The sequence below is a fragment of the Humulus lupulus genome, chromosome 7 (genome assembly GCF_963169125.1).
Source record: "Humulus lupulus chromosome 7, drHumLupu1.1, whole genome shotgun sequence".
Lineage (NCBI taxonomy): Eukaryota > Viridiplantae > Streptophyta > Magnoliopsida > Rosales > Cannabaceae > Humulus > Humulus lupulus.
In genome coordinates, this window is record NC_084799.1 from 147,002,185 (window position 1) to 147,074,273 (window position 72,089).

At 38.1% G+C, this 72,089-nt stretch overlaps 1 protein-coding gene across 1 annotated transcript; it reads left to right on the plus strand.

Moving 5' to 3' along the window:
• Positions 1–34,218: 34,218 nt before the first annotated feature.
• Positions 34,219–37,162, plus strand: LOC133788697 (ABC transporter G family member 23). The gene has a single exon (XM_062226266.1). The coding sequence runs from the start codon at positions 34,627–34,629 to the stop codon at positions 36,649–36,651; it is 2,025 nt and encodes a 674-aa protein (XP_062082250.1). The 5' UTR covers positions 34,219–34,626; the 3' UTR covers positions 36,652–37,162.
• The last annotated feature ends 34,927 nt before the right edge of the window (positions 37,163–72,089 follow it).

The window sequence follows — 72,089 nt, forward strand, 5'->3', positions numbered from 1 at the left end:
GGTTCAATAATCTGAAGCTCGTTCATGAGTTGCGTCAGACCATAGTTGAGTTGAGCACGCACTATAAGAAAAAACAGTATTCATAACACTTAAAAACTGCTAACCGGAACTATTGATAACACTTCTGAAAATGCTAACATAGCCCCTGTTATTAAAAGTCCAGTGTTTTCTATAACAGTATTTGAATGTTATGTTCGGTGTTATCTTAAACTATTCAATAACACATTTTAGGTGCTATAATATTCAAATAATAACATTTAGATAGAGTTTTTTGTTATAAATTTGAAGTTTAATCTTATAATTTTTTCATAACACTTTTCAACAGTTACATTTGATTATTTTGATAACATTTTTAGTTTGTTATATTATATAAACAATAACGATTTTTTACGCTTATAATATGTTTTTAAATCATAACATATAGTAATAAAATTTTAAATTTTATTTTGATAAGTATACTTATATGGTTTTTTTTTAATTAAAAGATTTTCATTATTGTATTTTGATAAAAAAAATTCAAAATTAATCATAAAATGTAATTCTCAATAGATTGATAAACCATAAGTATTACATTAAACAATAACTAATTCAAACCATGAATGTGTCTACTTCGTGAGATCTTAGTTCTAACTTAAGTTTGAAAGCATAACATAATAAAGTTTTATAATCTTGAACAATTTTTACTTCAAAAATGAAAAATAGAAACATTACAAGATACACAAAAGTAAACCAAACTTGTTCCATCCTTCAATTCATCATCCTTTGTGCACTTGTCTTTGTTGTGAGTCCATTTCTTAGCTACAACAAAATTTAAATAATTAATGCTTCAACTAAACTAAAAGAGTACATAAAAAAAGTTAATTACCTAATTATAACTTTATCAGCTGACCATGCAATTATATATTATAACTTTATTTTGCATCTATCTTGTGTTTAATATAAGAAAATAAAACCTAATAAGTACCAAGAATTTGAATAAATGTTTATGACAAACAAAAGTCAGTTGTCATCGAGACAGTACCTGAGGCCTGAAGCATCAGACTGTAAAGAGGCCTCAATAGCAACATCATTGTATTCAGTAATAGGAGAAATTATGGCTGGGTCTGGGGTGGAGTAAAGAATGGTACACTGCTCTCTTCTCGAGGTGGGAATTCAACTCCAGCAGCTTGTGATATATATTTATACATAGATTACTTAGAATACTTTATTATAAAAGTGAGTTAAGAAATCAAAATAGGTTCCTTTCCAAATACTGTAGTAGCACATTAGCTATAAAAACTCTAAACAGAAAAAGGAACACATAGAATTAATACAACCCATCCAAACACAGACGCAAAACATTCATCATAACTTAAGCATCAAGGACAACACTAAGGGATTCAACTTCAGCATATATATACCTTGTAGGCTAGTATAACCATGTATAACTAACATTCACATTCATCTGCAACCCATGCTATTGAAGCAACTGCTTATGAGCAAATAAAAAGAAAAGGCCAGTTAAGCAGTGGCTGGACAAATTTAAATATATGTAGGCAGTGAATGAAAATAATATGAAGTAACTCAATTTCTTAATTGAATGAAGGTGAAATAAAAAGCTCAACACCTTGAATTTGATCCAGACTAAGTGTTTCTAAGTTATAATATAGTGGCCAAAGTTATAAATAAAAAGTACAAGAATCTATACACACATGTTAATGAAATTAACACATGCCTACAACCAAACAAGGTCAAAAGGCCACTAGAAGTACAGGAAGCATTGTGCCAGATCCATATATATGTAGCATTAAAAAAGAAAGATTCACTAATAATATTACTGAATGTGTTTTTATTAATTGTTGTACATAGTATTACTCACTATTATAAATATGCCTTAGTTTCTTGATCTTGTACTAGTTACCTGTTGGTGTCTATAGCCCTTGTTCTAACCCCAACTTTAAAGCCAACTTTAAAGCTAGATATAAGCCACAGAGAGGCCTTTAGTGCTGCTGCAAAGAATGTGAGACACCATTCAGGATTCCTTAATTATAATATACTTAATAAGCTAGCTATAACAAATAAAAACACTTAGTGACACTATAATAAATAAAAGAGATCATGTTGGACTTCACATTAATCAATATCTGAAACCAAAGTTAAAAATAATCACCTCAATTAAAGTAAGTCCAAATGGCTCAATGAAGGCTGGATTTATGAAAACACCCTACCAAAACAGAGATACTCAAATCAGGTTGAAAAACATACCTCCTAGATAAAAGAAGTGATAGATTTCAGGGACACACGCACACATATGATATGTACCTTTGTTTTTGCTGCTAGACGATAGATTTCAGGGACATCAGATTGCTTATGACGTTTAGGATATGCAACTTGACCATATAGATCATATTTTTCAATCAACTTAAGAATTGAAAGAAGCACAGAGCTATTTGTGCTAGGCATTTCGTCAATATTGTCACGGTTTCCCATTATTAGCGTCTGTATCAAGAGGAAAAAAAAAAGTGAGATTGCTAGGAAGTCATGTAAAACTATTGTATTTAAAGAAGAAGTTATGTAAGAGGAAACAAAAATTCTAAGAATATCACCTAAAATGGTAATGGCTAAAGAGCTACAAGTGAAAATCTTCATCAAACATGTTTAATAAAAATAACTAATTGAATTAGGAAGGTAACCAGTACACCCAAAAAATCATCAATGTTATGTATCCAGCATTCCTAGAAAAGGACTCAGCAAGAGACTTCCATGACCCATCAAAAGTTAGCATCCTTGCTATAGATATGCCAACCTAAATCATTTACTATAAATAAGAATTCAGGCATACAATGGAACCATGAAACACAAATTTTACTAAAAGGAGCAAGAAAATTTCTTGAGCTTGTGAAACAGAAGTACCAGGACAGAAGACAAACCCAGATATTTAAAGCTTCTTCACTGATGAAAAGACCCCAAGCAACATCCATAAGCAGCCAAAAGTAAATCCACCTACAATGAGATTAAAGTGAGATTAACCCCATATTTCAAAAGTGCAAGACTTAGTGAGGTGCCAAGTTTCTATTGCTTCTGTGTTGTGCCTAGTCTGTGAGCAGGTGGAGGAATCGCATCAGCACCTTTTCTTTGATTGCTGGTTTTCCCAGCAAGTTTGGGCTCTGCTCAAAGGGTGGCTGGGTTCTGCTATTTGGCCTCTTCAGTATGTCGGCTGGAAAGAGTGGTTAGATAGGAAGCCTAAGAGTTTTCTGCACAGCTTTTCTATTGTTGTTTTGGCTGCTGCGGTTTATGGTGTGTGGTTTAATAGGAACTCTTGCATTTTTTCTGTCTGTTCCTATACTCCTTTGTATATAGTGAGGTTGATTAAGCAGGCTGTGAAGTATAGATTGAATGGTAGGCTGAGTCAAAAAGTCCCAAGGCATAATTGTTCTCTAGCTGCTCTTATTAAGTGTCTATAATCTGTTAGCCTTTTGAGTTGGTTTTGAACTGGTTGTATTTGTTTGTTTTGGTGCAATATATTCCTTTTTTCATCAAAAAATAAAATAAAAAAACTTGACACATGATTTTTAACAACTTCAATTAGTGCCTGAACAAATCAATATATGGGAATGAGCATACATAAGATGCAAAAATAATTATATAAATATGACTCATTGAGATTCATCCATACTTATTAAGATATATAGTAGGGATTTTGATTCCAAACAAGAACAAACAGTGAGTATTTAAGAAAAATGCTCAACCTGAAGCTAAGAACACACATGTATGTATATATAAGTCATCCAACTAATCCCCAACAACCCATAAATCATTTACTTGTATTAAAGCTGTTTGTTGAAGTAAGAACTAAATAAATTGATAAGATAAGTATATTTGTTCAAGTAAAACTGAAATAACCCCAAAAAAATCAAACACCAACTCTAATGAATGAAAGCCAAGGAAGAAAGAGCTTACCCCCACAGCTCAACAACATTTTCCAATTTCTAAAAACAAAATCTGAAATAGAATTGAATAGAGAGAAGTTAGGGCAAGAGATTGAAATAAAATAGAAAGATTCAGATTTTACCCAAAATTGCAGAAAAAAAAAGATGAGAGACTTGGATTTCTAAGAGAAAAATCTAAAATGACAGAGAGTAATCTATATTCATAATTCTACTTTGGTTAGGAGTGCCCAACAAGAGTAATAGTTGCACACTTAATTGCTACATTGTACCTAAAGAGATGAAATGATAAAAGAAAAATTATGCCAGGCATAAAGAGTATAAGCAAGGGAAAATGATTTCACAGCACAATAAGATTAAAACAAGAGGAATTATGTATATGTATAAGACAATGTACAGACATGGGTTTCACAAGTCTATTAAAAGTAAGGATAAGTATATTGTTGGTTCAATAACAAACATAGAAAGCTAGATCAAGGTTTTATGTACAGAGAAGATTCACTTCATCATGGTGAGCTCTATTAATAAATCAAGTTCAAACAAACACTCAATTGAAATTTGTAATGTGTCTTGACAAAAATTGATTGGCTCGGACAATATTCAATATTCAAATTTATTACTTACATAAACTATATTCAATTGTATAAAATTCTCGGTCATGACGACATATATATTTATTTTATTCATCATTTATAATTTGTATGTTCATCCCAAATCATAAATCTACCATGTTCATTACCAATTCTACAGTGGACTATGGTATTTTTAGCCCTTTTCTTTGTTTTTTCTGTTCTTCATCACAAAGAAATCTATGGCTCATGGCATAGAAGTTTACCTGCTCAGTAATCTAAAAGAAAGAAATGCTACTATATATATGTATATGTGTTGTATGCACACAGGTTTTGTTATTTCTCTAGCTTTGAATATAATATAAAAAAAAATGAAATCAGATTATAAATCACCCTAGAAGTTCACCCTATATTTATATATTGATTATATGAAATTTGTATAAAAAAAAAACTCACCTCACAAAGATGTTCTTGCTTCCAGCAGGGGAGAATCATTATGTAAGGCAGAGATAGACGAGACAACCAGAAAAATGACCTACGTTGTGTCCTCTGGAAGCTCTCACCGACGTCGTGTGCTCCAGAGACTCACGTGAGGCAGAGAATGACAAGACGAAACCAGAAATTAGTGAGTGAGTGGTTGTGTAGACGAGAGTGAGTGGAGGAGGATAACGTGGTTGTGTAGATGAAAAAAAAAAGAGAAAGAAAGAGAAGCTGAGAAGCAAAGAGAAGCAAGAAAGAGAAGCTGGTGACACATTGAAAATGGCATCTAGTTCAGTTCAGTGCCCTGATCATTTCTGAGACAACTAGAGGATGGAACAGACACATTATGTCATAAGATAGACCATGTGTAAGCACCTAAATATGCTGTGACATGTTTAGGTCTATTATACTGATTTGACAGTTTGCCATATAATCTTTCACAACTTTTTGCAAACAATAATATCATATCACAACAAACCCAGATCCCCATTTCTTATGCACCTCCACTAATTGTTGACAATGCTAATAGATATGAATAATCCCAATTGAGGAACCCACTTCAAAGTTGCATCTAACATTTTGTTTCTTGTTAAAGAAAATGCCAATATTTGGATATGCGTAGACAAAGGAAGCTTCAAAACATATATAACCCCAAAAGGAAAAAACTTTGTTTAATCAGAAACTAAATCTCGCTACCTTGACCCTTACTTACTTCTATAAACGTTAAGAAAAAATGGGAATTCACTCAATTTTCATTTCCAACTTTAGCTGGAAAACAAACAGATTGTTTCATCATATAACATCACATTAAGAATGGTAAATGCATACTCAAAATCAAAAAACTCAGGGGAAACAAAAATATAAACCTAAGATTTTAATGCAAGGCAACTCATTTAACTGGCCATGAATTAAATAAGGCAACTATGAAACAAACCTTTGGCATTCGCAACACCAACCAAACACTTAATTCAAACAATCAATGTCCAATTCTTATGCAATTATCCTCTAACAGTGCTGTGAAAAGAATATCAAATCTGTATATAATGCAATACATACATAAATTGAGCTCGTTCAACCAAATGAGTCACTTGGGCTAATATATCACACTCAATACAAACCCATTACAACTTGAGCAATAAAAAACCAAACTTTCACACTTATTTTGCATTTTTTTCAGTAATTTTCTGGGAAACCAAACAAGAGGGTTACTTGGGAAAGTTAAAATAAATACATAAAAAGTGAAGAAATGAAAGTGTCAAAAGAATACATTACATACCCCACTCGTCTTTTTCTTCTTCTTCTTCCTCTAATGAAGGAGAGTTTTGCACTAGAGATGGGTCCATGGAACGCTAATGATCATGGATATGAACGGCCAGGGGTGCTAAAGCCCTGAAACTTTTCAATCAAACAGCGAAAACCCAATCAATCAACCCACCACACAAATCCCAATTCCCCAAAAATTTAGTGGAAAGAAAGTGTATGAAGCACTTTACTTGAGATGAAACACAAAATCGAGATGAAACACAAAATCGCAGTAGAAGCTCACCCTATATTTTTATATTGATTATATGAAATTTGTATAAAAAACTCACCTCACAAAGATGTTCTTGCTTCCAGCAGGGGAGAATCATTATGTGAGGCAGAGATAGACGAGACAACCAGAAAAATGACCTCCGTTGTGTCCTCCGGAAGCTCTCACCGACATCGTGTGCTCCAGAGACTCGCGTGAGGCAGAGAATGACGAGACGAAACCAGAAATTAGTGAGTGAGTGGTTGTGTAGACGAGAGTGAGTGGAGGAGAATAACGTGATTGTGTAGACGAAAAAAGAAAGAGAAGCTGAGAAGCAAAGAAAGAGTAGATGAGAAGCAAAGAAAGAGACTAGGAAACCAGAAAGAAAGAGAAGCAAAGAGAAGCAAAGAGAGGCAAAGAGACGAAAGAAAGAGAGGCAAAGAGACGAAAGCAGAAATTAGGGATTCAATGAAGCTTAGGGGTTCGGAAGCTGAGACTAGTTTACTGTGTGCTTCCGTGTCTCTTATTTTCATTTGGCGCCTAGTTATATATTTCATATGGCGCCAAATGAAATTTCACATATGGGGTCGTGTGTTTTTTTAATTGCTTACTAATAGCATTTTCAAATAAGTGTTATTTTTTAATGTAATATATACTAAAAATTGTTGTAGTGACGAACGTGCAAACACGGTGTCATCCGAGAATTTACGGTGCCATCACGAACGTGCAGAGACGGTGCTATCCAAGCATTTACGGTACCATCACGAGCATTGACGGTGCCATCACTAACGTGCGGACACGGTGCTCATTCTGGGGATTCCTCAATTATGACGAATTCAGAGTTGTCACTAATCAACTCTATGTTGATATTCTGCTTCCAATTAAGGAAGTTTTCTCCAGTGAGTTTCTCCGTCGAAAGTTGAGAAAGGATGGGAGTAGACACAGACACTACTTAGCTTAAAACTACAATTTACCAATAAAATATAAATCAATCGCATTTGCTCAATAAAACTTCTATTCACACAAATTTCAAGAAATAGCACAACATATACCAAAAATATGTAAGATATGAGAAAAAATACCAAAAACAATCATATCACTATTTCTTTAGGTTTTAAACTAATCTATGATATCCTTGTCCCGGTTGGCGAGAGTCAAAAATACCACTAATTAAATAGAGTTGTAAACTCATTTAATAATGGACACCACTATTAACAACCTACTATTCGATCAAAATAAGAAAACAAAAACTCTTATTTTATGAGCTAGACCCACGATTTCAATAATCATAGATTTAGTCCTAGTAGTCACCGTAGGGGTGAGTCTAGTAGAATTTGACCTATAATTATCTATCTTTCGAAATCTAACCTTGTCAAAATAACTAATGAACACCTTCCGTAGGGGGACGAATCAAAGCGCCTCGAGGCCCCATTAAGCTATTGACTATGTTAAACCAATGGTGGAGATCGAATAAAATCCTTAAAATAAGCTCATTATAAAATTAAAATTAGTATTTTTATTATTTTATTTTTTTAGAAAATTAATGACTATGGTTTTCCAAAAAAAATTAAACAGATTAAAAATTTTAAAACCAAAGTCCTATAATTTCTTATTAATTCTAAAGTGTCACATTGAAACAAGTTCAATTAATTTAGAATTAATTTGTTGCTAATCAATATTTAGGTTTAACTAATATAATGAACATATACAATTAAGTCCAACTCAGGTAAACGGGCCTTAACAATTGGGCTTGTATGGAGGAGGGCTGGGTCCAGTATGTCGTTCCCACTACAAAGGCCCCCTATCTTCCATACAAGGTCCAAAAGACAGGAATTTAAACCTTCGTTTTATTAATTGATTAGGCCCACTATAGTCATGCAAAGCAAATGAGCCTTCACAAGTGGAATCACCCACAAGAGAGGAATTTAAACTTTACATTTTCTAATGGACCCAAATAAAACCTATCATTTTATGAATATTTTATTTGGCAAAATACCATATATCTAACAAACATATGGGCCACGAAGACCAATTTCAAAAATACCACATATAGTGCAAACAGACATGTTATAATTGGATGGGCCTAATCATGTTACTATATGAGCAATTCTATGAATTTATGCAAAAATACAACAATTTATTTCATTTGTAAAAATACCACAATTAATTATCTAGAATATATCAAAAAATTCAAATTAATTAAATTTGTACAAAAAATAAGTCAATTTAAATGAAATTTATCAACAATTAACAATAGTTAATTTAAATTTCATTTATCAACAATTAACTTGGTTTTAGGTTAATTTGAAAAAAAATATTAATTTAATTTAAATAGGATTTATCAACAATTAACCAAAGTTAATTTAAATCCATTTATTAAAAAAATATTTTATTAATTGGCTGAAAAAAAAAATATTTATTCAAAATTTAACCAATTTTAAATTTTAAAATCAATATTTAACTATTTTCCAAAAATATCTTGTGTTGTTACAACTATTAGCTAATATTTTAACCATTTAAAAAAAAAAATCTAAATAGTTATAACAACCCAAAAATATCTCAAAATAGATAAACAAATTCAAATATCCATAGAAATATATAACTAACAATATTCAAATTTCAAATAATTTAAATATTAAAAACTATAGAATAAAAAAGATATTTATATTTTCAAATAAAGATTTAATAAAAAAATCAAGAATTTAAATGAAAATATCTTAAATATCTGATATCATAATTCTAATATTTTAATATACTAAAATATTTAAAATTAAGTTGTTAGTCTATTTTTAAATTTGAATTTGAATGTTTGTAGAAAATATCTAATTATTTAAATCTCAATTAACAAAAATATCTTATTTAAAAAAAAAATTAAATAATAAAACAAAAAACATATTTTGGTTTTGATTATAAATAATAAATTTCAACAAATTTTATTTTTTCTTTAAATTTTTTTAAAAAGATAATTGAATGAACAGTACCGTGGGGTACTTTTCATCGCGTGCGAGCGCGGGCTGGGCATGCGGGCGTGCGCACGGAGCGCGCGGGTGCGCACGGTGTGCGCGCACACATGGTAGCCAGTGCAAATTTTTCCAAAAAAAAATTTTGAGCAATTTTTCAAACCAAAATCATTTTCTAATTAATTTTTAATATGTTTTACACAAAATAAAGTATATATAAAAATTAATAGCATAGAAAACACAACAAAATAACCTAAAAATTACTAAAATTCACATAAAATCAATATGCTTCATAAAAACATGAAAACCATCCAATTATTCAAACATATCAAATAATCCAATTTTAAACATGTTCATGCATGAAAATAAAGATTATGAAAGGCTCTGAGGCCAGTTATTGTAAGTATTATATTATTTGTTTCGCTTTGATACCAGTTGTTGGATTAGCTTATACAAGATCTTTATTTATTTTCATGTATATCTAATATTAAACAAATTAATACAAGAAAGCCTAAAACATGTATCTAAAACTGAATTCAAAGATAAACAAATAATATAATACTTACAGTATACGCAGCGGAATTAAGAGTCCTTCCTTCAGTTTCTCTAACTCTTGTATCCTCTCTGTCGCAGAGTATTATCAAGAAACTGAACCGATCTTCTATTTTCTTCACAATCTTCCAATATATCCTTAGAACCACCTAGCCTAGTGTGGGGAATTCTCAACACATGAGATAGATATAGAGAGAAGAAGAGAAAATAACAAAGTGGCTTAGAAAATGACTTGTGTTTAGAGAGAATATAAAACTATCAAAAAATCTGACTTGTGACTTATCAAACTTTTGTTTTGACTTCTCTCTAAGCACTCCTTTTATAGACTCAATTAGGCCATTTAATTTAATTAAAAAAATCAATAAAATAACAGCCATTTTGAAGCCCTAGGTCGAAATTATCAGGGGCTACAGGCCCGTGAAATTTCTCATTTGATTATAAGCCCATTGGACTTAAAATCAAGGCCTGTGTTATTTTCTATTGATTTAATTAATTAATTAATTATTTAAATCATTTATCAAATTAATTATTTATAATTTGAACATTGATTTAAACTTATTTATTAATTTAGATACCAATTTATCTTAATTAATAAATCTGCCATAATTTCTCTTTTCTTCTCAAAATTACACAACTCTGTGAAACTATCCAAAATTAACCTGGTCAACTTTGATAATTCTAATTGATGATTAAATCAATTAATTGAGACTATCTAGATGATTTTATCCAAGGTACAATGGGGACCATGGGCCTATGAAATCAAGCTCCAATAAGTTATCATAAATCTAACAACTAAATTTACTAACTTATTAATTCCTCGTGACTCCACTATAGACTTGGAATTGCACTCTTGAATTCATAGAACGCTCTATAACAAATATAGATACACTATTAATTATCCATTGTTACAACCATAATTGTCACTCAATTCTCTATAGACGGTCTACAATGAGATAAGACTAAAATACCGTTTTACCCCTCATTGTATTTTATCCTTAAAACACTTAGTTCCTTGTAAATGATATTTCAGTAAACTAATTTAATTACTGAAATGAGATCTCTATCATTTAACACATTGAACCAAACTAAAAGGAAACCATCGTTTCACTTCTTCATCAGAAGCTATAGATGTTCATATCTATGATTAACACTCCCACTCAATTATACTACCGAGTTCCCAAGATGTAAGTATGGGCTAGTCCGTAGGGTAAGCTGGTAACGAACAAGTCAAAGAACTCAAATAATACAATCAATTAGAATACTAACCACTCAGAATTGAGAATGAATTGACCTATGGTCAACTATATGATATGACTAGAATAGATAATAACGGTATGTTTACTTATCTTATCAACTGTCAATATCGGTCCTGTCCGATGTAACATATACATCCGATCTTATCTACTTTGCTAATGTTCTGGAAAGAGCATAACATTGTAATGTGTAAGTAGATCATATCGTAGATTGGCAAGTCAGTGTAAATCCAGTGCACAGACTAATCTTAGGACTAACTTATTTTGAACATATAATCATACTTATATTCCACTGTGATTACGTCACTATAAATAAGATTAGCTATATGCTCAGGATTTAATAGAAGTTTATATTAAACAAATAATCATGAAAATAAAACATGTGAGCAAAGTGATTGACCAAGTCAAAAAATGATTTATATTCTTTTATTGATAATAAAATGAGATGACAAAGAATTTGAGTTTTATTTAGGGCATAAAACCCCAACAGTAGCTGTGTCGTTTCTGTACACGAGACAAATAGCATGTCCCAATGCGTCGCCTGACACGGGAACATGTGCAGCCATTCTCTGACGCCGTCAACAGCGTGTCCCCCCAAAAAGTGGTGGGATGATACCTCGTAAATGGGTCCCGTGCGTTCTATACAGGCCTTCCAGTTGAGTATCACGAGAATTGTAATAAGTGGGACTAAATTCCTATAATTATGAGGGATATTAATTATTAAAGCCCCATTTAATTATCTCCAACCACTATAAATAGGGCGGGTATACCCCATTGTAAGGGGTTCAACTATTGTGTGATTTGAGCATCATATACATTGCCTAAAACCTCGAATGGGGCTTGATCTCTCAACCTCCAGACATTTTAATACATTAAACTCATGGAATAGGGTTATCATATAACCTGAGCCACGTAAATCTCTGTGTCATTTTCCTTTTATTGTAAGTTTGCATTTAAGTTGATAGCGAAAAAAGCAATCAACCGTTATAATCACAATTTTTTTTATTATAACTGTGTACATTGTAGTCATTTAAGACATCCTACAAATTTTCAAGAAATTCGGAATAATCTGCAGTGGCGAAAACAAGGTTCAAACAACATGTTGCATGCGTGCTTTATATATATATAAATATATATGCGTGTGAAATTCGACTGTTTGAATCTTTTTTTTGGTACTATAAATTATTCTGAATTTCTTGAAAATTTACAAGAAACCTTAAATGACTACAATGTACATAGTTATATAAAATAAAATTGGAATTATAAGTATTTGGGTATAGAAAACAAAAAGTGGGCATAATAGTACAACCAAAAAAATGCTTGTACGAAAGTTTTCACTAAATATATATATACTATATACAAGCAACATACAATGCATATTTGCTTAGTTTTATTTAGAAAATTTATTAATTTTTTTTTAAGTTTTCATGATTGTCATACAAATTTCAAATATATATGTTATCCAATAAATTCGCATTTGTGACGTGGCAAGTGATCCCTGGACACGTGGCTGACACCTGGAAATGTTCGGCTAGAGTATCGACCAGAAGATGTGATGAAGGTAGTAAACGACCCAGTCCTACCTGCGACTAGGCTGGTCGGTAGTTCCGCATACACGGCAACATTAATGGGAAGATCTTTGTAATCCCGAATTTATCTCACTCAATCTCCTGAGTATCCGATTATTCAGGGGAGAATATCTGTAACAATATTTTGTAATCCCCCTTGAGCCTATAAATAGCAAGAGATAGCTCAAGGGAGGGACTTTTGGCTTTTGAATCATTTGAGATTATAATTATTTTACTAGGAATATTGTACTGTTCTTCAGAGGTTAGTGAAACTCATCGAACCCTAGTTCTTTGATCACTCTTCTGATTCTTATATCAATATCAGTCTAAGTGAACGTAGGTCATTACCAGATCCTGGGGCCGAACCACTATAAAAATTCTTGTGTGATTTACTGTTTTTGCCACACGTTCTCCTCTATACATTCATTCATATCAATCACATTTTGAATCCGCGTCAGTTGGCCAAATCTTGGGTCAACATTCTGGTGTTTTCAATGAGAGATTGATTTATTGCTGTTAAGAAAACTAATGGCGAAAGCAGGAAAGAAAACTGGGCAGGCGACCGCCGCTGCACCGTCGAACCCTCCTCCTCCTCCTGCAAGCATAGCGGAGGATGAGCCGCAACTGGATTTTGAAGAGGAGGAAATGGATGATGCAACATTGAAGATCACCCTGAGCGCACTGCAGGAAGAGCTGGCTAGCCTGAAGGCCAGTCAGGAGACTGTCGCTGAAGTTATGGCACGGCAGCAGCAGGAGATTGAAAGGCAGCGCGCGGAATTGAGCGAAAGGCAGGCGGAGGTGGATCGCCGCCAGAATGAAGCCATGGCATCCCTAGAGGCAACCTTGCTGTTGGCTAGAAATCAGGCCGCACCTGCCTCGTAGCCTGACCAACCAACGAATGGGCCACCCTAGAAGGGTCCCAATCCTAGCCCACCAATCCATCCTTCAAGTCCGCAAAGGCCCGAACAGCCTCAGATGCCCCATGACGATGTCCCGCTGGACCCTGAGGCGCATCCACCATCCCAAGCTGCTCAGGGTAATCCCCCGCAACAAAGGCAGAATAGGGCCGAGCATCAGCCTCGTAGTCCTAGACGCCATGGGGATGATGGGCCAAACCTACCGAACAGAGGTCAGTACCCTCCTGGTAATAGGAGGGACTCAGAGTTAGGCTCTGCGGTCCGAGGTCCCCCACGGCATGATAATGCACGGGGACACCACGACCAGCGCAGGCCACCCTCTCACGCTCGGGACGTTTCTGCCAGAGACGGGAATAGAGGGAACAGCCGATCCCACCATAGCTAGTCGAGATTCAGAGATGACCACGGATATAATGAGGCCGATTCAGGCAAAGGAGATGCTGGTAGGAGGAACGAAGAAAGGGGTAAGGGCAGGAGCCAGGCACCCCAAGATGACCAGCCCAACAAACGAGACGTTGGGGGGCAACCTAAACAGAATAACGTCTTCAACCGGCTCGGGGGTAGCGAGCAGCGGAGAAGAGAGGAGGACTTGAGAGATATACTCAACGATCGCCGCGAGTGGCACGGTGAGAACATCCCCCCAACAACAGAGGCCACAGCGATTCCTTCCGCTGTACAGGCCCAGATAGACGCCTTCAACCAAGCAGTGCAACAGCTGGTCAGGGGAAGGACATCCTACATCGACCACGACAGGAGGAAAGGCACTCCTTTCGTCCAAAGGATAGCTAACGTCGAAACTCCTAGCAAATTCAAGATGCCTACGCTCCAAAACTTTGATGGATATGGGGACCCAGTCTCGCATGTGAATAAGTTTGAGATTCAGATGGACATTCAGAAGGTGTCCGAAGACGCTCGGTGCAGGATCTTTCCTGCAACACTTTCTGAAGCAGCGCAGGAGTGGTTCTTTAAGTTCCCGCCTGCAAGCATAGTTTCCTGGGAAATATTCATAAGGGAGTTCTACGGACAGTTCTATGCGGGTTGTGTGCACCCAACCGAGGCAAACCAGCTAGTCGAAATTCGCCAGCAGGACGGGGAGTCAGTGAAGGATTACATCCAGTGCTTTATGCGAGCGGCAGCTGGAGCAAAAACAGTAGGAGACGAAGGCAAGATGATGGACATTACCGTAGGGGTTAAACATTGCTCTCCCCTCTGGAAAAGTCTCCAAAAGGAAGGAGTTAGAACCACCCAGGAGTTCTTGGACCGAGCTGATCGTTACATCAAGCTCGAAGAGGCCATTGCCGATGATGGAAAGCCTTCAAGCAAGGACAAGAAAGCTGCCGAACCCGCCAAAGCCGCCAATGGGTGCAAACCCAATGGCAACGGCAAAGGCAACGGGAACGATAACGGCAATGGTAAAAATGGTGGAAAACGGCCGCACAATGAGCCTTCCACCTCCGACAATAAACGAGCCAAGGGTAATCGTTATGAACCTAGGTTCACTAACTACACTGCCCTCGTTGAGTCTCGGGGAGAGGTTTACCAGGCCACAAGCTCTAGTGTGCCTTACAAGAAACCTAGACCCATTCGAAAGGACATTTCGAAAAGAGACACTACCAAGTTCTATCGTTATCATAACGACTATGGACATGACACTAATGAATGCAACCAGTTAAAAGACGAAATCGAGTTCCTTATTAGACAAGGACACTTGAGAAGGTACGTACGGGCCTCGGGAAATTCCCAACGAGAAGCTCCAGGTGGCAACGAGCAGGCGTCCACACGCCAATGCTCGCCACCATTACAGCTTGCCCCCGTGGCTGGAACACTCTTAACCATCTGTGGAGGCCCGCACCTCGCGGGAAATAGCGGAAAGGCCAGAGAAAAATATGCTCGGACTCTACGCCACGACCAGGACATCGAGATGATGACTGTGGAGGACCGTGCACCAAAAAAGGCTCGGTCAGAGGAAGGTGAGATAACCTTCTCTGATGGCGATGCCCAGCACGTTCGGTTCCCACATTCCGATCCGCTGGTCGTGGACATCCAGATGGCCAATATGATGGTGAAGAGGGTACTAGTCGATACAGGAAGTTCAATGAACATCCTGTATAAGTCAACACTGGAACGCATGAAATTGTCCGTAAAGGATTTGGAGCCCTGCAATCAAACGATATACGGCTTCTCTGGAGAAGGACTTGCCCCAGCCGGAATGATCAAACTTCCAGTAACGACGGGTATAGCGCCTGCAACAAGGACATTACTCGCCACTTTTGTAGTGGTCGATTGTCCTTCGGCGTACAACGCCGTCATCAGAAGGCCCATACTGGTTGATCTACGGGCCGTCATCTCTATGTGGCACCTAGCCATGAAGTTCCCAACAGACGCGGGGGTAGGACGCGTTTTAGGAAACCAAAGGGAAGACAGGGAGTGCTACAACGCCTCGATCACAAAGGCGAAAAGTGGAACGTCGAGGAGCACTACCCCAGACCGATTGCAGATGGCAGTAGATACGCAAGCCCAATCAGGTAGTGAAGTCACCAAATAGGGTGTTGCCCAAAGTGAGGATGGAGATTTGGATCCTCGCTTTGGGGATTTTGAAGAGAATGTTGGACCCGTCGAGGACCTGGAGGAGGTCCAACTCGACAAAAAAGACCCGACCAGAGTCGTGAAGGTTGGGAAAAACTTAGAGCCTACCACGAAGCATGCACTAGTGGAATTCTTACGAAAGAACCAGGAAGTTTTCGCCTGGTCGCACAAAGACATGATTGGGATAGATCCTGCGGTAATCAGCCACGTCTTGAACATAGATAAAACTTTTCCACCCGTGCAACAAAAGAGAAGGCTGCTCGATAAAGATAGATCAAGAGTCTTGAAAGAAGAAGTCGAAAGACTTAAGGAGAATGGGTTTATCAGGGTGGCATTTTATCCATCGTGGGTCTCAAATCCGGTGCTGGTCCCCAAGCCTAACGGCAAGTGGCGGACCTGTGTGGATTTTACAGACCTTAATAAAGCCTGCCCAAAAGACTGCTTCCCACTCCCAAGGATCGACCAGCTGGTCGATGCGACTGCAGGACATGAGATCCTCTCGTTCATGGATGCATATTCAGGCTACAACCAGATTAGCATGCATCCCTCTGACGAGGATCACACCAGCTTTCGGACCGATACGGGCTTATACTATTACAAAGTCATGCCCTTCGGACTGAAAAACGCAGGTGCGACTTACCAACGGCTAGTCAACCACATGTTTAAGGAGCTGATCGGTGCAAACATGGAGGTATATGTGGATGACATGCTGGTAAAGTCTAAGAAGGCAGAAGGACATGTGAGGGATCTACAAGAATGCTATGATGTGTTAAACAAGTACCAGATGAAGTTGAATCCCCTCAAATGTTCCTTTGGAGTCGGATCAGGGAAGTTTTTGGGGTTTATAGTAAATTCAAGAGGAATCGAGGCCAACCCTGACAAGATAAAAGCCCTGATCGACATGAAGTCGCCGGAGAGGATCAAAGATGTACAAAGTTTGACCGGATGGATCGCTGCCCTAAGTAGATTCATCTTGAAATCAACTGACAAATGTGTCCCTTTCTTCAATCTACTCAGGGGCAATAAGAAGTTTGAATAGACGGGAGACTGCGAGCAAGCATTCCAGGCCTTGAAAGCTCATATGGCGCAACCTCCCATCTTGTCAAAACCGATCGAAGGAGAAACTTTGTTTATTTATCTGGCGATTACTGAAGTTGCTGCTAGTGCGGTACTTGTACGGGAGGAAGAAGGCGTACAGAAAGCAGTCTACTATGTCAGCAAGAGGCTGATCGGTGCAGAATTAAGATATCCGCCAATCGAAAGGTTAGCATATTGCTTAATACTAGCCTCCAGGAAGTTGCGTCCTTACTTCCAAGCCCATCCAATCACAGTTCTAACCGACCAGCTCCTTCGGCAAGTCCTCCAAAAACCTGAGGCGGCTGGGCGATTGTTAAAATGGGCGGTCGAACTAGGGCAGTTCGATATAACTTATTCACCGCGAGCAGCAATAAAGGGACAAGTCTTGGCCGATCTTGTTGCGGAGTTCACCGAACTCCCAGACAGTGAGCAGTGCGAATGGCTTGAAGCGCCCATGCCTCAAGAAAAAACTCCTTCCTGGAAGCTATTCACGGATGGTTCATCCAACGAATCCCACGCTGGAGCGGAAGTGATATTGATAACGCCAGAAGGGCATCGATTTCACTGCGCAATCAGGTTCGACTTCACCGCGTCAAACAATGAAGCAGAATACGAAGCACTCCTCGCTGGATTAAGAATGGCCAAAGATATGAGCATAAAGACGCTTGATATTTACAGTGACTCTCAGCTAGTCGTTAATCAAGTCCTGAGAGAATGTCAAGCGTGAGGCTTAAAGATGATGGCCTACTTGAATAAAATGAAGGATTTGCTAGCCCAGTTTACAAAGTACACCCTCCAGCAAATTCCGCGAGACCAGAATTCGAATGCAGACGCCTTGGCTAAACTCGCGAGCGCAAAGGATGCAGACACCTTGAACATAGTTCCAGTAGAAAGACTGAATAAGCCGAGCATAGAAGCGGCCGAAGCCAATATGGAGATTCGTCTAGAAGATACATGGATGGCGCCTTACTTGGAGTATCTGACGAATGGTACACTGCCAGCAGATAGAAACAAAGCCAGAACTCTGCAAAGGCGAGCCGCTAGGTATATACTGGTTGATGGTGTTATGTACCGAAGAGGATATTCAATGCCACTACTCAGGTGCGTTACACCAGAAAAAGCTAAGGAACTCATGAAGGAGGTGCATGAAGGCTTCTGCGGGGATCACGCTGGGGGGAAAAGTTTGGCAAAAAAGATTCTAAGGCAAGGCTACTTCTAGCCAACAATGAACGAGGATTCGATGGAGTATGTACGAAGGTGCGACAAATGTCAAAGGTTCTCCAAGATTCCACGAGCAGCTCCAAATGAACTAAAGCAGATGCAGAGCCCGTGGCCTTTCGCAATATGGGGGATATATTTGATTGGATCCCTACCTATAGGGAAGGGCGGAGTAAAGTACGCAGTTGTGGCAGTTGATTACTTCACCAAATGGGCTGAAGCTGAACCACTCACAACCATCACGACAAAGAAAGTTCTTGACTTCGTCATCAAGAACATTGTATGCCGGTATGGTCTGCCCAGGAAGATAGTTTCAGACAACGGGACCCAATTTGACAGCGACTTATTCACTGATTTCTGCGAAAGGCATGGAGTTATTAAAAGCTTTTCTTCAGTCGCACACCCCCAGGCGAATGGGCAAGTCGAAGCCGTGAACAAAACTCTTAAAGACACCTTGAAGAAAAGACTTGAAGAAGCTAAAGGAGCGTGGCCAGAGCAGCTGCCTGAAGTCCTATGGTCGTATAGAACGTCCCACCGAACAGCAACAGGCCATACCCCATTTTCCTTAGCCTATGGATATGAGGCCATGTTGCCTGTCGAGTTAAATCCCCCCTCACATCGGCACTTAACTTACAACCAGGATCAGAACAGCCAGCTAATGATGGACTCCCTAGACTCAATCGACGAGATGCGAGAGAAATCTCAACTCCGAGTTGCTGCTTACCAGCAAAAAGTCGCCCGGTACTTTAACTCCAAAGTTAAAGAAAGAAAATTCAATGTCGATGACTTAGTGCTACGACGAGTTTTCTTAAATACCCGCGACCCCACTGCTGGAGTGCTCGAACCTAATTGGGAGGGACCTTACCAGATTGAAGAAGTCCTTCACCCAGGCACCTACATACATGCCTGCTTAAACGGAGATCTCGTTCCACGCTATTGGAATGGAGAACACCTGCGCAAGTATTATCAATGAATAGTCCTTTTTAAAGGATTGGCTTGTGTAAAGATTTTCAATTTTTTACAAGTTTTGCAAAGAGGATTAGCCGCGTTATATGGCTAATTGCTCGTATATGTAAGGTTCTATTATAGAATCACTCGTAAATGTTAACCCAAGATATGTTTCCAAGAGAGGGGGTGAATTGGAAATTTAAACTAATTTCGGAAATTTAAAACTTAATATGCCAAATTATGCAATAAATCAAATTTATCAAGTAAAAGAAAATAATATGGCAATCAAATAGATATAGCAAATAATTAAACTTGTAATGTAAAGAGTTGAAGGTTAAGAAATCGCAAACTCTCGAATTTTACAAGGTTCGGTAGAACTAAGCCACCTACGTCCTTGGTCTTCAAAGCTAAGGACCTAGCTTTGAGTTCAACTATCGAGCCAAGTTAGCGGGCTTGACTAACCCTTACAACCGGGAATTTTTCACCAAGGTATTTCCAAACCTCTTACAATAGTTTTCCACCACCAAGGACTATCAACCTCTTTTTCGGATTGTTGAAGTGCCAATCTCACTCTAACCGGGTTGTTTACAAAACCGGTGCCAACCTCACCTCAATCTCAATATGGGAATGTGTTTGATATTACAAGCAAAAATCACTCTAGAAGTATGATAATACAATGAGAAACCTAGAGTGATTAGCAAGCACACTTAGAAGAAATAAATACAAATTTTGGCTCAAGTGTGTGAATATGTGTTTGGATGAGTTAAACTTTGAAAGCTCTTTGAAATCAATGGATTTGGTTTGGTATATGTAATAAATGCTCAGCCAACAACCAATTTGAAGTAAAAAACGAGTTTATATAGAGTTTGGGAAAAAACTAGCCGTTTATAGCCGTTAGGGATCAATTTGCGAAGCTTTCTGCCGCGAACCGGAAGTCCGGATGAGGGAACCGGAATTCCGGTTGCCCATCCGGAATTCCGGATGGCAAACAGAGAGCAAAATCAGTTTTAAGCCTATTTTCCCATTTTTCAATTCTTTATAACTTTTAGCTCGTTTATCCGATTTCAAAAATTCCAATTGCGTTACGACCGTATCGGGATGTATTTTCTTAAAAGTGAATTTAGGATAATTATTTCTCATTTTAAAAAATCACCATTTTTTAGTGCGTGAGTGAGCCAAATTCTATACTTATGACTTAAAGTATACTTGCAATCACTTTACAAGACTAAGAAATGAAGTTAAACCTTTATCTTGAGTTTCTTGAGTCTTGAAGTCCATTTCGGGTCGTTTCCGGAAAACTTGGTAAAATGACCATTTTTCCCTTGGTCATAATTTTGACTTTGAAGTGCTAATTCACTTTAGTTTTTGCTACAAAATCAACAAATCATTAGTAACAAATAATAATCAAATATTTGTTAATCATCAAAACAAGGAGACTTAAGAGTTTGGGTCAACAATCTCCCCCTTTTTGATGATATCAAATATTTGATTATTTTATAAGGGAAAGAAGATATTTTTAAATATGAATATTAGATTAGCTCCCCCTTAATGTGTGCAAGGATAAAAGAAATTTACCTTATAGTTTTACTTTGCATGATTTTGTAAACTCCCCCTCAATATATCACTTAAGTTCAAATAACATTGTTAGTCTTAGATATTGAGGTTTTGCCAAATATTAAAAAATAATCCTATCACTTCTCCCCCTTTTGATTCATCAAAAAGGATGGCAAAGGAATTCACAAAATAAATGGCAAAAATCAAAGAAAACATAACTAGCCATTGATTGAAATAACCATCAAAGTCAACCAAAAATATACAAGAATATGATGCACATGCTATGATGGTGGATGACCAAATCTATTTTACCAAATGATGAAAATAGAGAGAATAAGGGTGAGTTTTGAGAGATTTGGGTAGATAATGAGTGTAAAATCATGTGTGGGGTTTTTTATTGCGAAAAAAATGCATTTTAAAAAAGGCAAAAAAAAATTTATGGCTGCTGTCAGGCGCCAACCGGAATTCCAGTTGGTCTGTGCACAGCCAACCGGAATTCCGGTTGGTGCACCAGCCCAGCCCTCTTTTCAAAAACGTGCCCAAAAACTTCTTTTTTAACCCAATTGACCCCAAACTTTTTCTAACACCTAAAATATGAGAAAATGAACATGCTCAAACAAGAAAATCTGAAAAATGTTGAAAAATGACGATTTACGGTAAGTTTTAAAAAAGAATTCAAGAAAGCCAAAAACCTACCAAAAACGAAATCTGTTCAACCAAATTGAAAAATTATTTTTCCAGCAGTTTAAGAATATCAAATATGAGGTGTGTGAAGTGACGGAATCAAAAAATATTAAAAATTGAGAATTTTGGGTAGATTTTTCGAAAAATGCCTTAAAAGGCCTTGAAAAGTAGAAATCTACCAAAAATGAGTTTTATGCATCCAAATCGAAAAATTCTTTTTGCAACACCTCAAGAATGTTAAATGTGAGATGTGGGAAGTTACGGTTTTGAAAAATGATGAAAATTGAGCATTTTGGGTAGATTTTTCGAAAAATGCCTTAAAAAGGCCTTGAAAAGTAGAAATCTACCAAAAATGAGTTTTATGCTACCAAATCGAAAAATTCTTTTTGCAATAGTTCAAATGTTTTAAATGTGAGGTGCTCAAACTGACGAATTTGAAAAATGTTGAAAATTGAGTAAGTTTGGCGAAAAACACTCATTTAGGCAAAAACTAACAAATTTTCAATACTTAGCATACCTAAAAATTGTTCAAAGAGTAATTCAAGCATAGAAACCCTATAGGCATACTAGATAGACTTATTTAGACATGTTTAAACACATAAACACATATACTAGGCACATATGCAAAAATTCACATATTTACTCAATCAAAAATGAGTTCAAAGTTCACCAAAAATTCATACCATGACCTATAATTTGATTTTTCAAGGAGTACAAAGTCATATATCATTTAGTTAATTTATTTATGCATTTGAAACATCTAAATATCATATTGAGAGTACATATGCATAAATTTATAAGTAAAGAGAGATATGATACCAATGATTTAAAGTCGCTAGTGAACCTTATATTTCATTGAGGTTGGTCAGTCCTAGCTCTCTTCTAATGAAACTAAATCTCTCATCACTAAGAGGCTTGGTGAATATGTCCGCTAATTGAAATTCGGTGCTTACAAAGTCTAGTATAATTTCACCTCTTTGGATATGGTCTCTAAGGAAATGGTGCCTTATATCAATATGCTTGGCTCTAGAATGCAAGATTGGATTCTTAGAGAGGTTAATGGCACTAGTATTGTCACACTTTATGGGTGTACATTCAAAATCAACATCAAAATCCTTAAGAGTTTGTTTCATCCAAAGTATTTGAGCACAACAACTACCGGCGGCTATGTATTCGGCTTCGGTTGTGGATAGGGCTACCGAGTTTTGTTTCTTGCTAAACCATGACACTAAAGAGTTTCCTAGAAAGTGACATGTTCCACTAGTACTTTTCCTATCCGACTTACAACCGGCAAAGTCCGCATCCGAGTAACTAATGATTTCAAAGTTTGAGTTCTTGGGATACCAAAGCCCTAGATTCATTGTGCCTATCAAGTATCTAAAGATTCTCTTAACGGCACTTAAGTGGGATTCCTTGGTACATGATTGGTACCTAGCACATAGACCAACACTAAACAAAATATCGGGTCTACTAGCGGTTAAATATAATAATGAACCAATCATACCTCGATACTTGGTGATGTCAACATCCTTACCACTTTCATCCTTGTCCATCTTTATGGAGGTGCTCATAGGGGTTTTCATGGACTTTGCATTGGCCAAGTCAAACTTTTGAAGTAGATCCTTGATGTACTTGGATTGACTTATGAATATTCCATTCTTTTGTTGCTTTATTTGAAGTCCAAGGAAAAAGTTGAGCTCTCCCATCATGCTCATCTCGAATTCACTATGCATACACTTTGAAAATTCTTCACAAAGAACATCATTAGTAGCACCAAAAATAATATCATCAACATAGATTTGTACTATAATAATGTCTTTTGATTTTCTTTTAATAAAAAGTGTATTATCCGCTTTTCCCATTGAAAAACCATTTGAGATAAGAAAAGTGCTTAAACGATCATACCAAGCTCTAGGAGCTTGCTTTAAACCATATAATGCTTTCTTTAATTTATAAACATGGTTAGGGTGTTTGTGATCTTGAAAACCGGGGGGGTGAGAGACATAAACCTCTTCCATAATGTATCCATTTAAGAAAGAGCTTTTAACATCCATTTGATACAAGACAAAATTCTTGTGGCATGCAAAAGCTAATAACATTCTTATGGACTCAAGTCTTGCTACCGGGGCAAAGGTCTCCTCATAATCAATTCCTTCTTCTTGATTGTAACCTTGGGCCACTAATCTATCCTTGTTACGCACAATGACCCCATGCTCATCTACCTTATTTCTATAGACCCATTTTGTTCCAATCACCGATTGGTGTGACGGTCTTGGAACTAACTCCCAAACATCATTTCTAATAAATTGATTTATTTCTTCTTGCGTAGCTAGAAGCCAAGATTCATCGAACTCGGCTTCTTTAAAATTCTTTGGTTCAATTTGAGAAATAAAAGCAATGAAATTACACAAGTTTCTAAGGGAGCTTCTAGTTGTGACTCCTTGTGAAGGATCACCTAGAATTTGGTCTATAGGATGAGCACTTTTGAACTTCCACTCATGAGGGAGGTTAGAATCCATACCTTTGCTTTCATTTACCTTTTCCTCGGGTAGTTCCTCTTTGAGAGTTTGTGATGGAGCGTTAGATGATTCTCCAATGTCAAGCTTTTGAACCTCTTCTCCCAAATCTACAACATCATCATCTACACTTTTGCTTGTAGGAGGGTTAGACTCATCAAATGCAACATGAATAGATTCTTCAACAACATTAGTTCTTTTGTTATAAATTCTATAAGCTTTCCTATGTGTTGAATAACCTATAAAAATTCCAACATCGGATTTTGCATCAAATTTTCCAAGGTTGTCCTTGGTGTTCAAACTATAGCATTTACATCCAAAAACTCTAAAATATCCAATGTTGGGTTTTCTCCCTTTCCAAAGCTCATAAGGGGTTTTATTCATGTTAGGCCTAATGAAAACACGGTTCAAAATATAACAAGAAGTATTAACGGCCTCAGCCCAAAAATATTTAGGTAATGAGATTTCATTGAGCATTGACCTAGCCATTTCTTGAATTGTTCTATTCTTCCTTTCGAAAACTCCATTTTGTTGTGGAGTTCTTGGAGCCGAAAAGTTATGGTTAAAACCATGTTCATCACAAAACAATTCTAAAGCATCATTGTCAAACTCTCCACCATGATCACTCCTAATGGAGGTGATTGAATACCCTTTTTCATTTTGCACACTCTTACAAAATTTAACTAGATTTTCTAAAACATCATTTTTGAGTTTCAAAAATATAACCCATGTAAATCTAGAAAAATCATCAACAATCACAAATGCATAGTATTTACCACCTAGACTAGCAATTCTTGAAGGACCAAATAAATCAATATGAAGCAATTGCAAAGGTCTAGAGGTTGAAATCTCTTTCTTGGAATGAAAAGATGTTTTAATTTGTTTTCCAAATTGGCATGCATCACAAAGTTTATCTTTAACAAAAGTAATAGATGGCAAACCAACAACAAGATCTTTTCTAACCAACTTTGAAATAGAATCCATACTAGCATGTCCTAATCTTCTATGCCACAACCAAGAATTATCATTCATAACGGTTAAACATTTATTTTTGCTATCAAAGGAATCAACATCAATAACATAAACATTATCCTTCCTTTCTCCAACAAAAATAACTTCATTGGTTGAAGCATTTTCAATGGAGCACTTTGAGGATTCAAAAACAACACGAAAATCTTTATCACATAGTTGACTAATACTAAGTAAATTATGTTTAAGGTTATCAACAAGAAGCACATTTTTAATACATGGAGAGTATATGTTACCGATATCACCAATGCCCAAGATTTTTCCTTTTGAATTGTCTCCAAAAGTGACAAAGCCACTTTCCTTGCTCTTAAAACTCGAAAATCTTGATGGGTCACCGGTCATATGCTTGGAACAACCACTATCCAAGAACCACAAGCTTTTGCTCTTCCTTGTTGATTCCTACAAAAATAAAATCATTTGTTGGCCTTTGGTACCCAAACAACTTTGGGTCCTTTCTTGTTAGTTTTGGAACCCTTTGGTACCCATTTGGTCTTGCCTAGATATGCATATCTCTTTACATGACAATATGAAATAGTATGATCATCTTGGTTACAATATGTGCATGTAAAGTGTGGTAGGCTAGTTGGTTTTACAAAGAAGTTTCTCAAAAAATTTTGTTTCCTACTAGGATCATATCCAATACCACTTTTTCCAAAACCACAAGATTGACTCCCTAGCATAAGTTCATAGCCTTCTTTACCTTTTGTAAAAGTATATATGTCATTCTTAAGGCTTTTTATGTTATCATGCAATTTTCCAATTTCTTTCTTATAAGAGGAGCAAGTAGTACATTGAGATTTAGTTAAGAGTTCTTTTTCATTTAATTTCAAAATCTCAATTTCTTTTAATAGCATGTTGGTCTTTTCTCTAAGAGTTTGGTTTTTAGCAAGCAATTTTCCAAAATCATTAAATAGATCCTTAAATGAACTAGACAACTCATCATATGGTATTTCTAAGTTATCATCATCATTTTCACTATCATAATCACTTTGGCTAGAAATGCTTACCCCATCATCAAGAGCCATCATGCACATGTTAGCTACTTCATTCTTCTCCTCATTGTCGGAGTCCTCCTCATCACTATTGAGCCAATCCGCCAACATTGCCCTTCCTTTGTATTTATTTTTCTTTCTCATTGGGCAATCCATCTTCATGTGACCGGGCTTCTTGCATTCGAAGCAAATTGGTGGATCATCTTTGCTCCTTCTTTCTTTTTCTTTTGAATCACTTCCTCTTTGTGGCTTCTTCCCAAAGTTCTTCTTGAATTTCATGAACTTTTTGTACTTCTTTGTGAAGAGTGCCAAGTCCTCCATGTCACTACACATGCTATCCTCATCATCCTCACTAATGGCACGGGAGGAGGAAGACTTGAATGCAATAGTCTTCTTTTTCTTCTCAACTTCCTCTTTATCTTGTGCACTCATGAAAATTTCATGGTTCATGAGTGAGCCAATTAGTTCTTCCAAGGGAAGTGTTGAGAGATCCTTGGCTTCTTGAATGGCAATCACTTTGCCTTGATAGGCTTTGGTGAGACTTCTCAAAATCTTGGTCACCATCTCCTTTTGTGAAAGTACCTTGCCAAGAGAATTCAAACCATTAGTGATAGTAGTGAAACGAGTATACATGTTAGCAATAGTTTCATCCGCTTTCATCTTAAAGTTCTCATATTGAGTAGAATAAATTTGAATTTTAGTTTCCTTCATAGCATTTGTTCCTTGATGAGTGACTTCAAGCATTTTCCACATATCATGAGCGGTAGAGGCTTGTTCAATATTTTTGAACACATCTCTATCCAATCCACATATAAGTGCATATTTAGCTTTAGCATTCTTAGAAAGCATTTTCTTATCTTCTTCGTCATATGCCTCATATGTCTTAATAACTTCTTTATCATTAATGACATGTTTAGGAATGTAAGGACCATTAGACACTATATGCCACAAATCATAATCAATAGATTGAAGATATGTTTCCATCCTAATTTTCCAATAGGGAAAGTCTACTCCATTAAAGAATGGTGCTCTAGTTGTGCTTAGACCTTCTAACATGTTATTTTGTGAATTACTTGGAAACGCCATGCTCTAGATTGTAAAATCTAATCAAATAAATGAGCCCTAGCTCTGATACCAATTGTTAACCCAAGATATGTTTCCAAGAGGGGGGGTGAATTGGAAATTTAAACTAATTTCGGAAATTTAAAACTTAATATGCCAAATTATGCAATAAATCAAATTTATCAAGTAAAAGCAAATAATATGGCAATCAAATAGATATAGCAAATAATTAAACTTGTAATGTAAAGAGTTGAAGGTTAAGAAATCGCAAACTCTCGAATTTTACAAGGTTCGGTAGAACTAAGCCACCTACGTCCTTGGTCTTCAAAGCTAAGGACCTAGCTTTGAGTTCAACTATCGAGCCAAGTTAGCGGGCTTGACTAACCCTTACAACCGGGAATTTTTCACCAAGGTATTTCCAAACCTCTTACAATAGTTTTCCACCACCAAGGACTATCAACCTCTTTTTCGGATTGTTGAAGTGCCAATCTCACTCTAACCGGGTTGTTTACAAAACCGGTGCCAACCTCACCTCAATCTCAATATGGGAATGTGTTTGATATTACAAGCAAAAATCACTCTAGAAGTATGATAATACAATGAGAAACCTAGAGTGATTAGCAAGCACACTTAGAAGAAATAAATACAAATTTTGGCTCAAGTGTGTGAATATGTGTTTGGATGAGTTAAACTTTGAAAGCTCTTTGAAATCAATGGATTTGGTTTGGTATATGTAATAAATGCTCAGCCAACAACCAATTTGAAGTAAAAAACGAGTTTATATAGAGTTTGGGAAAAAACTAGCCGTTTATAGCCGTTAGGGATCAATTTGCGAAGCTGTCTGCCGCGAACCGGAAGTCCGGATGAGGGAACCGGAATTCCGGTTGGAAGCAACCGGAATTCCGGTTGCCCATCCGGAATTCCGGATGGCAAACAGAGAGCAAAATCAGTTTTAAGCCTATTTTCCCATTTTTCAATTCTTTATAACTTTTAGCTCGTTTATCCGATTTCAAAAATTCCAATTGCGTTACGACCGTATCGGGATGTATTTTCTTAAAAGTGAATTTAGGATAATTATTTCTCATTTTAAAAAATCACCATTTTTTAGTGCGTGAGTGAGCCAAATTCTATACTTATGACTTAAAGTATACTTGCAATCACTTTACAAGACTAAGAAATGAAGTTAAACCTTTATCTTGAGTTTCTTGAGTCTTGAAGTCCATTTCGGGTCGTTTCCGGAAAACTTGGTAAAATGACCACTTTGCCCTTGGTCATAATTTTGACTTTGAAGTGCTAATTCACTTTAGTTTTTGCTACAAAATCAACAAATCATTAGTAACAAATAATAATCAAATATTTTTTAATCATCAAAACAAGGAGACTTAAGAGTTTGGGTCAACAGTAAAGACATGTTTAGTCCATTTTTAATACGAGATTATAAGGGACTGTGCGCAGCCAGTCATTCTTGCCAACCATTGTGAATTTACATTTGCAAGTATTTGTTCATTACGTGTGTTGTTTTGCTGTATTACAAGTATCATTTTTTGCACGAAAAGGAATATTCGGACAGGCCATGGTCAAGGAAAGTGACCAAGGACCTAAAGCTCTTCGATCACTTGGGGGGCATATAAGGCACATCGATAGCAAAGCATACTCTCAAGGTATGTAAACACATGAACAAAATGAGTGAAAGCATGCTACAGTACTTAGAGTATTTTTCAAAATTTATGTTTTGTTAAATCATGCCAAAGTACTATGCTAAGTTCGGTCATTCGGACAAATGTTATAATAAGTAAAAATATTATAGCATCAAGATTTAAGCTTTTACACCGCAAGCATCGCTGCTTGGATGTAACTGTTCAAGTAAAAGAAAAAAGATTTACTGCCCGTGCAGCAAAGTTTAAAAAAGAAATTATTGTCTTTACATCACGACCCGTGGGTCGTATATCCAAAAAGAAAGAAAAAATATAAGGGAAAATTTTAAGAGGCATTTAGGGTCGGAGGGTCCTGAGCAGCATCTTGGTTGGTCGCGTCCTCGTCAGCTTCTTCTTCTTCACCAGTGACGCTTGGAGAGGCAGGGATTGTAGCTCTTGCCTCCTCTTCGGCCAGTTGGGCAGCGCATCGAGCCAACTCTGCAGTTCTGACTTCCTCTGGAAGGTAGCTAAAGTCAGCACCCTGATTATGTTTCCAGAAATTGTAGAAACATCGGAGTGTCGTCCTCTTGTACTTTTCTAGATTCTTGGAGTTGTCAAGCTCCAACTGCTTCACCTTGCCCCCGAGAGTGACAATAGCCTCATCCTTAGACTTGAGTGTCTCTCCCAAATGCTTGATCTCCCGAAGGTGGGCTTGATTGGAGTCTCGGTACTGCTGCCTCAACTTGACTACTGCATCCTTCACAACTTCAGCCTTTGACAGCTTAGTCACCACCGCATCCCTCTCTCGGACCATGGCCTCCAACTCCTTGGCATGCCTAGCCTCAGCAGTCGAAAGCTCCTCGGCCACCTTCACCTGGTGCCTCTCGATGGTCTTTGCCTTAGCCTGCTCGAGCTAAGCCTGGGCGTGGGTACGAGCAGTAGTGGCAGACAGCAAGGCTTGTAAATAAAGAAAAAAAGGAGTTAGAACTTATCATGAGGACTAAAAGACTAAAGCTTGAAATACAAAGAAATACTCACGCTGGAGATTTCGTTCAGAGTCCTGTTCAGGATCTGGTCGGCTGGCATGTCTTCAGCTTCGACCATTGCAGCTCTAACACGGTCGCTTTTGCCGATGCGATCGAGACGATCCCTGGCAGATCGAATGGCACGGCTCATGAGTTTGGCCCCAAGAGCTTCTTCACGAGTAGGTTGCTCTCTGGCAGGCGCGGCTGGAGGATTCGACGGGGAAGGTGTAGTCTGCTACTCAGAAGGAACTGGAGGAGGGGTAGGAGTTTTCCCTGTTGGCGCGGGACTTTGCCCAGTTGGCGCGTCCTGAGGAAGGTCTTCTGATCGACCCTTCTTGGCTGGAGGGCCTCGGCTGGATTCACCAGTTCTCTTCTTAGGCTTCCGTTGGAGTTGAGGAACCTCCTCTTCATCCTCGGCCTGGTACATGTCGAAGATGTTGGGAGTAGACATATCTGCATGTAGGTAAACACAGCAAGTTAATAAGAAAAGAAGCAGGTGAAAGTATGTTATACAACTGAAAGGAGGTAACAAAGTAAATACCCGAGCTACAACTACTAGTCGCTACACTATTGACTCTATTAGTCATATACTCATTATCTGGCATGAAGAAGTCTGGCCCTAGATTTGGAGCATATGTAAAGTTACCATCCCCGTCAAACAAGTGACAGGGAATTGGTAAACCATTTAAAAGCGAAATAAATTTACCATTATCATCAGAGGATTCTCCCAAGTCAACAATAGGCTCTTTGGCCTTTTGTTTCCCCTTGCCTTGGGGAGCAGAAGGCCTTTCTGCGGAAGGGCTACCCGTGGGTTCCCTGATTGTAACCCCCGTTGGCCTCCTCCTCCGAGGAGGCACAGGAGGTTGTTGCTCGGGAACCCCCTCGGCAGTGGCTTCGTCCACCACGGACCCTCTAGTGTCATGGCGAGGAGCCAGGAGGCCAGACAGCCTCAATTTTGTTTCAGTTATCAGGGTCTTGACACTTTTTGCTGCGTCAGACGTCCTGGCCAGAGTGTTGGACCTCAACACCATGTCTGGTGTTGGGGTTGGGGTCGGACGTAACCAAGGACCTGAAAAACAGATTACAGTTTGAGAAAAATGAAAGGAGACACCTTAGGTTAGAGTATCGACCAGTCAAAGACAAGCTCCTACCTCCTCGTGCGAAGGCCAAGTTGTTGCTGGTTATGTCTGGAGTAAGGAAATACTCCTCATTGTAGTGCCCCACGTTTGATATATGGGTAGTGCCACTCAAGAACGTCCGGTCGGTCTCCTGGTGGCAGAAGTGGAAGAAGCCCGTCCCGTTGTGCTGTGGGTTAGATTTAAGGTCAAACAGATAGTTGACCTCGTGGGGCAAAGGTTCTGGCCATTTGTTAAGTTTATACAGGATATAGAGTGCGGCCAGCATCTTATATCCATTTGGAGTTATTTGGAAGGGGGCGACACCAAAATAATTGGCCACCCCCACAAAAAAGGGATGAACAGGGAGATAAGCTCCCGCCTCAATGTGATACCGGGACCAGGCGTTGTTTGCACCTCCTGGGAGGTTAGCCCTCTGGTCTGCGGTAGGACGTATAATAGTAACCCCCGTGAGAGGGAATTTCCTGAAGCAGTTAGCGACCATTCGAGGGGTCACTAGACTGGCTGGGGAAGTATACCACTCGACATCAGGCGGATTCTGATGGCGAGGGCGAGCCCTAGTTTGGATATTAGGGTCAGGAGCGAGATTTTCTCGACCACTGGTCGAGGGAACCCTAGCCTGCAAATCAGGCTGGGCAGGAGAATTTGGGTTGCTTTCGGACTCAGGTCTTTTCTTGCCAGTAGACTTGGAGCGAGCCATTGGAGAGGAAGGATGGGGTTTGGAAGAGGATCGCGAGAAAGGAATCTCGTGGACACAGTCAGCTGGTTGTTCTTCTCCCTCGAGCAGCTGGGCAAGAAGGTCGTCGTCGATGGGTCTTTCATCTCCCCACAAATCTGGCATTAAAGTCTGCAAACAGAAGAATGGGGAGGTGAGGATATAGAACTGAAAAAGGCCTTTTAGAATAACGCTGGTCGAGTATAAAAGTTAGGCTTTTATACAACAGCATTCTAACAAAAAGCTAAATCTTTCTACACAAACAGTTTGAAAAACGGATCAAAGGGTGAAAGTAAAAAGTTTTTCTGGAAAAGCTTTTTCAACTCCCCTTAGGGCGGGAAAAATTTATTTTTCAACTAGCCTAAAGATCGAATTTTTACTTCGATTTTTCGTCCTAAAAAGCATGATCCTGAATTTTAAACTAACTCGTAACTTTATTTTGCCTACAAAATATTCTGTCTACAAGTATCGCAAACAAGAAACAGAAAAACTCAAACAGTCCACATTCAAGAGCATGCTCCACGAAAGATTCGAAGCATGGGAATTCGAAAACTTACCAAGAAAGTGATCGTGAAGGTGAAAAAAAAAAGGGTCTTCGGAGGTCAAAGAACTCTCGGACGGGGTCCTGGAAGTGCAGAAGGATTGTCTCCGGAGAAGTTTAAAGCTCTGGTTTTTAGGGTTTTCTGCAAAGACAATGGCGTGCGTAAAGAGAAAAGGAAAACTTCGAAGGTCTTATATAAGTTTGTCTCTGGCATTAAAAAGTATAATCATTAGTTTCCCTTTTTCGAAGTATGGGGAAGCGGGATGGCCGTCAAAATCGTTTCTGGGGAACCGAAAGGACATGACTAGACAGAAGTGGGTTACATTTTTCAAGAACACACGTAGGGTTCTGACACGTCAGGTGGGGTTACCGAAGAGTCGTTCGTTCAAAAGTTTATTTACTGTTCGTAGTAAATAAACTTTGGGGGCAAAATGTTATCCAATAAATTCGCATTTGTGACGTGGCAAGTGATCCCTGGACACGTGGCTGACACCTGGAAATGTTCGGCTAGAGTATCGACCAGAAGATGTGCTGAAGGTAGTAAACGGCCCAGTCCTACCTGCGACCAGGCTGGTCGGTAGTTCCGCATACACGGCAACATTAATGGGAAGATCTTTGTAATCCCGAATTTATCTCACTCAATCTCCTGAGTATCCGATTATTCAGGGGAGAATATCTGTAACAATATTTTGTAATCCCCCTTGAGCCTATAAATAGCAAGAGATAGCTCAAGGGAGGGACTTTTGGCTTTTGAATCATTTGAGATTATAATTATTTTACTAGGAATATTGTACTGTTCTTCAGAGGTTAGTGAAACTCATCGAACCCTAGTTCTTTGATCACTCTTCTGATTCTTATATCAATATCAGTCTAAGTAGACGTAGGTCATTACCAGATCCTGGGGCCGAACCACTATAAAAATTCTTGTGTGATTTACTGTTTTTGCCACACGTTCTTCTCTATACATTCATTCATATCAATCACATTTTGACTCCGCGTCAGTTGGCCAAATCTTGGGTCAACAATATATATATAAAGGAATGAAATAAACATATTAAAATCAAATCAAATCAAAATATTATTTATTGTTTAAAAAAAATAATATATGATAGGACAACCATTTAGATCACAAACTACCTTAATATTTAAGGTAGAAAACATTCATGATATTATTCAAATTATACATTAATGATTGGAAAAGAAACTTATTTGTTGTTAATAGACGAAAAGTGTTATTCTAATTTCTTTTGTAGTTAGACTACTTTTTGTACGCACGTGACATATATATAATATAATTATAATATTTATTGTTATTTAATATGAATATATATATTTATATAAGTTAGAATAAGTAATAAGAAATAGCATGTTTTCTTTTTAAATATAAATGATAATTTTTTTAATAAAAATTAAAATTATGTATTATATATTATTAAATTTATTCTAGTAAAAGTTTATAAAAATTAGGATTATATATTACATCTTATAATAATAATATTTTATAATATTTGAATTTATATTACTATAATTATTAAATATCTATTTTTATATTAAATATTATAATAATAATATTTTATAATATTTAAATTTATATTAATATAATTATTAAATATATAAATTTTGTATTAAATATTATTATAATAATATAATATTTAAATTTATATAATATAATTAATAAATATTTATTTTGAATTAGTTTTTAAAGTATATAAATATGTTAAAACTAAAATTGTTAAATATATAGAAGAGTTGTATAGATATATTACCACTAAATTTTGGGATAATACATGAATCATGATGATAGTATTATAGGATAAAATTAGAGAAAATAGTGTATACTGATATAAGTACATTGATCAGAAAAGAAAAATTCCATTCGTCAAGCAACTAGAGCTTGGAGAATAAAGGACATGAAAGGGTAAGGAAGGTGTATGGTCAAACTTCTTGGATAACCAAACTCTGCCAAACCATATCACCATATAACGTAACCGTCACACAAAAGATCACCTTTTACAATATTCTTGGTTTGGTCTAACCCCTCCAACAATTCACGTGGTATATTCTACTTCCAAGATGATCATCATTTCAATTAAAATTATCAAACCCTGTTTTCATCATCATCATCATCATCATCATCATCTTTATTTTTCCAGAGACTTAGTCAATAAAATAATATGGCACCTTGTTTTCAGCAAGCAAACAACGTTAACAATGGAGACACGGATTCTGTTATACTCTTTTCCAACTCAGATGATCACTACTCTCATGAAGATCAGACGTCAACCGCGAGCCCTTCCTCTTTGAACAACTCTCCGCCGTCAGACCATCATCATACTCATGATGACCAATACATGAAACCCACTTACAAACTCACAGTCACAAATCTTTCCTATTATACCCAGTTACCAACCACTTCCTTCCTTCCCTTCTTCTCTAAGACCAAGATCGTTTCCATACTCAAATCCATCTCCTTCACAGCCAAAAGCTCTGAAATTATTGCCATCGTTGGCCCTAGTGGCACCGGAAAATCCACGCTCTTGGGGATACTATCCGGGAGAGTAGTAAACCACAAACATTATACCAACTTCGATCCCAAAACAATCTCTATTAATGATCATCCAATAAGCCATTCATCTCATTTGAAGAAAATATGCGGTTTTGTAGCCCAAGAAGATAATCTACTTCCTCTACTCACGGTGAAAGAAACATTAATGTTCGCTGCCAAGTTTAGTCTCAAGCGATTGGGTTGCATAGAGAGAGAATCCAGGGTGTCAAGCTTGTTGAAAGAGTTAGGCCTTTGGAATGTGGCGGAAAGTTTTGTAGGAGACGAAGAGCATCGAGGAATCTCCGGTGGAGAGCGGAAAAGGGTTTCGATCGGAGTAGAAATGATTCAAGACCCGCCAATTCTACTGCTCGATGAACCAACTTCAGGCCTAGATAGTACTTCGGCTCTTCAAGTTATCGAGCTTTTATCAATGGTGGCTAGAACAAAAAAACTAACTGTCGTTCTTTCGATCCATCAACCAAGTTATCGAATCCTTCAATACATCTCAAACTACTTGGTTCTCTCTCGTGGCTCTGTAGTCCACAATGGAAGCCTTCAATCTCTTGAAGAAACCATAGTGGGTAAACTCGGAATCCAAATTCCCGTTCAGCTAAACGCTCTGGAGTTCGCCTTGGAAATCGTTCGCACACTCGAAGATTACTCGTATTCAAAAAAGGATTATGACACTGATCACCATATGGAAGTAGTCTTGTGGCCAGATCGAGAAGATTTTGGAGGCTATGAACATGATCAAAATATTGGGAAAACCACGGATAGTACTACTTATTGCTTTTTCGCAAACTACATATTAGAGATTATGTTTCTGTGTTCGAGATTTTGGAAAATCATTTACAGGACGAAACAGCTTTTTCTGGCTCGAACGATGCAGGCCCTAGTTGGAGGATTCGGGCTAGGAAGCGTGTACGTAAAGATGAGAAGAGATGAAGGAGGAGTAGCTGAGAGACTAGGGCTATTCGCTTTTAGTCTCAGCTTTCTTCTCTCTTCTACTGTCGAAGCACTTCCAATATTCCTCCAAGAACGACAAGTTTTGATGAAGGAGTCCTCTAGAGGAGCGTACAGAATATCGTCGTACATGATTGCCAACACTGTCGTTTTCTTGCCTTTCCTTTTTGCAGTGGCCATTATCTTTGCTGTTCCGCTTTACTGGATCGTCGGTCTGAACCCCTCCTCCGCAGCCTTCTTGTTCTTCACTCTCGTCGTTTGGCTCATCCTCTTGATGGCGAGCTCTCTCGTCCTCTTTCTCAGCGCTGTCTCGCCGGATTTCATATCAGGGAACTCACTCATCTGTACGGTTCTCGGAGCTTTTTTTCTCTTCTCCGGTTACTTCATCCCCAAGGAAAGTATCCCCAAATATTGGATTTTTATGTATTACGTTTCTCTTTATAGATACCCGCTTGACTCTTTGCTCACCAATGAGTATTGGAGCTTGAGAAGTAAGTGTTTCAATTGGAACAAAGAGAGTGTTGATGGTCAGCCACGGTGTTTGCTTACCGGGAATGATGTGTTAAAGAGTAGAGGATTGGAAGATGACCCTCGATGGATTAATGTTGGGATTATGTTAGGATTCTTCGTTTTCTACCGTTTGCTTGGTTGGATTATCCTATCTCGAAGGTCTGCCAAAACGACATTTTAATAATGTCGTTGAAACATTCCAGGTCCTTGTGTACTTTTATGGGAATATACTTATTTGGTACTTGCGTTTTTGCAAAGTATCATTTTGGTATCCTCTGTTTTCAATAATGCTCATATAGTACCCTGTATTTTAAAATCGTACATATTTGGTATCCTAAACTCAGATTTGATAGATAAAATTTTGTCAATATGATCAAACTGCCATCAGTTATATGTAATTATATAATTAAATTTAAATTTGTAACTTACATAATTGACAGCAGTTTGATAAAATTGACAAAATTTTATCTATCAAATCTGAGTTTAGGGTACCAAATATGTACGATTTTAAAATATAGGGTACCATATAAGCATTATTGAAAACAGAGTGTACCAAAATGATACTTTGCAAAAACATAGGGTACCAAATGAGTATAATCCCTACTTTTATTAGCAAGACAAGTGATCAGTCCAATACATGTGTACCATTAAAATAATAAGAAATGGGAAATTTCATTTTATATGCATAATAACTTAGTATAATTTTTTAACATGCCAACAAAAGTTATTATCCATTTTTTTAGACAAAAATACCCTTAGCTTTCAAACACTCGTTTTCTCTTTCAATTCAAACTTTTTCTCTCTAACATCTCTCATTCTCTTACTCTCTCTATCTCTCTAATATTCTATTCTTGTAGATCTCGAAAAAATACCAAAATTAAAAAAAAATCATCTGAAACCGATATTTGAGTGAAAAATATGAACCTCCAAAGTTTTCATCAAATTTTAGTGCAATAAATCAAAATTGCATCGAAAAAGTATCTTTTTGAACAAAAATAAAGTTTTCATGATTGCATCGAAACATCATTGATGCACCATCGATTTCGCATTGAAACACCATCGATTTGACATCGAAACACCATTGATTTTGCATCAAAAAGTCATCGTTTTGGCCAAAAAACAAGTTTCAATGATTGCATCACAAGAGCATCGAAACACCATCGATTTCGCATCGAAACACCATCGAAACAGCATAAAAAATTCAACTAAATTGCATCAAAACGATGTTTTTTCGATGCAAAATCGATGCTCTTGCGATGAAATCATGAAACTTGATTTTTGGCAAAAACAATACTTTTTCAATGCAAAATCGATGGTGTTTCGATGTTCTTATGATGCAAACATGAAAACTTGTTTTTTCGCCAAAACGATGCTTTTTCGATGCAAAATCGATGGTGTTACGATGCAAAATCGATGGTGCATCGATGATGTTTCGATGCTGTTGAGATGCAATCATGAAAACTCGATTTTTGGCCAAAACGATGCTTTTTCGATTTTGCAAAAACAATGGTGTTTCGATGCTCTTGCGATGCAATCATAAAAACTTATTTTTTGCCCAAAACGAGGGTTTTTTGATGCAATATCGATGGTGTTTCGATCCTGTTGCGATGTAATCATGAAAACTTGATTTTTGGCCAAAACGATTATTTTTTGATGCAATTTCGATGCAAAATCAATGTTCTGTACTGAAATTTGACGAAAACTTTTGGAGTTCATATTTTTTCACTCAAATGTCTGTTTCAGATGATTTGTTTTTTAAATTTTGGTATTTTTTCGAGATCTACAAGATTAGAATGAGAGAGAGAGAGAGTGAGGGAATGAGAGATGTTAGAGAGAGAGTGAGTTTAGATTGAGAGAGAAAATGAGTGTTTGAATGTTAGGGGTAATTTTGTCTAAAAAATTGAAATTGTCATATATTTGAGATAATAACTTATGTTGGTATATTAAAAAATTTCACTAAGTTATCATGCATATAACATGAAATTATCCTAAGATATCTTATTTAACTGGCCACGGATACCTCTTTTTTTTTTAGATGACTTAGAATTGCTCACTTTTTTTTCCATATAAATACTTGTTTTTTTATAGTAAAATTCTCACCATTTTTTCTTCCAATTTCTCAAGGACATCTTCTCATACTCTCTTAATATCATATTTAAATAAATATAATTAATTTATTCACACCTTTAAATATAAATTATGTGCATCCAAAAATTCAACACGAGTCTTTTAGACAGCTCGAATACAGCTGGCTGGCCAAGAACTGTAATAGATGATCCACAAATTCATATTTCCTCTGTAAAGACAGTTCGATTCCTCAGGTAAATAGCACGAGCTGATGAATACAAAGCAATAGGCACGAACTGGAAACACTTATGAAGCATAGCATCCGAGATACGAGCTGACGCTACACTCAGCTTGGGGTACGCTAGAGATCTGTTGTTTGTCTAGATCTTTATAAATCTGGATACGTTATATAGACGTGTGTGGTCAGACATTACATGTCCACTAATTCCTAAATTCCCAGACACGTAATATAATCGTGCATGATCAGACATCACATATCTGATTATCCTCGATTATCCTCGTGGATAAATTGTAATATTTATCATTAGTGTGAGACAGGTCACACAGGGATTTTGGATTCACGTGATGGCCCCAATGCCTATTCAGGGATTTTCTCTATAAATACTAAGACCTTGGATAGGGAGAAGGGTTGTTGTTTTTTTGTAATACAAAGACTCTGTCAAAATAGAGAGAGATAAACAGTAATAATACAGACTCGTGGACTAGGGGGATTTTAACCTCCAAACCACATAAAAATGGACGAGTGTTCTTGATATTTCGTTTCTAGTGTTTTTAAGTATCATTTTCTTATTATGGTTTACCATTGAGCACTGATCCATCCTAGATATTTTCATAATTCACGGTTGGCAAAAAACCACGTCAATAGTTTGGTGCTTTGATTGAGAGCTACAAATTAGTGCTATTGTAAAATATTCATATTAAAGTTCACCATGGTGGTTACTCGCTCGAGACACGGTAATGAAACGGATCAGCATGGTGGGCAAGAGGCTCGCCATACCGCTGTTTCCGATGAACAAAACCCTGAGTGTTGGTTTTTATAGATCAAATCAGAGATTATACGCAGTGGAACAACAATCAAAATTGTTAATTTAACCCCACAAGATTTCTAGATCTACTTCTTCACATATATATATATTGAATCAAAGACATGAATAGAAAATTACCTCAAGTCCTTCCTTGCTGCTATTTTTTTGTACGGCAAAAATCCTTGAGATCTCACACCAAGATCTTCCAAAATGTTCTCAACACTCAAAAACGAGTGTGGGCTTGCTATACAAAACAATAGGCAAAATCTATTTATCAGATGTTCTCAACACATGAGTTTTGATAAAGTTTGGACCTAAGTTTGTGAATAACAGTGATGTATGCTTGTACCACTGTTCTATTTCTCTCAGGGAGATTTCACAATCTGTTTTCTATCACTGAAAGTATCGTTTTGTAAAACTGATTTCCTATATTTAATATATCCAATATATTAAAAATAAAATAATAGTTATTTTAAACAATTTGAAAATAACTAATTAGTTATCAAATTTTGTTTAAATAATAATTTTTTAATCATATTACAATATCTCATTATTTCTTTAATATTTAAATAACTAAAATTGTGGAACAAAGAAACTTCTAGAAGCTTCTTATGTGTGTAGTACAGTGACTATGCACTGTGCTACACATGTATCACATGCCAAGTGTGGCGTGCTGCCCCTTTGGCACACCCACATGGAGCCATTTTGTAATGAGCATGCCTTGGTGCTTGATCATTAGTCAAGTCTTGCACCAAGCAACCTCATGGGATAGGGTAGTGGCAGTTTTGTAATATTGCATATGTCTCCCAGACAAAAATCATATATGTTCCTGGGAAGACTTTATTTCCCTAGAAGGCTCCTTAGGGGGAGGTGACCTGGTGACTTAGGGAAGCACCATGGCCATCAGCAGATAGGGGCCAAAGCTGTGTACTCCCTTGCCCTATCAAGGCTATATATTAATGAAATAACATTTATCCATACTTGTCCCTGTGTGCTTCCTTGTTGCTTATGTGTTACTTGTTTGTTACCTTCGTTGGGCCATTGTGTGCCACTTGCCTTGTTGTGTGCTTTGTGTTGTGTGGACGTTCCTAGAAATGACTTGCTTTGTGCTTGCTCATACTACGTTATCGCCCGTTGCATGTCCGAGATGTGTATGTGGCTAACCGCTGAGTTTGTTTGCCTGTAGGTGTGTGTTGTAGGCTGACTTGCTAGCTTGAAGAGTCTGCAAGTGTCGCACGTTCCGTCTAGTTGGAGTTCCCAAATAGCCGGCCCGTGATAGTTGGTATCAGAGCCAAGTTAGAATGCGCTTGGCAAAAACACACTATGGTGAGCAACACTAAGAGGATCGAAGCTCTTGAGAAGCGAGTAGGGGAACTAGATGGCCTGGACGAGAGGGTCAGGGATCTTTCCTCTGCAAGTCAGGACTCGAGATCGTTTGATGCAAACAATCGCATAGCTGCGTTGGAAAAGGAGAATGATGTTCTTCTATCCAGAATTATCGCGTTGGAGAAGAGAAACACTCCAACAAGTACTTCTGTTTCCCCTCGGTGGGAAGAGCGCATGCTAAAGGAACAAGAAGTTTCCATAAATGACACGACGGAAGATTGTAGGGAGGCAGTCGGTGTGCTCAGAGAAGAAATGGCTGAGCTATTTGCCAAGGTAAACCTGACCATACGAGCGGTTGGGAATGCCCCTGCAACAGGGCTGATAGGTATGGAATATGGCCTAGCCAAAGTACCCGAGCCGAGGCCCTATAATGGGGCCAGAGACGCAAAGGATTTGGAGAATTTCCTCTTTGACATGGAACATTACTTTAGAGTCGTGCGGGCCGATTCGGAAGACGGAAAGGTTGCCATGGCTACCATGTATTTGTCGGGGGATGCCAAGGTGTGGTGGAGGACCAAGTATGATGACATAGAGAATGGCAGGTGTACCATCACATCTTGGGCAGACCTGAAGAGGGAATTAAAGACGCAATTTCTGCCAGAAAATGTAGCTTACATAGCTCGTCGCCAGTTAAGAGAGCTTAAACAAGTCGGGACAGTCCGAGAATATGTAAAGAGATTTTCGGGACTGATGCTCGATATAAAAGACATGTCCGAAGTGGATAGGCTCTTCTGCTTCCTCGAGGGATTGAAACCGTGGGCCAAGCAAGAACTTCAAAGACAGCGGGTGTCTGATCTGGCCACCGCTCAAGCTGCTGCAGAACGCTTAACAGACTACACTCCGGAGAGCAGCCTGCCGAAAAAGGGCTACTCCTCTAGCCAGCTCAAGTAGCGCTGGGAGTAAGAAGTCTGGGAAGTCCTGGCAGGGTAAGAGTGGGGGAGAGAAGAGGACAGCTGAGTCAAATTCTTCCAGTGGGACAGATGCTGCTGCAGGGAAGAAGCCGCTAGCTTGTTGGATTTGCAAAGGCCCACACAAGTCGGCAGTTTGCCAATTCCGGGGCAAGCTGAATGCCCTCATCGGCCAAGAACAACAGGGCGAAGGAGAAGAGGAAGAAGAAGAGTACGCGCACATGGACGCTGTCCGCCTGTTGAATGCTCTCAAGAAGCATGGCGAGAAAGGGAAGAAGACCCTAGGGAAAGGGCTAATGTTCATGGATGCCGCTATCAATGGCAAGCCTGCCAAGAGCGTGATGATCGATACTGGCGCAACCCACAACTTCATCTCTGAACTCGAAGCAAAGCGACTGGGACTAAAGCTGGAGAAAGATGCAGGCCGCATGAAAGCGGTCAACTCCAAAGCCTTGGCCATAACTGGCGTGGCTAAAGGGGTAAAAGTGAAAATCGACACGTGGGAAGGGCAGATTGATTTGGTGGTCGTCCATATGGACGACTTCGATGTAGTTTTGGGAATGGACTTTCTAACCGAGAAAGGTGCCATTCCAATTCCTGCCACTGGAAGCTTACTCATAATGGGAGAGACTCCTTCAATGGTACCTACAAAGGTGAAACCACCCCCTGCTGTGAAGCTTCTATCAGCTTTACAGTTCAAGAAGGGTGCGAGGAAGCAGGAGCCCACTTATGTAGCTGTACCCACCGTGTTCGAAGAAGTAGTGGAAGAAATTGTTCCACTAGAAATTACGAGGGTCTTAAAGGTGTATGGGGATGTGATTCCAGATAAACTCCCCAAAGCCTTGCCACCAAAGAGGGGGATTGATCACCAGATAGAGCTGGTGCCCGGAGCGAAACCTCCAACAAAAGCGCCATACAGAATGGCACCCCCTGAGCTAGAAGAATTGAGGAAGCAATTAAAAGAGCTATTGGAGGCAGGCTTCATCAGACCGTCGAAGGCGCCATATGGCGCACCGGTGCTATTCCAGAAGAAGCACGATGGGATCTTGAGACTGTGCATCGACTATAGGGCTCTCAATAAGGTGACAGTTCACAACACATACCCCATTCCTCTGATCGCTGATTTGTTCGACCAGCTAAGTGGAGCCAAATACTTCACCAAGTTGGACTTGAGATCGGGCTACTATCAGGTGAGGATTGCAGATGGGGATGAACCAAAGACTACGTGTGTTACTCGATACGGAGCATTTGAGTTTCGAGTAATGCCGTTTGGGTTGACAAATGCACTTGCTACCTTCTGTACACTAATGAACCAAGTATTCCACGAGTATCTAGATAAGTTCGTGGTGGTGTACTTGGATGACATCGTAGTTTATAGCGCCACGATAGAAGAGCATCAAGAACACTTGGCTCAAGTGTTTCAGAAGTTGAGAGAGAACCAGCTATATGTGAAGCGAGAGAAATGCTCGTTTGCACAGGAGAGCATCAAGTTCTTAGGCCACGTGATGGAACGTGGCCATATTCGTATGGATCTAGAGAAGGTGAGGGCAATCCAGGAATGGAAAGCCCCCACAAACGTAAAAGAACTCCGCTCCTTCTTGGGCCTAGCCAACTACTATAGACGATTTGTGGACGGCTACTCAAGAAGGGCGACACCCTTGACCGAGCTTCTGAAAAAGGGTGTGATTTGGGCGTGGACTGACAAGTGTGCTGAAGCATTCAGGAGTTTGAAAGAAGCCATGATGAAGGATCCTATTCTTTCCTTGCCAACTATTAGCAAGCCCTTCGAAGTACAGACAGATGCATCAGATTATGCTCTGGGAGGGGTACTAGTACAAGAGGACCACCCGGTCGCATACGAAAGTCGCAAGCTGTCTGAAGCTGAGAGGAGGTATACTGCCCAGGAGAAGGAGCTCCTCGCAGTTATACATTGCTTGCGAGTGTGGAGGCATTACATCCTGGGGTCAAAGTTTGTGGTGAAGACGGATAATGCAGCTGTGAGTCATTTCCTTACTCAGCCGAAGCTGACCCCTAAGTAGGCTCGATGGCAGGAGTTTGTGGCAGAATTCGACTTTCATTTTGAGCACAGGGCAGGACGCTTGAACCAGGCAGCTGACGCCTTGAGTCGCAAAGCGGAGTTGGCGACTCTAAAGATCATGGCTAGTTTATCGGCTAGCGTGGTGAACACTCTACTCAAGGAACGCATTAAAGAAAACCTGGAGAAAGACCCAGTTGTCAGGACCATCCTGAAGCTCGTAAAAGAAGGCAAGACTCGCCAGTTCTGGATGGAGGATGATCTTCTGTGGGCTAAAGGGGGGCGCTTGTATGTTCCAAAAGCTGGAGATTTGCGAAGGACATTACTAAGCGAGTGTCATGACACTCTGTGGGTAGGTCATCCAGGGTGGCAGAGAACCCATGCCCTCTTGAAGCAGGGATACTACTGGCCACAAATGCGAGATGATGTAGTGGAGTACACCAAGACCTGTCTGGTCTGCCAGCAAGACAAGGTCGATAGGAACAAGACACCTGGGTTGTTGGAGCCCTTGCGAGTCCCAAGCCGACCGTGGGAGAGCGTGTCGCTTGACTTTATCACCAGTCTTCCGAAGACAGGAGATTTAAGTGCGATCTTGGTGGTCGTGGATAGATTCTCGAAGTATGCAACATTCATCCCAGTGTCGAAGTACTGTTCAGCAGAAGAGACAGCCAGACAATTTTTCAAACATATTGGCAAATATTGGGGAGTGCCCCAGAACATCGTCAGTGACCGAGATGGAAGATTCACGGGGACGTTTTGGTCCGAATTATTCAATCTCTTGGGGTCACAACTGAATATCTCCTCGAGCTACCATCCACAGACAGATGGGCAGACAGAAAGATTCAACGGGATGTTGGAGGAGTACACTTTGTCAATGCCAATCAGAAGAATTGGCCGCAACTACTCGATGTAGCTCAATTTTGTTTCAACTCTCAAAAGAGTTCTTCGTTGAATAAGAGCCCTTTTGAAGTTGTTAATGGACAGCAACCACTGTTACCCCACACAGTGGACGAATATCGCGGTCGGAACCCGCGAGCCTTTCACTTCACAAAAGACTGGAAGAAGACAACAGAGATTGCCCGAGCTTATCTAGAGAAAGCCTCAAGAAGAATGAAGAAGTGGGCAGATCAGAAGCGCAGACCACTGGAGTTCAAAGCAGGTGACTTAGTGTTAATCAAGCTGCGACCCGAACAGTTGAGATTCTGAGGGGACAAAGACATCAGACTCGTTCGCAAGTACGAGGGTCCAGTCTCAGTCATCTCAAAAGTTGGCCTAACTTCATACAAAGTCGACCTACCCGCTTGGATGAAGATACACCCGGTCCTTCACGTAAGCAACTTGAAGCCGTATCATGAAGATCCAGCCAATCCAGAGTGCAACCAGTCAACCAGAGGAGGAGTCAGTGTTCAACCAAGGAGCAAGCGTCAACCTGAAGAAACCCTGGCGGAAAGAATGGTCACCACTGACCGTAAAAAGCATAAAGAATATCTGCTAAAATGGAAGGGGCTCGCTGATGACGAAATCAGTTGGGAAAGGGCGGAAGACTTGAAGAAGCTCACGCAGAAGATTGAAGATCTACAAGCTACTTCGTCGAGGGCGCCGAAAGATTAAGTGGGGGAGAGTGTGGCGTGCTGCCCCTTTGGCACACCCACATGGGGCCATTTTGTAATGAGCATGCCTTGGTGCTTGATCATTAGTCAAGTCTTGCACCAAGCAACCTCATGGGATAGGGTAGTGGCAGTTTTGTAATATTGCATATGTCTCCCAGACAAAAATCATATATGTTCCTGGGAAGACTTTATTTTCCTAGAAGGCTCCTTAGGGGGAGGTGACCTGGTGACTTAGGGAAGCACCATGGTCATCAGCAGATAGGGACCAAAGCTGTGTACTCCCTTGCCCTATCAAGGCTATATATTAATGAAATAACATTTATCCATACTTGTCCCTGTGTGCTTCCTTGTTGCTTATGTGTTACTTGTTTGTTACCTTCGTTGGGCCATTGTGTGCCACTTGCCTTGTTGTGTGCTTTGTGTTGTGTGGACGTTCCTAGGAATGACTTGCTTTGTGCTTGCTCATACTTCGTTATCGCCCGTTGCATGTCCGAGATGTGTATGTGGCTAACCGCTAAGTTTGTTTGCTTATAGGTGTGTGTTGTAGGCTGACTTGCTAGCTTGAAGAGTCTGCAAGTGCCGCACGTTTCGTCTAGTTGGAGTTCCCAAATAGCCGGCCCGTGACACCAAGGAAGGCATGTGATTTTTCCCAATTTATTTCTTATTATTTAAATACCAAAAATCCCAAAAATAGATTAATTCAAAATTAATTATATTTTTGTTAAATCAAATAATTAATTAATTGCACATAATTATACAATAATTATGTTTAGTGCATAGAAAAATATTTTACTTTTCAAATAAGTCATTTTGCCCATTTTTGTATTTATCTTTGTCAGTGTTTGTTTGAGCTATTTCGGGGACCATGGACCTATAACATTAAGCTCCAATAAATTGAAACTAAATAATTAAATTCTTTAATTATAATAGTTAATTTATTAATTCTGATATTTCTCCACTATAAATTCAAAATTGAACTCTTTATGTTATAGATATACTTTTACAGAAATCTTATTCTAAGTTGTCCATTGATGTAACCATCTTACAATAGTTCAACCCTCTAATTAATTAGTTCATAAATTAGAATGGAATAATTACCATTTTACTTTTCTAATTTACTTCTTATTCCTTAAGTACCATTAATTCACTAGTGAATAATTAATCTATAATCTAATTATAGATTTGAGCTCAAAATCATTCAGTTCCAGAATTAACCCTTAAGGGAACTAATATACTATCCGTTAGGAAAGATTAGATTCTGTTTTGTTGATACATGTTCCCAGCCATCCATGATATTAAATCTCCAAAACAAAAGTCATTAGCCTCATTCTATGAAGAGACTTTAACGAATGAATTAAAAGATTTAATAAACATGATCAGGAGTTCATGAACACCCAGGATTAAGGTTGATCTATAAATGATCATCAGTTATGATATGAATTACAAGTCTTTATTATTAAATGGTTTTTGGATAAAGACTTTTATTCATATCGGTCCATGTCATATATAATCATATTATATAAAGCACCTTTACCGAGAAGTCTTACCACATCAATAATCTGAATCTAGATTATTTGTATCAACATGACACTCAGCAAACCGTACTTACAACCCCAATTAAAGAATTTCATAACTTCAATTTGTTGTTGTTGACTATTTTTATTCAGTCATATGATCTTAATTCTCTCGTACTAATACAAGATCACATCCTCAATAATGAATATGGAAATTTTCTAATATGTACAAAATTATTCAAACAATAATTTAATAATCTAAATATAACAATAATAAACCATTGTATTTATTTATTCATTGAAATAATAAATGTCTTTTACATACTTTTAGGACATACTCCTAACATTGAGATCCAGCAATGGTCGGGAAAACAACCGATGTGCCACGGCAACACTGGGAGTTCAGCGTCATTACCGCCAAATCTGAACCCAGATTACTTGACTGCGGAGAGTTGGAAAAGATGTAGTTAAGGAGCCATCTGGCCAAAGAAAATAAACAAATCGAGGAGGTTTTGGCTCGGCTACCCCCTCTTAATGTTGGAAAGAGGCAAGGTGGAACTCATAAGTCCCACCGAGATAGCCGATCCAGACCAAGTTGATCGGTTAGAACCTCGACCCCTAGTTTTGCACTCATGGCGCAAGATCACCGAGAAATTCCGTTTGATGGCCCTCTCAGGGGCCATCGGCAAGTCAGCCAGTCGTTTAAGACCTCGACCTCGAGTTCAGTACCACCGTCGAGTGTGCCTGGAAGCGCCCATGGCAACCCACATAGAAGGTCTAGGGCAAACTCACAAAGACAGCATGTTCCAGTCAACCCCCCTGCGTCACAATTAGATTGCCGGACACAGAGAGTTAGAAATGGCGGAGCAGAGTGACCGCGGGCTAACTTGGTACGTCCTGACGAGACAAGAATTGCCTCGCCGATTAGGCATCCTCGTTTCCCATAAGACATCCAACACCACCTCGTTCCGCTCGAAACGTTCCTACCTATGGGGACAACAGGAGGAATCCTCCTCCCGCTGCCCCTACTTATGCCCCACAAGCATTCAGAAATATGCTAGATCCTCATCCTCAACCACAAGCTCTAAGTTTCTCTAATGGAAGTTATTGGACTGAGGGTCGTCGAAGTGGTGAAACTGGCGCAGATTTGAGAAATCAGCTGAGTTCGGCTCAGAGCCCTCAAGTTGATCCACAGACCGATCTACGAGTTGCCTAAACTCACAAAGGAGAAATCCAGGTCGTGATGGAATCAGTGACACTCACCAAGAGGGGGGCCCTTCCAAAGTATGTGACAGTGGGAATGTCCCGCCCAACCAAGCTCGAACTTGGAGGGACAATAACCCGCCAAACGCGTACGACCGAATGGGAGCTGTTGAACAACCCCATAACAACCAGGGAACCAAGGACCAAACCCTCGAAAGGTTAGCCCAGATGGAGGAGTTGATGAAAAGACTCCTATTGTAATGCCCTAAACTCTAGGGACCGTTACGGTATGCCTTATAAACAATGCTAAACTCGCTAATCGAGCCATTTGGCCAAAATCGTGTAATTAAGCATGATTAGTGATTTAGGGAATAAAAGTTTGGTTAAGATATAACGTTTCATTAGAACGTTTACTATATACATTGGGATCCCAAAAATATAATTTAAAGGTCTATTACAAGAAAATATTTACAACCAGCCGATATAAGCGTCAAAACAGGGTTTAACCCTAGTTCCTCTTTCAACCCTCGGCCGTGGCGGTCGAGCAGCTGCATATGTACACATCATCACCTAAGCTCTCCAGCTCAAGGATGGTCCAGCTTTCTTTTGCCTTTACCTGCACCACATAGCACTCGTGAGCCGAAGCCCAGCAAGAAAACTCAATATTCTCATGAACATGTCATCAAAACATAAGGCACACGCCTAACAAATATAGCCCTATTCAAGCAGGCAAATAGGTTCACGTAATGATGGGTATCCAGGATAAGGAATCATGCCCTCCTGAATGGATGACTATTAATTCAATCCTAATCAGATAAGTGATTTTAACACTGGTGGTTTCGGTAACCAAACTGGGCTTATAGCCCTAAGTAGAAGAGTGGCAATTGTAAAAGTCACTAAGGTGGATTCCGTTCTCTTTATAAATAAGTGATCCTTTCACTAGCTTAAACAAGATAGGTGTTCGATGAACTAGTCACCAATATAACCTATTGCATGCATTTATCATCATATTATAATATAATTCACATAAACATGCATATAATCATTTAATAACATAATAAATCAATTATGGCCCTCCCGGCCTCCTAATCAATGTCCTAAACCTTATTAGGAAATTTGGGGCATTACAACTATCCCCTCCTTACAGAAATTCCGTCCTCGAAATTTATTTAAACAGCCCAGAATAAGAATTCCGCACAATTGATTCCAGTTTCCCAGGTTGCTCCCTTGACCTCACTGTTTCTACAACATACTTTAACCCAAGGTACACTTTGTTCCTCAAAACCTTATTTCTTCTGTTACAATCTGAACTGGCTATTCCTTACCGGAATACCTAACCGCAACCTTCGGATTCTTATGACTCAACTCATGAGTTCTTTTTAACCCATGTTCACTGCATGGAAAATACATAACACACTATATACAACTGAGAGTGCCAAAGATAAGGCTGATCCAAAGTCAACCTAACCAGTCCTATCCAGGATTCGAACTCTCTTACTACTCTAGGGCTCAACATGCCCTTAACTCCTCACCCCTTTCCCTGGTGATACTTTAAGGAAGACACAATCCTCTACTTGGAACTTCACGTTCCTGCTTTTCTATTCAGTAAAAATTTTCCATTTACTCTGAGAGGTGAGCATTCATGCTCTAACCTCTAACTATCTCAATGGTCCCCTGAACCATCACATGATCCAGAATCAACACCTCACCCATCTCATTCCAATGAACTGGTGCTAAGCATTCTCAACATACCTCATCTCATAAGGTACCTTTCCAATACTGGATAACTCTATCTCTGATTAACATCAATCTGAGGACAATGAAATGTACTAAATTCCATCTATATACTCATCGCCTTCTTTAACCCTTCCATAACCTGGAAGTAACAATAGAGTCTTCAGCTGATAAGATAGACCTTGAATTTCATGAAGGCGCACTATCTCTTCTACAAAGAGATATGAATACTGCTCAGCTGCGTTACTTACTCTTACTGATAAAAATGAACTCACTTGGAAAACTGGTGCATAATGACCCAATCCAAATCACGTCGACCCCCTATCCAAGGCAGCTCCACCGCGATGCTTTCTAGTTTCCATTATAAAGTACCCAAAGGCTACAATGGGCTTACTGATTTCTGATACTCTTTCTTGACCAGTTAATAGGTTAAGAACTTTATCACGCATTCCATTATGCTCCTCTCTATCTTAGGCCACCACATAAAAGCTTTCAAACTCTGGTACACTGACAGGATGCCTGAATGAAGAAAATAGGAGAGTAACATGAGATTCATCTAGAATCTCCAATTTAATCCCAGTGTCCATCGGATTCCAAATCCGATTTCTATACCACAATAAACCCATATCTGACACTGTATAATCCTTAGCTAATCTAGCTAAGACATTCTCCTCAATCTTCCTATATGTGGTTCACTTAACTATTTTTCCCTTTTTAAATCTTTCTGAGATAGTCATCTCAAGCACAAACCTGGCCACCTGGCCCACCAGAAACTCTACTCTAGTTCTGGTCAGATCCTTTAACCAACATGTTACACAAGCACTCACTTCTCCCTGTCACTGAGGTGTCATAACAACTTCTAAACTTATTATGATATACAAGAAGACTTAGAATTCTTCCTCAAGGTACATGTAATATCCTGCCCATCCAAGGAAACTCTTACCTACCGAGGTGATCCTTGACCTTGGCAAATCTCCGCAGAGAAAACACCACAATACCATCGTCCAAGAGGATCACAAATCCCATTCAAATAAACCCTTGAATGCTCTGTTCATCTGATACATAAACACTCACATTAAACAAATTCTCAAAACATACTCAGCACTCTCAGTGCTCTTATTTAACATAAAAACAATCTTCTGCTTATCCTTCTTCCTGATCTCTAACTGGTAACAACCAGATCAAAGATCCACTTTTGAGAATTCCTTATTACTCGATAACTGAACCTTTAATTATTACAACTCTGTTGAGCCATTCAAAACAGTACCCTAAACCTGAATCCATCCCTGGCACCAATCCAATCACCATTCTATTCTCTTTATATAAAGTAAACCCTGGCAAGTCCCCTGAAAGCACATCCAGAAACTCACAGACTAATCCAATCTGTCTTGATCCCGTTGGCACAATCTATGTGGTATCCACCACACTAGCTAAGAGTTATATGCATCTCCCTGCAATAAAAATCTACCTCTCACTATAGATGTCATAATCATACAAAATCCATACACCGTGCCAACTGTCTCAAGACTTTCCACTTTCAAGCCCAAGAGGTACTATTATTTCCTTGCCATTTAGCATTGCCCCATAATTACTTAACTAGTCCATACCCTGGATCAAACCAAAGCTAGTCATAACCAGCTTTATCAAAGTCACTGATGGGTCCTTTTCCACAAAAATTCACCTCATCTCAAAAATCACCAGTACAGTATCACTCTTCCATCATAACATAACCATATGACCTGAATAGCAACTTTATGCCTCTCTATATGCAACAAATAAATAACAACATGGCACCAAATCAGTTAGCACAATACAAATATCAGAACCAAAAAGCTGACCTGCCACCCCTGAGGAACTAGTCTCGGTCTCAGACTCTGACTGCCTCGGAATAAACACTTGAGTTGGAGTCGAGTTGTGCATCCCCTTTTGCTTATCCTCTTTCAGCCTTGGGCAATTCTTCATGATATGCCCAACCATATCACATGCAAAACATGCCTTTGCTCGGCATTCTCCCAGATGACGCCTCTTGCACCGAGTGCATATTGGATAAGTCTTCCAGCTTTTCTTCTTGCTTGCTCCAATAAGTGGAGATACCACTATCCAGGCTCCATGCTCCCCAACACTATTCTTCTCATCTCTTATGCTCTCAATAGCAAGAGCCTTCTCTACCACCTGAGCATAGGTAGAGACTTCATGCACTGGGGCAACTCCAATGCCCTAAGCTATTCCAGGATTCAATCCCTGAACAAACTTTTCCTTCTGAGCTACATCTATGGGTACCATGTATAAAGCAAACTTGGCCAACCCATCAAATCTGCTAACATACTCGGTTATTGTTGCCTTTCCCTGAACGAGACTCAAAAACTCATTCATCTTAGCAGTCTTAGCTGCATCACAATAATATCTTGCGTTGAACAGCTGCCTAAACTCTTTCCAGTCCATCACAACTGTTTCTCGTGTCTGGGATACTATTTCCCACCACGTCCGGGCATCATCCCGCAATAAAAATGTCGCACAAGCCACCCTATCGTGACCTACCAGCCCCATACTGTTAAGAATGGAACTGATCATGCACATCCATTGCTCAACTCTGAATGGATCTAGGCCTCCCTCGAAGACTGGAGGGTAATACTCCTGGAATATTCCACAAAGAAATTCTCATATGCTCTCAACCCTAGGCTGAGCCAGAGCTGGTGCCACTCCTGGCATAACAAAGGAAGGGGTGCTCCCCAACAGATTCTATTGTTGCTTCAAACACCTAATATCTTCCTCATGCCCCTGCAATCTTGATTACAAATCTATGAACATCTGCTTAAAATTCATAGGAGCAGATGAAGAACTAATACCCTAGCTGTAACTCCCAGCCTCTATATAACCACCACCAGGCCTCATTAACTGTTATATTATTTTATAATATAATGTAATAATATATTATATTATAATATAATGTTTTAGATTAAATAAATGTGACAAAGAGTGTCACATATTGTAACATATAATAGAGAGTTACAATATTTAGATATATGAGATATATCCAAATAATGTAACATATTTGGTGTTACAAATTTGTAATTTCCAAATATTACCCTTTATTGTGTAAATTTGTTGTTACACAATATTGAGATGAATTTCATAAAGCCATATGTGATATGGCTTTTAGAGATATGATTTTAACCCCAATAATGTGTTTTGGGAGTTACAAAATCATTTGGGAGGGTTTGGAACCGTATGGAAAAACAACACATTTTTTAGTGCTGGAAATGGTTGGTGGCCGCGGCCACTGAATGTTGGTGGCCGCGGCCACTGAATGTTGGTGGCCGCGGAGAAAGAGGCTAGTGGGCGCGGCCACTAATGTCTCTGGCCGCGGCCACAGGCCAAAAACTGACCATTTTTTTTCTTCAGTTTTTTCAATCTTTGTTGAACGGCTAAAAAAACCCAAATAACTCTCAAATCTCATTTTTAATTCCATATTAATCCAATTAAACATTGGTAACAGCCATGGGGGTTGGTGGAATTTGAAATTCAAAGGGTGTCTCTAAACTCTATAAATAGGAGCCTATAGCTCACTTGTAAGACACAACATTTCTATCCATTAGAGCACTTGGCTAGAAACACCTTGAGGCTTGATAATTCCAGAAAGCATTTCCTATAATCTATGAGAGATCCCTTAGTGCTTGAGTTAGGGGGAAATAAGCTTTTGGACAAAGCTTTCAAACCTTGTTCAAGTTGGTGATCCCCAACACTCTTCACTTTGGTTGTGTGAGTGAGAGTTTATTGTTTTTGTTCTTGTTCTTATTTTCTACTATTTCTTCTTGTTCTATTTACTTGTACTTTTGTTTAAGAGTTGTAATCCTTTTATTTCCTCTTGTTCAAACACTTATAGTTTATTTGTATCTTTGTAATAGAGTTGTATTTTCTATTTCTATCATTTTACATCTCCTTCTCCTTTTATTTGTAATTTTCAGTTATAGAGTTGTAACTCTTTATAAATCAATCATTATTATTTGTAATATATTGCATAGAGTTGTAATTTCTTACCATTTCCATTGAGGCAAATATATATTTTCCTAACATTCAAAAGCTTAACCCTTGTTTGTTTCAATGGAAGGTGAGACCATCAAGATCATGAACCAAGATCTAGTGAGGTTGGATAGGTTTGATGGATCCAATTTCACTAGGTGGCAAGACAAGGTGAAATTCCTTTTGACAACACTCAAGATAGCCTACATCCTTGAGTCATCTTTGGCACCTCTAGCCGAACCATCCAACAAAGACACTCCCGATGAGGTGGAGAAAAGAAGGAAGAGAGAAGAGGACAACCTTCTTTGTAGGGGTCATATCCTCAACGCCCTATTCGATAGGCTCTATGACCTCTACACTGAGACCAAATCGGCCAAGGAGATATAGGATGCACTTGAGAAAAATTTTAAGGTGGAAGAGGAAGGTACCAAAAAGTTTTAGATATCTCAATACTTCGATTTCAAATTTTTTGGTGCTAAACCTATTCTTCCTCAAATTCATGAATTGCAAATAATTGTTAACAAATTGAAAGTATTAAAGATTGAGCTTCCCGAGGCCTTTCAAGTTGGTGCTATAGTGGCTAAATTACCACCAACTTGGAAGAGCTATAGGAAAAGAATCCTTCATAAAAATGAGGATTATTCTTTGGAGGAAATCCAAAAACATATTGGAATCAAAGAGGAATCGATATGTAGAGATAAAATTGTGGAGGGGTCTAATGGAGAGACTTCCAAAGCAAATACGGTGTCACAATCAAAACATCCCAAAAACAAAGGGAAAAACGGTAATGAGAAACCTTTGGGTCCAAAAACCAACCCAAACAAGTTTAAGGGCGAGAAAGGTCATTGCTTTGTGTGTGGGAAAAATGGTCACTATGCTAGAGAGTGTAGGCATAAAAAATACCAACAAGGACCTAAGGTGAATGCAACTCAAGAGGAAAACATAGTTGCTACCCTTAGTGAGGTGAATGCGGTCCAAGGCAAGGTGAAAGGGTGGTGGTATGATACATGTGCCACCGTCCATGTCACCTATGACAAATCATTGTTGAAGACCTTTGAAGAGTCAAAGGGCAACCATGAGATATAAATGGGCAATGAGGGCAAATCCAAGGTACTTGGCAAAGGTACTATAGAAGTCTACTTCACCTCCGGCAAGAAAGTTACATTAGTGAATGTACTTTATGTTCCCGAAATGAGTAGAAACTTGGTAAGTGGTGATTTGCTTGGCAAGTCCGGCATTAAAGCTGTTTTTGAGTCCGGTAAACTTATACTTACCAAATCAAATGTATTCTTGGGAAAAGGGTAATCTTGTGAGGGAATGGTTAAATTATGCACCAATGATGTAACTTTCAATGTTATCAATAAAAATGCTAATTCCGCCTATATTATTGAGTATGATTCTTTATTTTTGTGGCATCTGAGACTATTGCATATAGGTTTTTCTACCATGAAAAGAGTAGTAAAAGGTGGTATGATTGCATCCAATATTAAAAAATATGGTAAATGCGAAACATGTGTTAAGGCGAAAATGATTAAGAAACTATTTCCTAGTGTAGAAAGATCATCTAATTTACTAGATTTAATCCATAGTGATCTTTGTGAATTAAATGGTGTTTTAACTAGAGGTGATAAAATGTATTTTCTTACTTTTATAGATGATTTTAGTAGATATACCTATGTGTTTCTTTTAAATCATAAAGATGAAACTTTTGATGCTTTTAAATTGTATAAATTAGAAGTTGAAAATCAACTAAATAAAAATATTAAGGAGCTAAGAAGTGATAGAGGAGGAGAGTACTTCTCTAATGAATTCAATACATTTTGTGAAGAAAATGGTATAATTCATGAGTGCACTGCACCTTATACACCACAACACAATGGTGTTGCCGAAAGGAAAAATCGGACTTATCTAGACATGATAAATTCTATGTTGGTGTTTTCTAAGTTTAATTTCAACTTATGGGGTGAAGCGCTTTTAACCGCTTGTCACATTCTTAATCGAATACCGATGAAGAAAAATGAGATATCTCCATATGAGTTATGGAAAGGAAGAAAACCCAACATAGGGTACTTCAAAGTGTGGGGGTGTCTTGCATATTACAAGAAAAACAAACCTAATAGAACAAAGTTAGGTTCAAGAGCCATAAAGTGTGCTTTTGTTGGTTATGCCAACAATAGTAAAGCTTATAGGCTATTAGACTTAGAGTCTAATGTTGTGATTGAATCTAGAGAAGTTGAATTTTTTGAGAATATGTTATGTGACAACAATTCTCAAGCTTCAACATCTCTAAAGGAGAATTTGTTATATGAGAACAATTCTCAAGCTTCTACATCCAAAGTTGATTCTCAAGAGGAGAATTCTCAAAAGGATGTAAAGCAACCCTTTGAACCTAGAAGAAGTCAAAGGCTTAAAAATCATAAAAATCTGGTAGTGGATGAGATAGATTCTCAACGAATTTCATTCTACATGGTAGAAGGAAATAGAGAGGAAGTCATTAGGAAAATTCCTATTGTACTTCTCGTTGAGGATGATCCTAAGACTTATAGAGAAGCTATGAAATTGAGAGATAGTGCATTTTGGAAAGAAGTCATCAATGATGAGATGGATTCCATTCTTTCCAATAACACTTGGGAATTGGTAGACCTCCCACCAGGATCTAAGCCAATTGGGTGTAAGTGGGTATTTAGGAGAAAATACCACACTGACGGCACTATCCAAACCTTTAAAGCTAGATTAGTATCTAAAGGGTTTAGGCAAAAAGAGGGTATCGATTATTTCGATACCTATACGCCTGTTGCAAGAACAACTTCTATAAGAATTTTTTTTGCTTTAGCTTCTATACACAACTTGTATGCTCATCAAATGGATGTCAAAACGACATTCCTTAATGGTGACCTCAATGAGGAAGTCTATATGGAACAACCCGAAGGGTTTGTCCTACCAAAATATGAACATAAAGTTTGTAGACTTGTAAAATCCTTATATGGATTGAAACAAGCTCCTAAGCAATGGCATGAGAAATTTGATCAAGCCATCATGTCTAATGGGTTTAGACATAACAATGGAGACAAGTGTTTGTATTCCAAAACTTGTAAGGGATATGTGATCATTGTTTGCTTATATGTGGATGACATGCTTATTCTAAGTAATAGCATGAAAGGGATAGAAGAAACGAAGAGGTTTCTTTCATCAACCTTCAAGATGAAAGATCTTGGAGAAGTTGATACCATACTCGGTATCAAAGTAAAGAAACATAGTGGGGGTTTTGAGTTAGGGCAAGCCCATTATGTTGAGAAACTATTGAACAAATTTAACCATCTCAAGGTTAAAGATGCCAATACTCCATTCGATCATAGTGTAAAACTAGAGAACAATGAAGGAAGACCGGTGGCTCAATTGGAGTACGCTAGTGCTATAGGGAATCTAATGTACGCTGCCCAGTGTACTAGACCTGATATAGCATTTGCGGTAAGTAAACTTAGTAGGTTTACAAGTAATCCAAGTATGGATCACTGGAAGGCAATTGGAAGAGTCCTAGGTTATCTCAGGAAAACCAAAGGACTAAGCCTTCACTACTCCAAATTTCCTTTGATATTAGAAGGATATACAGATGCAAGTTGGATATCCAATCTTGGGGACAACTTGTCCACAACTGGTTGGGTATTTACACTTGGTGGAGGTGCAATTTCTTGGGGTTCCAAGAAACAAACCTGTATATCTCATTCCACTATGGAAGCAGAGTTCATAGCTCTAGCTGCTACCGGCAAAGAGACCGAATGGTTAAGGGATCTGTTGATAGAGATTCCCCTAATCAAAGAGAATGTATCTACTATATCATTATATTGTGATAGCCAAGCTACATTGGCTAGAGCATACAGCGGAGTGTATAATGGGAAGTCTAGACACATTAGTCTAAGACATGGATATGTAATGAGAATTGATTCAAAGAGGAGTGTATAATGAGAATTGATTCAAAGAGGAGTCATCTCAATATCCTATGTGAGAACAAGTGAAAATCTGGCGGATCCTTTCACTAAGCCACTAACGAGGGATTTAGTGGCTGCATCATCTCAAGGGATGGGACTCAAACTCCCTAAAGAGATTCACGATTGATGGTAACCTATCTTAACACTAGTTATTCAAATAGTGTTAGGTTCAATAGGTAACAACAAGTCAATCAAGTGAATATTAGTTGTACTCAAATAAGTCCCATCTGAGATATTGAGTACTTGTGTGTTACCAAGTTGAGGGTTAAAACTGAAAGGTTTTTTTAATAGAATTTAGTCTTGTAAAGACAAGCATTTTTGGTAACAAAATACTGTAAGAATTCTACCTATATGGACCTAGGGGTGGTGCCGCCTCTCATGAGAATTGGGAGTATTCTCAAGAATGTCCATGAATGGAAAGTGCACATGGACATTAACGGTGTAAAGCGAGACATAGAGGTCTCAAGTGAACATCGCAAAGGTGTGTGTGTTATCACTGATTTGTTATCATGAAAAGATGGTTCAATGCCTAGTGCAACCAAATTTTCGACAAATTTTGTGATAATTACACTATAGTAAAGTTCAAGTTGAAAAACACTTTGCTTTATGCACTAATGCAATGACTCCTATAAGAGAGAGCTCTTATTTAATCAAGTGGGGGATATGTTATATTTTAAAATATAATGATTGATTAAATAAGTGTTACAATAGATAACTATTTAATCTAGTGGGGGAATGTTATATTATTTTATAATATAATGTAATATTATATTATATTATAATATAATGTAATATTATATTATATTATAATATAATGTTTTAGATTAAATAAATGTGACAAAGAGTGTCACATATTGTAACATATAATAGAGAGTTATAATATTTAGATATATGAGATATATCCAAATAATGCAACATATTTGGTGTTACAAATTTGTAACTTCCAAATATTACCCTTTATTGTGTAAATTTGTTGTTACACAATATTGAGATGAATTTCATAAAGCCATATGTGATATGGCTATTAGAGATATGATTTTTACCCCAATAATGTATTTTGGGAGTTACAAAATCATTTGGGAGGGTTTGCAACCGTATGGAAAAACAGCACATTTTTTAGTGCTGAAAATGTTCGGTGGCCGCAGCCATTGAATGTTGGTGGCCGCGGCGAAAGAGGCTAGTGGCCGCGGCCACATGCCAAAAACTGACCATTTTTTCAGTTTTTTCAATCTTTGTTGAACGGCTCAAAAAACCCAAATAACTCCCAAATCTCATTTTTAATTCCATATTAATCCAATTAAACATTGGTAACAGCCATGTGAGTTGGTGGAATTTGAAATTCAAAGGGTGTCTCTAAACTCTATAAATAGGAGCCTATTGCTCACTTATAAGACACAACATTTCTATCCATTAGAGCACTTGGCTAGAAACACCTTGAGGCTTGATAATTCCATAAAGCATTTCCTATAATCTGTGAGTGATCCCTTAGTGCTTGAGTTAGGGGGAAATAAGCTTTTGGACAAAGCTTCCAAACCTTGTTCAAGTTGGTGATCCCCAACACTCTTCACTTTGGTTGTGTGAGTGAGAGTTTATTGTTTTTGTTCTTGTTCTTATTTTCTTTTCTACTATTTCTTCTTGTTCTATTTACTTGTACTTTTGTTTAAGAGTTGTAATCCTTTTGTTTCCTTTTGTTCAAACACTTATTGTTTATTTGTATCTTTTGTAATAGAGTTGTATTTTCTATTTCTATCATCTTACATCTCCTTCTCCTTTTATTTGTAATTTTCAATTATAGAGTTGTAACTCTTTTTAAATCAATCATTATTATTTGTAATATATTGCATAGAGTTGTAATTTCTTACCATTTCCATAGAGGCAAATATATATTTTAACATTATCTTCCTTGAATATAAACTTGCTGATTGAATCTGCAGTCAATAACTTGACCCATATGATGAGCATATCAAGAGCTTTCCCCACGGAAACAATCTTACTGTAATGCCCCAAAATCCCTAATAAGGTTCAGGACCTTGATTAGGAGGTCGGGAGGGCCATAATTGATTTACTACGTTATTCAGTGGTTATATGCATGTTTATGTGAATTATATTATAATATGATTTTAAATGCATGCATGTGGGTCCACATTTCGTTATAGGGGTGTTTTGGTAATTTGGCCCGTTGAGGGCGTAATTGTATATTTGTATGCATGTCGGTGACATATTGCTGAGACCACATTATAATGTGGATTTGTTCAAGCTATTCAGCATGAGACGATCATGGAATATTAATTAGCGGTATAGTCATAACAGGTTTAAGTTCGGGGCTCGGGATGAGTCTCGGGGTGATTTTAATGATTAGAGCATTGCCGGGAATAAAAGGGTAACAGGATATGAATTATTGGTGTTTGAGAATAGCGGGAATTGGAGAGCGTTAATTATGATTAACGAGATAAGTGAGAAATACCAATTTTGCCCTTGGGAGCCTTTAGAAACCCTTAATTAACCTAGGGGTATTTTGGTCTTTTCACCCCTAGGATAGATATCGGCCATTAAGGCAGTAGAAGCTTGTCAAAAACAGAGCATCTTTCCTTTTCTCCCGTACCTCTTTTTCCTTCTTTTTCTCTTTGAATTTTCAAGCTCTTCTTGAGGAACCAAGCCAAGGAACCAAGCTGGGATAAGCTACGGTTATGCTCCACCATTGAAGAGGGTGTGTTGCTGGGATTGAGGTGAGTTTTTAGCCATTAGAACTCTTTCTTTTGCTCTGTTTTCTTAGTTAAGTTTCAGCTGGTTTTTTAGTTAGAAAGTTGGGAATTGATTGGAGTTTTGGCTAGGGTTCTTGTGGTTGTGATGCTTGGGGTATGTGAGGATTGTTTTTGGGTTCATTTGACATCAAAAATGGGATTTGGAAGCATTGGAAACAGGTTGGAATTGAAGGAGTCAAAGAAGGAGGTTTCAGGGAAGGTTCAGTCTGGGGGTAGCGTTACAGCGCCCATCAGAGGGTGCTATAGCGCTACACAGGTTTGCTAAAGGGCGGTTGTGGTTCTGAGATGAGCGTTGGGGTGCTAGGAGGGTAGCGCTACAGCGCTACCCTGTTTCTTAAGAACTGCATTTTGAGTGTTTTTAAGGGTTTTTGGCTTGGGGTTTCAATCCTTAAGGCCTGGGATCGAATCTACTCACCGTGTGGGTACATTTCGGGGTCCCGAGAGTGGGGTTTAGATCAAGACCCTATTATTGTTGATTTTCATTAATCGGAGTTGGTATTTGGTTATGACTAGGTGATCGCTAAAGGATAAAGGATCGATCGTTCTCAAGGGTCGTTCTTGTTCTAATTCTCGCTCGAACTAAAGGTAAGAAAACTGCACCCCATATGTGACATGCATGGTTATTCATGAGGCATGTTGAGTGCTTTAGATGTGGACATTGATTGCATTGAAAATGCATAAGATATATGAGATTAGGGCATAGCATGAATGTTGATTATGAGATTGGTCAGAGCTTGAGTTTCTGTAATTGTGCATGATTATAATTATGCTTTTGATTACTGAATGAGCATGCCAAATGCCTTATATCTGAATATTTGACATATGATATATGTCTGTTTGTATTACCACATTGAGGAAGCACTGACTTATTAGTCAGGGATCGACAATTGTGTCAGTACTGATTGTAAAGCTATGACTTATCAATCAAGATCAACAACAGTATTGAGCACTGGTCGTATGGTATTGACTTATGAGTCAAGGATGGTTTTAGCATGTTTAACGCAAGCCAATAAAATATTAGTTCTAATCGACATCTGCATTGAATGACTCGAATGAGCATTAATGCCGGACCGACCCTAAGGTCGATGAAACTCATAAGCACTTGTCTAGTCTAAGGGCTAGTTATTTAGAGCCAGAGCCAGAAAGGCTAAGGTGGCCTACATGTCAAATGGCTAGGAGGGTATGGGACCTCCAGAGTGTGACTTATTAGTCATCTATACCGAGTGTGACTTATTAGTCACTAATACAGACTGTGACTCATTAGTCACCTAGATAGAGTATGACTCATGAGTCACCTAGACAGAGATGGAGTTATTAGTCATCTATACAGGGTATGACTTATTAGTCATCTATACAAAGTGTGACTTATTAGTCATCTAAATAAATACAATTAATAATTAAACAATAAATGATGAACTGAGTACTATTGGGTATTTCTAAAATTTACAACTTTTGGAAAAAATTAGAAATAAAATTGCAATCTAAGTTTAGTAGCTTTCAAGACTCTCCAAGAATGCTTCTCCTCTCCTTTAAGTTTTCTTGCTAATCTTTAGGAACTTTGTTATGCTCATCCTATTGATTAGAAACAAATTTTGTCATCTTTTTAATTTAGTTGAATTTAAATAATTAAATAATCAAATTCAAATAATTATTTAAACTTAAGATATTAAAAGATCTTAATCAACTAAAATATATTTTATTTTCTAATAAAATAAAATAAGATAATTAAACTTTTAAATTCAAATAATTTAAAATTAATTAAATAAAAGATATTTCACAAAAATAGGATCTAGGGTTTGGGCACCAAGTATGGTGCCTAGGAACCCTAGGACCGACGACACCTTTGAGGAGCCAAGGGCTCGGGTGCTCACGGAAAGGGCATCTAGGCTAGAATGTAGGGGAGCACGCCGGCACAGGGCACGGGGAACGGTATTGGCGCGAGGACGGGGCATGCACGTGAGGTGTGCGTAGGAAGTCGCAGGGCTAGTGTTTATGCATGCGCAGGCAAGAGCCCAATGTGCGCGACTAGGGCTCGAGCCCTACGCTCGGGTCCTCCATCACACTTCAATATAGACTTTTATAATTACATATTTCAAAGTAAAATTGCAAAAATCCTATGCCCTTTATGGCTTACACAAGATTTGGAAAATTAAAATTCCCAACCCAATATCATCATATAATTAACGATCCATCATTTAATCATACATTCAAAAAACATATCCATTCATTCAATATACATATCAACATACATATAACAAATGCAAGAAACTCACACAATATTTAATATATATATAGACAGCTCTGGTATCAATTGTTGGTATTAAATGATCAAATCAAAGGTGCGCAGCGGAATATATGGGCCTATTTTAATAAATATTAATATCAGCCAGGATCATATACATATATAAACATTAAATCATACAAAACAGATCAAGGATTACCTTGTTGGATTAGCTTATACAGGATCTTTATTTATTTTCATGTATATCTAATATTAAACAAATTAATACAAGATAGCCTAAAACATGTTTCTAAAATTGAATTCAAAGAGAAACAAAGAATAGAATACTTACAGTATACGCAGCGAAATTAAAGAGTCCTTCCTTCAGTTTCTCTAACTCTTGTATCCTCTCTGTCGCAGCGTATTATCAAGAAACTGAACCGATCTTCTATTTTCTCCACAATCTTCCAATGTATCCTTAGAACCACCTAGACTAGTGTGGGAAATTCTCAACACATGAGATAGATATAGAGAGAAGAAGAGAAAATAACAAAGTAGAAAAGGACTTGTGTTTAGAGAGAATCTAAAACTATCAAAAAATCTGACCTGTTACTTATCAAACTTATGTTTTGACTTCTCTCTAAGCACTCCTTTTATAGACTCAATTAGACCATTTAATTTAATTAAAAAATCAATAAAATAATAGCCATTTTGAAGCCGTAGGTCGAAATTATCATGGGCTATAGGCCCGTGAAATTTCTCATTTGATTATAAGCCCATTGGACTTAAAATCAAGGCCTGTATTATTTTCTATTGATTTAATTAATTAAATAATTATTTAAATCCTTTATCAAATTAATTATTTATAATTTGAACCTTGATTTAAACTTATTTATTAATTTAGATACCAATTTATCTTAATTAATAAATCTGCCATAATTTCTCTTTTCTTCTCAAAATTACACAACTCTGTGAAACTATCCAAAATTGACCTGGTCAACTTTGATAATTCTAATTGATGATTAAATCAATTAATTGAGACTATCTAGATGATTTTATCCAAGGAACAATGGAGACCTTGGGCCTATGAAATCAAGCTCCAATAAGTTATCATAAATCTAACAAATAAATTTACTAACTTATTAATTCCTCGTGACTCCACTATAAACTCGGAATTGCAATCTTTAATTCATAGAACGTTCTATAACAAATATAGATACACCATTAATTATCCATTGTTACAACCATAATTGTCACTCAATCCTCTATAGATGGTCTACAATGAGATAGGACTAAAATACTGTTTTACCCCTCATTGTATTTTATCCATAAAACACTTAGTTCCTTGTAAATGATATTTCAATAAACTAATTTAATTACTGAAATGAGATCTCTATCATTTAACACCTTGAACCAAACTAAAAGGAAACTATCGTTTCACTTCTTCATCAGAAGTTATAGAAGTTCATATCTATGATTAACACTCCCACTCAATTATACTACTGAGTTCCCAAGATGTAAGTATGGGCTAGTCCGTAGGGTAAGCTGGTAACGAACAAGTCATAGAACTCAAATAATACAATCAGTTAGAATGCTAACCACTCAGAATTGAGATTGAATTGACCTATGGTCAACTATATGATATGACTAGAATCAATAATAACGGTATGTTTACTTATCTTATCAACTGTCAATATCAGTCCTATCCGATGTAACAAATACATCCGATCTTATCTACTTTGCTAATGTTCTGGAAAGAACATAACACTGTATTGTGTAAGTAGATCATATCGTAGATCGACAAGTCAGTGTAAATCCGGTGCACTGACTAATCTTAGGACTAACTTATTTTGAACATATAATCATATTTATATTCCACTGTGATTACGTCACTATAAATAAGATTAGCTATATGCTCAAGATTTAATAGAAGTTTATATTAAACAAATTATCATGAAAATAAAACATGTGAGCAAAGTGATTGACCAAGTCAAAAAATGATTTCTATTCTTTTATTGATAATAAAATGAGATTACAAAGAATTTGAATTTTAATTAGGGCATAAAACCCCAACAAACTCCCACTTGCACTAATTGAAACTAATGCCTTAATTCTACTAATCCCATCTCCTTGATATGCTTATCAAATGTAGCTTCTGGTAGAGTCTTTGTAAACGGATCCGCAAGATTGTCTTTAGTTGCAATCTTCATAAACTTCACATCTCCCCTGGCCACATATTCTCGAATAATGTGATACTTCCTTTCTATATGCTTACTCCTCTTGTGACTTCGAGGTTCTTTTGAGTTGGCTATCGCTCCTGTATTGTCACAAAACAACACAAGCGGTTTATCCATTTTTGGAATAACACCAAGATCCGAATAGAACTTCTTTAGCCAAACTATTTCCTTAGTTGCTTCTGACGCAGCTATGTACTCAGCCTCCATGGTGGAATCTGAGATTGCAAACTACTTTACACTTCTCCAAATCACAGCTCCACCCCCAAGAGTAAACACCATTCTAGAAGTAGACTTTCTGTCATCGACATCAGTCTGAAAATCTGAATCGGTGTAGCCTACAGGGTTTAGAACACCACCCTTATAGACTAACATATAATCCCTAGTCCGTCTCAAATACTTCAGGATATGCTTAACTGCTATCCAATGTTCCGGTCCTGGGTTTGACTGATACCTGCTCACTTCTCCCACTACATAGCAGATATCTGGTCTAGTACACAACATGGCATACATCAGACTTCCAACAGCAGATGCGTAAGGAACTTTTCTCATTGCATCTTCCTCTTCAGGAGTCTTGGGAGTCTGCTTCTTTAAAAGATGAATTCCATGGAGGGACGGTAGACGCCTTTTCTTGGAATTTGTCATTGAGAAACGTTCAAGCACTTTATCAATGTAAGCTGCTTGAGATAGAGCTAAAAGTTTGTTCTTTCTATCCCTGATGATTTGGATACCTAAAACATATCTTGCTTCACCCAAATCCTTCATCTGGAATTGAGTGCTCAGCCAATTCTTCACATCTGATAATTTCTTAACATTGTTTCCAATGAGTAAGATATCATCTACATAAAGAACCAGGAATACCACTATTTTATTTGCTTTCAGTTGGGAAACACAGGGCTCATCAATGTTTTGTTCAAAGCCATAGGTTTTGATTATTTCATCAAACCTAAGATTCCAGGAACGAGAAGCTTGCTTAAGTCCATAGATGGACCTATTCAACTTGCAAACTATTCCTTCTTGTCTAGATACTTTAAATCCTTCTGGTTGATCCATATAAATGACTTCGTCAAGCTTTTCATTAAGAAAAGTTGTCTTGACGTCCATTTGCCAGATCTCATAGTCGAGAGCGGCTGCTATGGATAGGAGGATGCGAATGGATTTGAGCATGGCTACCGGACTAAAAGTTTCCTCATAGTCCACACCTTCTCTTTGGGTATAACCCTTTGCCACTAATCGAGCTTTATAAGTCTCAATATTTCCATCAACACCTCGTTTCTTCTTGTAGATCCACTTGCACCCAATGGCCCTAAAGTCACTAGGTGCTTCCACAAGATCCCAGACGGAATTTGAGTGCATGGACTCCATTTCCTATTTCATGGCTTCGAGCCATAGTTCCTTTTCAGGGCTGGCCATTTCCTGTTTGAAAGACAATGGATCATCATCACTAGTGTCAACAACAACCATATTGGTTTCACCATCAAAACCATAACGAACTGGGTTTCTAGAAACCCTCCCACTACGGCGAGGCTCCGTGACTGTTTGCTCAGGAATAGTGGTACTTTATTCATTTAAATCGACTTGCGTCGGTTGTACATGAAGAGTGGGAATTTCATCATCAACTCGCGTTGATGATGATGGAACATTGGTTGGAGTCAATTCTTTAACCATCTCCTCTAAAACTACTTTGTTGTGAGGTTTAAAGTTCTGGACATAGTCATTTTCCATAAAAGTATCATTTGTAGAAGTAAACACTTTCTTTTCTGAATGACTATAGAAAAGTCCACCCCGAGTACCTTTAGGATACCTAACAAACATGCAAACTTTAGTTCACTGTTCTAGCTTTCCCTCCTTTTTCCTCAGGACGTGAGCGGGACACCCCCAGATTCTATAATGGCATAAACTAGGTTCACGACCATTCTAGCGTTCTAAAGGTGTTTTGGGGATTAATTTTGACGGCACGACATTGAGAATGTCATTCGCAGTTTCAATTGCATGTCCCCAGAATGAAGTTGGTAGAGTTGAGTAACTAAGCATGCATCTAACCATTTCCAATAAAGTTCTGTTTCGGCGTTCCACTACACCATTTTGTTGCGGAGTACCTGGGGCAATAAGTTGTGATAAAATCCCAAGTTCAGTTAAATGATCTTGGAACTGCATTTCTAAATATTCTCCACCCCTATCAGATCGCAAGATCTTTAACTTTTTACCTAATTGGTTGTGAGCCATTGCTAGGAATTCCTGGGGTGGTTGTGAGCCATTGTGACAGGGGTAGTAAAGACATGAGTATCTAGAGTAATCGTCAATGAAAGTGACGAAATACTCAAAACCACCTCTGGCTTGTATATTCAAAGGTCCACAAACATCTGAATGCACAAGACCAAGTGGTTATTTGGCCCTATCACCCTTTGCAGAGAATGGACGCTTGGTCAGTTTGCCTTCTAGACAAGATTCACAGACAGGTAATTCACCTAAGGTGAGTTCCCTCAAAGGTCCGTCCTTTGTAAGTCTTTGAATCCTATCATAGCCAATGTGACCTAGTCTCAAGTGCCATAAATACGTCATATTTTTGTTATCGGTCTTTTGACGTTTATTGGTCCTAGGTTTAGCTACTTTGAATAAATCATTGTTAAGAGCGAGGGGTTCTTTAGGTCGCAGAATATAAAGCCCGTTTTCCAAACATGCAATACATAATCAGTTAGAATACTAACTACTCAGAATTAAGATTGAATTGACCTATGGTCCACTATATGATATGACTAGAATAGATAATAATGGTATGTTTACTTATCCTATCAACTGTCAATATCGGTCCAGTCCGATGTAACAAATACATCCAATCTTATCTATTTGGCTAATGTTCTGGAAAGAACATAACACTTCAATGTGTAAGTAGATCATATCGTAAATCGGCAAGTCAGTGTAAATCATGTGCACTGACTAATCTTAGGACTAACTTATTTTGAACATATAATCATATTTATATTCCACTGTGATTACGTCACTATAAATACGATTAGCTATATGCTCGGGATTTAATAGATGTTTATATTAAAAAAATAATCATGAAAATAAAACATGTGAGCAAAGTGATTGACCAAGTCAAAAAATAATTTCTATTCTTTTATTGATAATAAATGAGATTACAAAGAAATTGAGTTTTAATTAGGGCATAAAACCCTAACAAACACCCACTTGCACTAATTGAAACTAATGCCTTAATTATACTAATCTCATTTCCTTCATATGCTTATCAAACGTAGCTTCTGGTAGTGTCTTTATAAACGGATCTGGAAGATTTTCTTCAGATACAATCTTCATAACCTTCACATCTCCCTTGGCCACATATTCTCAAATAATGTGATACTTCATTTCTATATGCTTACTCCTCTTGTGACAACGAGTTTCTTTTTAGTTGGCTATCGCTCATGTATTATCACAAAACAACACAAGTGGTTTATCCATTTCTGGAATAACACCAAGATCTGAATAGAACTTCTTTAGCCAAACTATTTCCTTAGCTGCTTCTGACGCGGCTATGTACTGCGCCTCCATGGTGAAATCTGACATTGCAGACTGCTTTACGCTTCTTCATATCACAACTCCATCCCCAAGAGTAAACACCGTTCCAGAAGTAGACTTCCTGTCATCGACATCATTCTGAAAATCTAAATCGGTGTAGCCTACAGGGTTCAAAACACCACCCTTTTAGACTAACATATAATCCCTAGTCCACCTTAAATACTTCAAGAAATGCTTCACTACTATCCAATGTTTTGATCCTGGGTTTGACTGATACCTGCTCAACACTCCCACTGCATAGCAGATATCTGGTCTGGTACACAAGATGGCATACATCAAACTTCCAACTGTAGATGCGTAAGGAAGTTTTCTCATTGCATCTTCCTCTTCAGGAGTCTGGGGAGAGTGCTTCTTTGAAAGATGAATTCCATGGCGGGACAGTAAATGTCCTTTCTTGGAATTTGTCATTGGGAATCGTTCAAGCACTTTATCTATGCAATTTGGTTGGGATAGAGCTAATAGTCTATTCTTTCTATCCCTAATGATTTGGATACCTAGGACATAACTTGCTTCACCCAAATCCTTCATCTGGAATTGAGTGCTCAGCCAATTCTACACATCTGACAATATCTTAACATTGTTTCCAATGAGTAAGATATCATCTACATAAAGAACCAAAAATACCACTATTTGTTTTACCTTCAGCTGGTAAACACAAGGCTCATCAATATTTAGATCAAAGACATAGGTTTTGATTATTTCATCAAACCTAAGTTTCTAGGAACAAGAAGCTTGCTTAAGTCCATAAATAGATCTAATCAACTTGCAAACTTTTCTTTCTTGTCCAGCTACTTTAAATCCTTCTGGTTGATCCATAAAAATGACTTTGTCAAGCTTCCCATTAAGAAAAGTTGTCTTGACGTCCATTTTCCAGATCTCATAGTCCAGAGCCGCTGCTATGGATAGGAGGATGCAAATGGACTTGAGCATGGCTACCGGACTAAAACTTTCCTCATAGTCCACACCTTCTCTTTGGGTATAACCCTTTGCTACTAATCAAGCTTTATAAGTCTCGATATTTCAATCAACACCTCGTTTCTTCTTGTAGATCCACTTGCACCCAATGGCCCTAAAGTCACTAGGTGCTTCCACAAGATGCCAGACGAAATTTTAGTACATGGACTCCATTTCCTATTTCATGGCTTCGAGCCATAGTTCCTTTTCAGGGCTAGCCATTGCCTGTTTGAAAGACAACGGATCATCATCACTAGTGTCACCAACAACCATATTGGTTTCACCATCGAAACCATAGCGAACTGGGTTCCTAGAAACCCTCCCACTACGACGAGGCTCCATGACTGTTTGCTCAGGAACAGTGGTACTATCTTCATTTAAATTGACTTGCATTGGTTGGACATGAAGAGTAGGAATTTCATCATCAACTCACGTTGATGACGATGGAACAATGGTTGGAGTCAATTCGTTAACCATCTCCTCTAAAACTACTTTGCTACATGGTTTGAAGTTTTGGAGATTGTCATTTTCTAGAAAAGTACTATTCGTAGAAGTAAACACTTTATTTTTTGAATGAATATAGAAAAGTCCACCCCAAGTACCTTTTGGATAGCCAACAAACATGCATACTTCAGTTCGCGATTCTAGCTTTCTTCCTTTTTCCTCAGGACGTGGATGGGACACCCCCAGATTTTATAATGGCGTAAACTAGGTTCATGACCATTCTTGCATTCTAAAGGTGTTTTGGGGATTGATTTAGACAGCACGACATTGAGAATGTCGTTCATAGTTTCAATTGCATGTCCCCAGAACAAAGTTGGTAGAGTTGAGTAACTAAGCATGCATCTAACCATTTCCAATAAAGTTCTGTTTCAGCGTTCCGCTACACCATTTTGTTGCGGAGTTCCTGGGGCAGTAAGTTATGATAAAATCCCAAGTTCAGTTAAATGATCTTTGAACTGCATATCCAAATATTCTCCACCCCTATTAGATCGCAAGATCTTTAACATTTTACCTAATTGGTTCTGAGCCATCGCTAGGAATTCCTGAAACTTTGAAAATATTTCTGATTTCCTATGCATTCGGTAAAGACATGAGTATCTAGAGTAATCGTCAATGAAAGTGACAAATACTCAAAACCACCAATGGCTTGTACATTCAAAGGTCCACAAACATCTGAATGCACAAGTCCAAGTGGTTTTGTGGCCCTATCGCCCTTTTCAGAGAATGGACGCTTGGTCAGTTTACCTTCTAGACAAGATTCACAGACAGGTAATCCACCTAAGGTGAGTTCCCTCAAAGGCACGTCCTTTGTAAGTCTTTGAATCCTGTCATAGCCAATGTAACCTAGTCTCAAGTGCCATAAATACGTCATATTATCGTTATCGGTCTTTTGACGTTTATTGGTCCTAGGTTTAGCTACTTTGACTAAATCATTGTTAAGAGCGAGGGGTTCGTTAGGTCGTAGAATATAAAGACCATTTTCCAAACATGCAATACACAATTATGATCCATTGAAGGAAATAGATATATTAGAAATTATGAAAGTCATAACATATTGTTCTAATTGCAACATGGAAACTGAAATTAAATTTCTACTAAAATCCAGAATAAAAAATACATCATTTAAATTTTAGTATTTATTTCCGAGGTTTAGACGAATTCTTCCTTTAGCTTCGACCGCAACGAATGCTTCGTTCCCAACTCTAAGCTTTAAGCCGCGTTCGTTCACTTCCTCCCACGATTCAAGAAGCTGTAAATAATTACAAACATGGTTGGTAGATGCAGAATCAATAATCCAAACAAATTTATCATTCTCTAAAACACATGTTTCTAAGATAAATGAACTATAATCATTACCTTTGTTTTTCATTGCTAGAAACTTGGGGCAATCTCGTTTCCAATGCCCCTTCTCTTTGTAGTGAAAGCACTTATCTTTACCTTTCTTGCTTTTCTTGTTCTTCCCCTTAGGCGTCTGTGCATTTGGTTGTGCACTCGTCTTTGCAGCCCTTGCAGGCTTGGGATTGTTGTTTTGTCCACATTTCCTCTTGTTTCCAACTTTCAAAGATGAAACTTAGTTAGCTTCAGCCTTAGCTAGATCAGCAACAGTAGTAGTAGTTGTCTTCTTTTCTCCTCCCTTACTCGGTCCACCCATGATAGACTCAAAAGCCTGAAACTTTTTCATGAGCTGCGTTAGACCATAGTTGAGTTGATCACAAACGTGCGGACACGGTGCTCGTTCTGGGGATTCCTCAGTCATGACGAATTCAGAGTTGTCACCAATCAACTCTATGTTGATGTTCTACTACCACTTAAGGAAGTTTTCTCCAATGAGTTTCTCCATCGAAAGTTGAGAAAGG

Bases quoted from the DNA above. Each gene is read 5' to 3' on its own strand.
- LOC133788697 (XM_062226266.1), top strand. From the start codon at position 34,627: ATGGCACCTTGTTTTCAGCAAGCAAACAACGTTAACAATGGAGACACG.